Raw genomic sequence first — 72,089 nt, forward strand, 5'->3', positions numbered from 1 at the left:
ATCGAATTTTCCCCTAACAAGAGTTCTGTTCTTCTAATTGGTGAAGGTTCCAATCCTAAGAAAAGGAAGAAGAACCCTTCCAAGAAGAAGAAAGTAGGTGAGAAAAAGCCCTGTAATAACCCCCAAAATTTTGAACTTTTTGTAACCCTTGTGAATAGTGTTTTAGCTGAATGAGAAAACTTTTCATGCCACACTATGTAGGGGTTCTGTTATGGATATTCTGAGATTTTATCAGTACTCTATATAATATATGAGTGTATGTAAAGATCGTCAGAATCCAATTCTGAACACTTTGATTTTTCCCGGAAATACACTAGATACAGAGAGAATTGAGTATAAGGTAACAGGATACGAAGGATTTAAATTAAAGGATTATAAGAGAGGATCATAAAAAGGAAAATAATGTATTGAGAAGGTTAAGGGAACCTAAGTAATAAGATCCCGGGTATGATCCTTCAAACGATAAATGAAAACGAAAGTTAAGCGAACTGTATAACAGATCAGCGGTCATTAGGCAAACAATTAGGAAGTTAATCAAAGGGATTAGAGAGGATGATGTCACCCAACCAATGAGAAGAGGACAAGGAGGGGAGGATGACATCATGAGGATGACACAAGCATGACATGGGAAGGAAGGAGATGTGGTGGCTTTTTAACCACATAAAATCAAGGGCAACTAGGTAATTTACTAAAACAAACACAAAAATCAAACCAACCAAGCCAAGCAAATCATTTTTCATCAAAATCAAAAAGAAGCCAAGGCATTGTTCTTCATGCTCTCGGCTTTTACTATTGCAAAAGGGCAAGAAATTCCAAACTCAAGATCCAAGCCTCCTAAATTGGTGAGTTAATTCCCTAATCATCTTTATGCTTAGTTAGGGCTATATCATGAGTTTAAGCCATCAATTCCTTCTCAATCTTCTTCATTTAATCAAAGAAGAAGACAATGAATAGTGTTTTCAAGTTTTTAACTTGAAATTTTTCTTGTTTTCCTTGAACATCCAAGCATTCCTAAGACTTCTCAAAGCTTCTTAAGGATTCCTAGCTCCTCCCACCACTTCAAGGAAGGTATATCATCTCCAAACCCTAGATTCCTATGTATTAATCTTTGTGATTTAGAGTTTGGGATTGAAATGGTATTGAAATGGAATGGTAAATCTTGTTGTTTTGGTTAAAAGAATGTAGTATAGTTAAATTCAAGCTTAGGCATAAGTATGAATGTTAAAATTGAATTGGTTGGGGTTGTTATGATGTGATAAGGATGGATGTTGGTTGTATGTTGGATTTGAGGTTGAATTGGGTTGGTTTTGAATGGTTTTAAATTGGGAAATCGCGTAAACATAGCCGTCGTAACGTCCGATTTTCTTTAGACTGTTTTTGTGCATAACATTAGGACCCGATAACCCCCTGCTAGATTATGACCATTGCCATATCTAGATAGCTCGTGTTACGAGCTTCATTTTGATATGTAGTTCGTTCGATTCCGATACACGGTTTAGATGAAACGACCGTTTCAAGTAACGGCGTTCCGCGAATGAAACTTTTCCCCTCGCCTTACTTTGAAACATAGGTTAAAGACCAAAAAGGGTTAATTAATGTATGAAACATTTATGGTAAGTGTGTTAGGCAGTGGGTAAGACACTCGCGAAGGAATCGCCTTAAAACTCGTAAAGGTTAAATTATTAAAAATGGTGGAGCCGAGGGTACTCGAGTGACTTAAGAGAATCAGTAAGTGCAAAACGAGCGTTAGAGTCTGAGTTGGTTAGAGTATAGATTTACAAGTGACTTTGGTTTAATTCCAACTTACTTGTTGTTTATAGGTTACCAGACTCGTCCCGAGCCATTCGTAACCCCCAGTCGCTCAGGCAAGTTTTCTAACGTTATAACTATTGTTGTGATGTATATATGTATTTGCATTATCTTGCGATAGATGCATGTTGGTTAATTAGCAAATGTTGCAATATATTGAAGCATGCTGCTATGGTACACATATATGCATGCCTGTTTCGTATTCTTTCCATATATATCTGTTGATTCAGTTGATAATACCTATGCTAGAGGATAGCGGTAATTTGCATATACCCTTAGTATAGGGACCCAAAGGTGAAAATATTTTCTAAAACCGGGAGTCGAGGATTCCGAGTAAATTTTGTATATATGGATATATATATATATATATACTTATATATATATATATGGTCATAGTTTTCAAAACTATTAATCGAATAAGGTTTATTCGATAACTTTAACTTTATTTTATTATTGAATATTATTTTGAATATTCATTCGAGGGCTTATGACTCTTTTATATTATTTATTGAATATTATTTGAATATTCATTCGAAGGCTTATGACTCAATTTATATTATTTAATGAATATCATTTGAATATTCATTTGAGGATCTATGACTCCGATTATTTGCTGAGATATATTCTTTATTTTATTAAAGAATAAGGTGTCAATAATCAAACTTATTTTCGATTATTCAAATAAAGATAGTACTTTCATATAAGTATATCTTTGGTTATTTAATACTCGTTTCAAGTATAAGTTTTAATACTTCTACTTCAATTATTTTTATAAAGATTATTCTTATGGGAATATTATTTAAATAATAATATTCAGACATTTTCTAAATATTCTGGGGACTGATTTACTTCATTAAATCAGCTTTACTCCAAACACTCTTTAAAGTGTTTTCGAGTCTTCAAAATGATTTTTAAAAGTTAGAGCGGATCCCAAAACTCATTTTTATATTTAAGATCTTCCTTTTTAAGGGGATTTAAATACTCGCTCAAAACCTGAGGGATCCGGCTCTGTGGTGTATTTTATATTCGCAACATGGTTGCAGTTTTGGTAAATGAATTGATTACTTACCCAACGTTCGGGAAGTAAGTCCATCTATTGAGTCGGCATAAGCAACATGGGCTCAGTGGGCGTCCATGATAGTGTAAGTGGCTCAGTGGGAGTCCATCAAATGCATAAGTGGCTGAGTGGCAGTCCAGCATAAGGTCCTATTACGACCAGGGTGATGACCAGTGGGGAATTCGTCCATCTACTAGTAGAAAAGGTTACTTATGGGTATCTTTGCCTGATCAGCAAGATATCTGGTTTATGCGAAATTCTTTTCCTTTCCAAATTTATTGGATATTGCAATTATGTTCATACTTTACATGGCAGAGGTTTTCAGGAAATGTATAAAGGAAGATGTATATGTGGATATATATATATATATATATATCAGAACTTAATGAAGTATGTCATAACTTCATTTCCTTTAATAATATTTTAAAGATTTAATCTATTCAAATCTTTTCTTGTAGTCTCGTCTATGTGATGAACTGTTGAAAGCTCATTATACTTTGAATAATGGTAGTTCAAGTAGCTTTATAAATGATATAAGTGTAGTGAAGTATTTGGTAACTTCATCTTTTAAACTTATATCTAGTTAATAATTATCTTATGAATGACAAAGATTTTCAGAAAAATGTTGAGACAAGGTTAGATATATGAGATCACCTTGCAACGATATTTTTTATACAGTTATACACTGGAACTCTGTGTGTATTATGCACGGAAGAGGACTTCCAATATTTTGAAAAGTATATATGTATATATACTGAATATTTTGTGACTTCATCGCATTAAGATATCAAACTTGGTTCATTTCTTTTGACCAAGACTTTCATGAGTACTATGAGAAGGCTCATATTGTTAATCATTATACATATTATTTTGGTGGGCTTGCTGCTCACCCTTGCTTTCTTCTTTCATTACACAACAACAGATAGAAAAGATGAACAGGACCAAGCTCCCGATTCACAAGCGATTAGGAGACGTTCCGCAGTTTTCTAGAAGCATTGATGCCGCCTTAGCTGAGGTAGGAACTACCAATAGGCTAGGCTTTCAACTTTTGATGTACCAGATTTACGTATATTTATGAATTGTAATAATGGCAAAGAAATGTAAATTTATTCAGAAAACCTTTTAAGGTGTGTGGACAGATAATTGTTGAATAAAATGACATGTGGTTATTTTTGGATGTTCATCTCTGAGACTATAATGTGTGGTGTGTGTGTTTATTGTGGGGTCACAGTACGGAGTAGTTGAGTAATTATTAAGATTGGGTGTTATTAAGGGAAATGGAACTCGTGACAACCCGGATCCCCGACCCCGGATTTGGGGGTGTTACAGAAATGGTATCAGAGCGAAGCATTATAAACCTCAGAGATGATGTGACGTTAAGATAATAAGTTCACTAAGATAATAAGAACTCTTGCCAAGTTCATAGTCGGGCTACCTAACGTAGCACTGACAGTTAAAACCCTTACGGGAACCCTTATAAGTATCGTGATAGTAACATAGTTTGTTCTCGTATAGGGCAGTGGGGCACCGAACCTTGAGGTTCAGGAGCATCAGCATGAGGATGTTTTATTACAAGTTGGAGATCAAATTGTGAATCCGATGGAGTACCCTAATGAGGGACCGGATGAGGTTCAGATAGAGAATGTTGCGGTTGAGGATGTTATTCCGGAAAGGATTGTGGCTGAGGAGGATCTCATGGAGGATCCTGATGAGAATGAAGAGAGGACCACTGAGGAACAGATGACCGTAGTCAGGGCGACTACCAGAGCAAGAATGGCCGCGAGGGTGGCACTAGAGGATGAAGAGTTACCAAGGGTACAAAGGTTAATGAGGGAAGAAGGAGTGGGGCCATCCACGACCCCAATTATACCATTATTAGACCCTCTTCCAGAGGCTCCTGTAGACATCCATGAGGTTCCACCAATTCCTGTTCCCTCCCCTGTATAGAGCCCAGCACATACTGAGGAAATGCCACCTTTATCCCCTGCACCATTGTCACCTGATACCGTTCTTGGTTATCCATTTGGATCTCCTGGGTCTGCACCACCTGCACCCCATGGACTGCTAGATGCTACCACTCAGGCTTCTCTTATCGCTGATTATCATATGACTTTGGGTGGCCTGTCAGAGGCCCGGAATGTTAGGAGTGATCTGTTGGATCGACTTACTGCACCAAGGATTGAGGGTGGGATACTTCCGGCAGGATTAGCGTATAGCATGGAAAGGATTGAGGCTACCACCCGTGTTACAGCTAGAGGCCATCTTGAGGGTCAGGTTGATCCAGCTCTACTTGCGACTATCTTAGACCTCATCACCTCTGTGATGGAGCAGGTTAGGGATGTAATGCATGCTCGCATCTCTTAATCCATGGTAGTGTGCAGAGCCAGAACAATCAAACAAGGGTTTCATGTAGCACCGCTTTTGGAGGATTAGCCTAAGTTATGAATGATTAGTTTTAATGACGAGATGACTATCTATGGTTGTACTTTTGGGATAGGAGCGATAAGTTCATATGATGTAATCCTCTTTAATATGTTCAGTTGTTGTACCCTCGAATAAATGGTCATGTATATATTCGTTAATTTCAGTTCAGATCAATTTGTTTGTGATAAAATCACATTGTTAATTGCTCTATTAACACTTAAGAGAGTGTCATAAAGTTTATCGAACTTGAGAATTCATAATTTGCAATCGTGCAAGGACTAAAAGAGGGGAAGACTTAAGCAAAGTAAGTAAGACAAATATCCGGAGATTCTCAAAATTTTCCAAGTAATATGCCCCCACAAGGAATAAGATTAGGGGCAAACCTTGAATGTGATAATCAAGGTGGTCGCAATTAAGATATAAAGAACCCGGAATATAATAAAGTGGAAAATGAAGATTTTAAATTAAAAGATGACCCCAATTATGGGGAGTAGGAAGAAATATTTAGACTAAAACAGCAGAAGTCGAGCGAGATAAGGAGACCCGAGACGGTACTCCTATACGGAAATTCATGAACCTGTCTAAACAGAACTTATATTTTATTCCCAACCACCACCTTGAGGAAACAATATGGTGTGAAATTCTTTCAGGACCTCTAAATCGCTAAGCTCTCAGAGTTCCAAGGAACAAGCTGACCCAGTCGAGGCAAGAGCCTGGCTAAAGGAAATATAGGAATCATTTGAGATTCTAAATGATTGACGAATCACAAAAGACTATTTTATCACTTACCCTCCTAAGAGAGAGACCACCCGCTGGTGAAAGACCAAGGAAGGCACGGAGCAAAAGATTATAATAAACTGATTTAAGTTCAGTCAATTGTTTTCAGGAAAGTACTTCCCAAGGTTATAGAGATAGAGTAAAAGCTTTAGAGCCAGAACAAATGCAGACGAGTATGATGAATTATGAATCTAAGTTGTAAAAGTTGTCAAGATTCGTTCTAAGGACACGAATCCAGAATGATGGGATGTTTGAAATCAATGCTTATGTTGTGTTGGTTCATGAAATAATGATAAGAGAAAGGAAAATAAAAAGAAACTGAAGTGGAAAGGAATATAAAGGCAATAGAGTTTGAGGAATGATAAAGGAGTTGGGTATGAGGAAACCCTAAAGACTCGTAGCAATAGAAATAGAAAAGTATGTAATCGTCAGGATGAGGGTGATTCACCATGAGTTAAAATTGATGGTTGAAGGCATAAGAGATACATATATTTTATCCCCTGTAAGTTGGGAAGATTCGAGAAAACCTTGAGAAAATTCGAAGGATAAATAATGAGACGCGGATAGACTGAGGACACAAGAAAGTAAGAAATTAAGAAAATTGGATGAAGGTAGTGACCTTCAAGAATGTGAAGTGTAAGACCGGTGGCTTGATACCCAGGAAGGGAGACGCCAGGTATGAGAGATATCCCAACATTGAGATGACTGTTGAGATAAACAACAAAAGTAAATATGGAATTATTAAGAAGAAGTTCACGTTGAACACGACCAATATCTTCCAGAACATCCTTGTTATCATTACCAAATCAAGCAAGAAAAGTAGATAACCGTAGTTATCTTTTGGAGGCCATATTGATTGACCTCATTTTGAATACAGATGTTATTGTGAAATTAGGCATATACTATCGAGGTGGGAATGATTGAATAAGACACCCTTATCAGGGATATATGACTTGATTTATCAATGGAAGGATGAATGTACCTTTTTAAAGGTGGCATTAAAGATATAACATCGGTAACTTTAAATGAATCCTAGGGGAATGCATAAAGGTTGGCATTCCACCCTTTATAGGGACAACATGAGTTTTGACAGTATGTTTTGGAAATGATCAAGGTAGCAACAACCTTTAAGAATCAGTGGAGAAATTTTTCAGAAGTATATAGATAATGGTTCTAGTAATAGTAAATGGTATTTCGATATGCCCTGTATCTAGGGAATACAGGAGGAACGATTCAAGGATAACCTTAGAGGTTTTACAAGGAGAAAGGTAATATTCAAAATTCTCAAGAATAGAAATGTTGATAAAGGAGATATGACGTAATTATAATGTTGCCAAGTGAGGCACGTGTTAAACCACGAGAAAGTATGGATCGAACCAGTAAAGGTCGAAATTGTTGAGGGCAGTTAGGACCTAAGACAAAAGATGTTCTAAGTACGATCGAGAGTCAGTCGCGACAGTGATTAACCTCTAAAGACTGAGGCAATAACTTATGGAAAAATGGTGATTGTTTTTTTACATATCTGATTTTAAGGAAAACATCTTCACATAAGATGTGATTGAAATGAGGTAGAAAATTATTGGAAGTGGTTAAAATGAAATTGACTGTAAGGAAATTTTACTATCAGGAAAGGCCAAAGAGGTGGCCGACACTTTAAAGGTAAGAGGATAATTATAGGCGCGTGTGCCAAAGGAATACAGTGATGATGGTTGAAGCCGGGAAGGTTGTATTACGGTTCGGAAGATTGACATTCCTTCTGATCACTGTGCAATACTCAACCGTAATAGTAGTTGGGTAAAGGTTTAATTCATGTAATTGCCATTAGCGGGCTATCTATCTTAGAAGGTACTATCTTGAGAATGAGCCTGGACCATGTTTCAAAAGGACTAAACAAACCTTTGAGTTAAGTCTTCTATCGAAGGCATATGATTAAGAATGGTATTAACCTGCTATCGTTACTTTGATTGAAACTCTTCTGCAATTTTATCTACTTCATGTCATGAAAGTACGTCAGAGTTTGGAGTGTTCTTCATGAATTGTGATTGGTGGTTATGTTAACTCCTTAGGAGAATTAGATACGAGATGCATGGACTCCTTATGGTTAGCTATTAAGACTTCATGGAAAATGAATGACTACAGTAGGTCAGTGGTGGACCATAGTAAGGCAGCAATGATTCTGCGAGTAATGAGCTGATTACAACCGTGAGAGTTGTATTAGAATGGGTGTTGAGATTGAGTACCACTAATCGGGTCGTGGTAGTGTATAAGTTATCATTGATAGACTAATTAAGTAGAGTATCTACCTATTGAATATTATTCTTTCTTATCAATAGAGAGTCGTATTACTATACGAGGAAGGTTGCGGTGCAAGCATAGAATTCTATTAACGATGATGTATAAAATGAGATTCCAGATTCGATTTTCGATGTCGAGGGAGTTTCATAGGTGATTGAGTATAAGCTCGAGGAAGAGCATGGGTCCATAGAATGATGGACGGAATAACAAAAATATTTAAGCATGTGAAATGCGATGCGATAATACTTGATATTGATATATATACATATATGTTTTGTTCTCCTATGACAAACCTCTATAATTCAGAGGTAGGTTCCAAGCCAGATATTTTATGGCAATATTTTTTTCATATATACAATTCTCTTCAGTTCGTTCTTTTCTCTCTTTTCATTTCATGTAAACTGAGAAGAACAACCCTTCCAGAAGGGGAGGTATTGCCGAATGACTATCTATCTGTGTGATAGAAGCCGAGTAGGATACCAGCTATTGTTTAATTGCTTGTCAAGTACTAAAGGTTGGCCACCTTCTGTACTAACTATGCGATATAACAAGTGTTCATGATCATAGTGATCTCTCAACAAATTCCTTTACTTCAATTTGATTGATCAAATTTTGGAAAATAGAAACAACTGAAAAAGGAGTAATAAAGTGGTGGTAGTATGCGGAATGGAAACACATTCATGATACTAAGGTTGACGTGGTTATTAAAAGGTTATAGAACGCTAGCGAGCAAAAGTATAACCCGTATAATATTAGGAACGGAAGGTAGTAGCGATTACGAACTGGAAAAGAATGGGTATTGAGAAGCAAAAGTCCTAATGCTAAAAGCTATAATGAGAGTTTGTGCAATAGACTTGAAAGAATTTGGAATGATCACCTAACATGGATTGAGTTTTCTTACGACAATAGATCATATGTCAGTATTGAGATATCGCCTTATGAGATCCTTGAGGGAAGACAATATCGATTTCCCTTATATTAGGATGAAGTTATAGAGCGCAAGATGCTCGGACCCGCAGTAGTCCAAAGGGCCAGGGATATAATAGATCTAATCAGAGGACGGCTGGCAGTAACCCAAGATGGACATAAGAAGTATGTTGATTTGACACGAAAGGACAAAGAATAGGAAGTAGGGGACCTAGTGTTGTTAAAGGTATCCCCTTGGAAACCCTTGGAAAGGATTGATGAGATTCGGAAAGAAAGGAAAGCTAAGTCCACAATTTGTCGGACCCTTGGATATATTAAGAAGTATTGGGAAGTTAGCGTATGAGCTAAACTTACCCCAGAACATGTAGCAAGTCATAACGTGTTTCACGTATCAATGTTAAGGAAGTGTAATTCAGATGCCAGATAAATAGGGGCATATGAGCGCATAGACATGCAACCAGACGTAACCTATATGGAGCAACCAGGAAGGGTTATAGAGTGAAAAGGAACAAGTACTTAGGAGAAGGGTTATCAAACTAGGCGGAGTTTGGTGGTAGGACCACAATGTGGGAAAATTTACTCGAGAGTTAGAAAGTGCAATGCTAAGAGAGTATCCCTATTTATTTTTAATTTGATTCCGGGACGGAATCCTTTTAAGGAGGGGATACTGTAATAACCCCCAAAATTTTGAACTTTTTGTAACCCTTGTGAATAGTGTTTTAGCTGAATGAGGAAACTTTTCATGCCACACTATGTAGGGGTTCTGTTATGGATATTCTGAGATTTTATCAGTACTCTATATGATATATGAGTGTATGTAAAGATCGTCAGAATCCAATTCCGAACACTTTGATTTTTCCCGGAAATACACTAGATACAGAGAGAATTGAGTATAAGGTAACAGGATATGAAGGATTTAAATTAAAGGATTATAAGAGAGGATCATAAAAAGGAAAATAATGTATTGAGAAAGGTTAAGGGAACCTAAGTAATAAGATCCCGGGTATGATCCTTCAAACGATAAACGAAAATGAAAGTTAAGCGAACCGTATAACAGATCAGCGGTCATTAGGCAAACAATTAGGAAGTTAATCAAAGGGATTAGAGAGGTTGATGTCACCCAACCAATGAGAAGAGGACAAGGAGGGGAGGATGATATCATGAGGATGACACAAGCATGACATGGGAAGGAAGGAGATGTGGTGGCTTTTTAACCACACAAAATTAAGGGCAACTAGGTAATTTACCAAAACAAACACAAAAATCAAACCAACCAAGCCAAGCAAATCATTTTTCATCAAAATCAAAAAGAAGCCAAGGCATTGTTCTTCATGCTCTCGGCTTTTACTATTGCAAAAGGGCAAGAAATTCAAAACTCAAGATCCAAGCCTCCTAAATTGGTGAGTTAATTCCCTAATCATCTTTATGCTTAGTTAGGGCTATATCATGAGTTTAAGCCATCAATTCCTTCTCAATATTCTTCATTTAATCAAAGAAGAAGACAATGAATAGTGTTTTCAAGTTTTTAACTTGAAATTTTTCTTGTTTTCCTTGAAGATCCAAGCATTCCTAAGACTTCTCAAAGCTTCTTAAGGCTTCCTAGCTCCTCCCACCACTTCAAGGAAGGTATATCATCTCCAAACCCTAGATTCCTATGTATTATAAGATGATTTTGATTAGTAGGGTGATATTGTAGCTTAATATTTGTGATTTAGAGTTTGGGATTGAAATGGTATTGAAATGGAATGGTAAATCTTGTTGTTTTGGTTAAAAGAATGTAGTATAGTTAAATTCAAGCTTAGGCATAAGTATGAATGTTAAAATTGAATTGGTTGGGGTTGTTATGATGTGATAAGGATGGATGTTGGTTGTATGTTGGATTTGAGGTTGAATTGGGTTGGTTTTGAATGGTTTTAAATTGGGAAATCGCGTAAATATAGTCGTCGTAACGTCCGATTTTCTTTAGACTGTTTTTGTGCATAACATTAGGACCCGAGAACCCCCTGCTAGATCATGACCATTGCCATTTCTACATAGCTCGTGTTACGAGCTTCGTTTTGATATGTAGTTCGTTCAATTCCAATGCACGGTTTAGGAGAAACGACCGTTCCAAGTAACGGCGTTTCGCGAATGAAACTTTTCCCCTCGCCTTACTTTGAAACATAGGTTATAGACCAAAAAGGGTTAATTAATGTATGAAACATTTATGGTAAGTGTGTTAGGCAGTGGGTAAGACACTCGCGAAGGAATCGCCTTAAAACTCGTAAAGGTTAAATTATTAAAAATGGGGGAGCCGAGGGTACTCAAGTGACTTAAGAGAATCAGTAAGCGCAAAACGAGCGTTAGAGTCTGAGTTGGTTAGAGTATAGATTTACAAGTGACTTTGGTTTAATTCCAACTAACTTGTTGTTTATAGGTTACCAGACTCGTCCCGAGCCATTCGTAACCCCCAGTCGCTCAGGCAAGTTTTCTAACCGTTATAACTGTTGTTGTGATGTATATATGTATTTGCATTATCTTGCGATAGATGCATGTTGGTTAATTAGCAAATGTTGCAATATATTGAAGCATGCTGCTATGGTATATATATATGCATGCCTGTTTCGTATTCTTTCCATATATATCTGTTGATTCAGTTGATAATACCTATGCTAGAGGATAGCGGTAATTTGCATATACCCTTAGTATAGGGACCCAAAGGTGAAAATATTTTCTAAAACCGGGAGTCGAGGTCCCGAGTAGATTTTGTATATATGGATATATATATATATACTTATATATATATGGTCATAGTTTTCAAAACTATTAATCGAATAAGGTTTATTTGATAACTTTAACTTTATTTTATTATTGAATATTATTTTGAATATTTATTCGAGGGCTTATGACTCTTTTATATTATTGAATATTATTTGAATATTCATTCGAGGGCTTATGACTCAGTTTATATTATTTAATGAATATCATTTGAATATTCATTTGAGGATCTATGACTCCGATTATTTGCTGAGATATATTCTTTATTTTATTAAAGAATAAGGTGTCAATAATCAAACTTATTTTTGATTATTCAAATAAAGATAGTACTTTCATATAAGTATATCTTTGGTTATTTAATACTCGTTTCAAGTATAAGTTTTAATACTTCTACTTCAATTATTTTTATAAAGATTATTCTTATGGGAATATTATTTAAATAATAATATTCAGATATTTTCTAAATATTCTGGGGACTGATTTACTTCATTAAATCAGCTTTACTCCAAACACTCTTTAAAGTGTTTTCGAGTCTTCAAAATGATTTTTAAAAGTTAGAGCGGATCCCAAAACTCATTTTTATATTTAAGATCTTCCTTTTTAAGGGGATTTAAATACTCGCTCAAAACCTGAGGGATCCGGCTCTGTGGTGTATTTTATATTCGCAACACGGTTGCAGTTTTGGTAAATGAATTGATTACTTACCCAACGTTCGGGAAGTAAGTCCATCTATTGAGTCGGCATAAGCAACATGCGCTCAGTGGGCGTCCATGATAGTGTAAGTGGCTCAGTGGGACTCCATCAAATGCATAAGTGGCTGAGTGGCAGTCCAACATAAGGTCCTATTACGACCAGGGTGATGACCAGTGGGGAATTCGTCCATCTACTAGTAGAAAAGGTTACTTATGGGTATCTTTGCCTGATCAGCAAGATATCTGGTTTATGCCAAATTCTTTTCCTTTCCAAATTTATTGGATATTGCAATTTTGTTCATACTTTACATGGTAGAGGTTTTCAGGAAATGTATAAAGGAAGATGTATATGTGGATATATATATATATCAGAATTTAATGAAGTATGTCATAACTTCATTTCCTTTAATAATATTTTAAAGATTTAATCTATTCAAATATTTTCTTGTAGTCTCATCTATGTGATGAACTGTTGAAAGCTCATTATACTTTGAACAATGGTAGTTCAAGTAGCTTTATAAATGATATAAGTGTAGTGAAGTATTTGGTAACTTCATCTTTTAAACTTATATCTAGTTAATAATTGTCTTATGAATGACAAAGATTTTCAGAAAAATATTGCGACAAGGTTAGATATATGAGATCACCTTGCAACGATATTTTTTATACAGTTATACACTGGAACTCTATGTGTATTATGCATGGAAGAGGACTTCCAATATTTTGAAAAGTATATATGTATATATACTGAATATTTTGCGACTTCATCGCATTAAGATATCAAACTTGGTTCATTTCTTTTGACCAAGACTTTCATAAGTACTATGAGAAGGCTCATATTGTTAATCATTATACATATTATTTTGGTGGGCTTGCTGCTCGCCCTTGCTTTCTTCTTTCATCACACAACAACAGATAAAAAAGATGAACAGGACCAAGCTCCCGATTCGCAAGCGATTAGGAGACGTTCCACAGTTTTCTAGAAGCATTGATGCCGTCGTAGCTGAGGTAGGAACTACCAATAGGCTAGGCTTTCAACTTTTGATGTACCAGATTTATGTATATTTATGAATTGTAATAATGGCAAAGAAATGTAAATTTATTCAGAAAACCTTTTAAGGTGTGTGGGCAGATAATTGTGGAATAAAATGACTTGTGGTTATTTTTGGATGTTCATCTCTAAGACTATAATGTGTGGTGTGTGTGTTTATTGTGGGGTCACAGTACGAAGTAGTTGAGTAATTATTAAGATTGGGTGTTATTAAGGGAAATGGAACTCGTGACAACCCGGATCCCCGACCCCGGATTTGGGGGTGTTACAAGCCGGTTCCACCAAAAGTGAAGACCCCATGAGCAAAGTTGTTTGCTTTCACTGTAACAAGGTGGGGCACTGGAAGAGGAACTGCAAGGTTTACCTTGCAGAATTGAAGAAGAAGAAGGGTAGTGAGACTACCGATTCTGATTCAGGTATGTTCATAATCGAAGTTAATATGTCACTAAGTCAAATTTCTACATGGGTATTAGATACCGCCTGTGGTTCTCATATTTGCAATTCGTTGCAGGAAACTAAGGAGAAGTAGGACTCTTGAAGAAGAGAAGGTGATTCTACGGATGGGAAATGGAGCAAGAGTTGTTGATGAAGCTGTAGGATCATTTCATTTACATATGTCTATGGGCAAGACTATTGTTCTAACTAATTGTTATTTTGTTCGCTCGATTGTGAGGAATCTTATTTCTATTCCATGTTAGACTTGGATGGATTTTCGTTTGTTATTCAGAATAATAAATGTTCAATTCTTAGAGATAACGTTCTTTATGGAAGTGGTATTTTAAACAATGGTCTATATGTATGTGACGTAGAGCATAATTTACTACAAATTGAACATACTAATAAAAGAAAAAGGGATGATGAAAATCTCACTTTCTTGTGGCACTACGGACTTGGTCATATTTGTGAAAATAGACTGTGGACATTGCATAAAGAAGGGTTACTTGACCCTTTTGATTTTGAATCATATCCTACATGCGAGTCTTGTCTATTGGGTAAAATGACCAAATCTCCATTTAGTGGACATGGAGAGAGGGCTGCAGATATACTAGGATTGGTACACACAGATGTATGTGGACAAATGTCTACGCAAGCCATAGGTAGATTTTCATAGTTCATTGCTTTCATAGATGATCGATCTAGATTCAGATATGTGTATTTGATGAAACACAAGTCTGAAGCCTTTGAAAAGTTCAAAGAATATAAGTATGAAGTGGAGAAACAAACCAAACATAGTATTATAACTCTTCGATCAGATCGAGGTGGTGAATACTTGAATGGAGATTTTCTAGCTTATCTCAAAGAAAATGGTATAGTCTCCAAGTGGACTCCTCCATATACTCCACAGTTGAATGGGGTATCTGAAAGGAGAAATCGAACTTTGTTAGACATGGTTCGGTCCATGATAAGCTATGTGAATCTTCCAGTATTCCTGCGGGGTTATGCATTGGAAACCTCATCATATTTACTGAATAAGGTGCCTTCCAAATCTGTTCCTCAAACTCCATAGGAGATATGGAAAGAAAGGAAACCGAGTCTTAAACATGTTAAGATTTGGGGATGTCCAGCTTATGTCAAGAAAGTTGACCCAGATAAGCTAGAATCTCGATCTGTAAAATATAATTTTATGCGATATCCTAAGGAGACTTTAGGGTATTACTTTTACACCGATCATCGGATGTTTGTCTCCAGACATGCTACCTTCTTGGAAAAGCAGTTTATCCTTGAAGGAAATTGTGGGAGCAAAATTCAACTTGAAAAAGTTCAAGAAGCACAAACTACAACGGATCAAGTGGAAACACCTGTTCAGACTGAACAACCTTCTGTGGAACAGCCCTTTCGTAGGTCAGGGAGAGTGTCTCACCAACCTGAGAGGTATTATGGCCTTGTCATTGAGAATGACAATGAGTTGTCAATCATTGATGATGACGACCGTCTGACCTATAATGAGGCTATGAGTGGTGTTGACTCAGAGAAATGGCATAGTGCCATGAAATCCGAAATGGAATCTATGTATACCAACCATGTATGGACCCTGGTTGAGGCTCCTGAAGGTGTTAAGCCTATTGGGTGCAAGTGGCTATACAAAAGAAAGATTCGAGTAGATGGGCAGGTGGAGACCTATAAGGCCAGGCTCATGGCAAAAGGATTCAGACAAAGGCAAGGGATTGACTTTGATGAAACTTTTTTGCCTGTAGCCCTGTTAAAATCAATTCGGATTTTGCTTGCGATTGCTGCTTACTACGACTATGAGATCTGGCAAATGGACGTGAAAATGGCCTTCCTCAATGGGAAACTTGAAGAGGAAGTGTATATGACACAACCAGAGGGTTTTTTCCAAGGGAAATGAACACCTAGTGTGTAAGCTGCTGCGAATCATATATGGTTTAAATCAAGCTTCTCATAGATGGAACATCTGTTTTGATGAGACAATCAAAGAGTTTGGTTTTATCAAAAACATCGATGAACCATGTGTCAACAAAAAGGTTAGTGGGAGCGCGGTAACATTTCTTGTATTGTATTGAAAGAGGAAACATCAAGAGAGTTGAAACACATAACAACGTAGCAGACCCACTCACAAAGCCACTTTCTCAAAGTCACTTTGATCGTCATAAAGACAAGATGGGTATTAGATACCAGAGTAATTGGCTTTAGTACAAGTGGGAGATTGAAAGAGATGTGTCTTAAGTCCAATCTTGTATGATGATATAAGGGAGAATATATAAGGGATTTGCCCTAAGTTCTATGACAGACCATAGAAAAAACTATCTATAACCAATCTTCTAAGAGAGATTGGATATAGAAAGCAACCAACCCAACAACAACAACAGCAGTGTATTCAAATATAAAATATTTTGGTATCCTTTGGAACAGATGAAGTATTGTGGAGGTCGGGACCCCGGTGAATGAAAATTTATGCAATATGTCTGGATCGAGGTGGAAGACTAAAGCAGCTTTCGTCAGTTATGCTTGTCCAGAGCAAACAAAATTCACTTTCAACGACAAAAAAGTTGTGTACATCGAAGAAGATATGAAGAATGAATTTATTATTCCCCTCGGTAAGAGTCCTTTTACACTCTTTAATAATTAGAATTTACTATAAATTGATTTATATTTTGGGGTGACTCTTTTGATACACTAAGAAAATTTACACATCAAACATAAATTATATTACTTATTGTTAGGCTGCGAGCAAGTCATAACTCAATAATAGTATGATTTGTTCATTTCTGGCCAAGCTCAGATTTAATATTGGGCACATGAAAAAATACCTCATATTTTGACCTCATACTAGTGGAGTTAATTCGTTGTGCTATACAATGAATTATTTTCTATTATCTACATGATTTTATACTTGGCTTGATAGCACCCAGAAAGAGATGTGTCCTAAGCCCAATCATGTATGATGATTTAGGAATAACTTTTATGTAATTTGTTTTGATTTCATTGATATTAATAACAGACTTGTTTTTGTTTTATTGCGGGCTTTATCTATTTAAGTATTTAAATAAGATATACCATATTTTAGAGTAAATCTTTTTATGGATTATGATGAGATCATAATAACGAGACCTAAAAGTTGATAACTCTAAACTTAAATATTTCCTGGTCGTAGGATTACTAACTGGTAATTAGTAATCTGCAAAGATCGGTACATACTATATTTGCTTCATTATGAAGGATGTCTGTTCTCATAGACATTTATGTGGTGACACTATAGCTAGTATGTAGGTGCTTATTATAGAATAAGTTCACTGAACATGACTCACACAGCTGAACAATTGATGGAGTTCACTCACGTGTCAGCAGTTGTTCACATAGTGATAGTTGTACAAGTATCCTTAGACTTGAGGTCATCATAGTCATCTTGTGTACAATGAACTATGCTTTGGTTTAGTTCTTAGTCTCCAGGGACAATTATAAGGACTCTACTGGGTGTAGGAATTTTTACACGAAGATAGTGTATGATCAATAAAGGATCTACCCCTTCTAGTGAAGGAAGAGAATGTTCAATGCTTATCCACTTATGCTAGTTCAGGAATCTCTGACCAGAGTGAATGAAATTAGAAAGGAGTTTCTAATTTATATTAAATAGAACTAAGCATAGTGAATGGGAAAGCAAATGATTAAATAAGATAGGCTTGACACAAGTTCCATGCCTTGTATTTAATCGTGACATTCCAGGGTAGAAGGAATTGATTGTACGGTAACTACTCACTGAATAGGTTCTTAGTATTCCAAGCACTGAATTCGTATTATCCCGATAGTCGCGATATACTAAGAAGTATCTCTCATGATGTAAAATAAATATAATTAATCATATTTAATAAGTTAGAGAATTTATATAAATAATGATAAAATAGTTTTATTAATATTTATTTCTACTACCGGCTTAATATTGAACCTATGGGGTCACACCATAAAAGAGAATGATTTAATTATGGAGGAATTAATTAATAATGGCTGGTAATTATTTATTTGTAAAATAAATAATTAATTAGCAGATTTAATAATTGATTAAATGAGATTTAATTAATTCTTAATATTATTAATTAAGAATTTAATTTTGGAAATTAAATCAAGTGACAAAATTATTTTTCCAAAGTGTTTAGAAAAGGGATTAATGATTTAAAGGTGTTTTAATTATTAGTTAATTGGTTAATAAGAATAATCAATTAAAGGATTAATAATAATAATATTTTATGGAAAATTTTCAGCTGAAAATTTTGCCTATAAATATACTATTATAAACCCTATTTGCCTAAGAACCCAAATAATTAACCTTAATTCTAAAGTAAAACAAGAGGGAGGCAACTAATTCTCTCAACCTCTTCCTCCTCCATCACATTGTACTCTTGGTGGATACCGGTGGAGTGCTTGACACTTGAGGAGCAGCTGCTAGGGATTTCCGTTCATCGTTCTTGGATCGCTATTAAAGACCTCCATCTTTCCATTAATGTAAAGCTTCTTAAGGTAAACATACTGAACTACGAATTAAATATTATTTTTCCACTACACCATATATTGGCTATTGCAAGCCCAAAAAAACGTTGTATTAGGGGTCGAATGTGTTGCAATATCATCTATTGTAACATTTTATCCAAAATTCGGTGTTGCATTTGCTGCCGTTGCAATAGACCCCTATTGCAACATGTTGTGTGTGTATTGCAACATTTGTCAAGTATTACAATAACCCCATGCTAGAACACTATTGTAACATTTTTAGCATTTTTAGTAACTTTTTTTTAGTGTTACAATATCCTATTGTAACATTTGTCTGCAACATTTATAACCCTGTTGTAATACGTTTTATATTTTAAAGCAACAATTGTATGCAACATTTGAAACCCTATTGTAATACTTTTTAGCTTGCAAGGCAACAGTTGTATGCTACATTTGAAATCCTATTGTAATAATTTTTTTGTTTTTGGGCAATATTTCTGTGCAACATTTAGACATATATTGGAATACCAGCTGTTACCAGAAATTCAAACATGCATATATTCTCTTGAAAATAATATATCCAACTGCAACTCAAAATAACCAACTAACCATCAAAATAACAAACCAAACATCTAGTTTAAAGTCGAAACAAAGTCGATAAACACCACAAGTCAGAACATCCATAACCAAACATAGTTCAAGTTCAAGGATATATAGTCTACTTAATCAGCTAGCTAGTTAACAAGTACATTAAAGTATCCAACCAAAAGTTATTAAACAGCTAGCTAGTAACAGGAAATCACTGAGCATTTATGTCTTCACCCCCCTCACTCTGGCCTTCATCAACATCAGAATATAGCTCTTGAACAGCAATATCATTAAAATCAGGAACTATATCCCCCAATCTGCCTATTACCTTTGACAGTTTCTCCCGAACCTTTTTGTCAATGATCTCCTGCATTTCAGTAAGAAGTTCCTCCTTTATTGACTTTTTCAAATCAGCAACATCAATACTAGCACTAGAACTCTGACTAAATGCTGGCACATCTAGCTTAACAGTTTTCCTCGTTCGGCCTGATCTTCCAATAAGCCAATTCGGTCCATGGGCTGGCTTTTTTGATTTCTTTTCTGTGTGAGCACTGTTGTTTGCCCCATGAGAACCATCTTCAATATCATGTTGAGCATGTCCATTTTCATCCTTGTCATCGGTAGGAATTGTAGTCTGCCAAATATTGAGGGATCAGAAAATACAATTAAGTTTAACTAGAGCCGAGCGATAATATTTTTTTTACAAGTGCAAATTTATCAATTTTGTCAAAGTGATCTTTTACCTTGTATTTACGTCCTGGCTTTCGTTTACGAGTTTCAACGTAAACAAGATCCGAGGGAGCTGGTTCTTTAGGTTCGATTTTGTTCTCAGCTTTCTGCCAGCAGAATGGAATTGAAGTCATAACATTAAAAACTATAGAATGAAACTAAGGAAATATAGAATTTGGGATTTCATAAGCACATTAAAAGTTATACTACTACTTATGATTTTTATTTATTTATTAGACCAAGTTCAACCAGAATATATTCAAGACTCCGAAACTACATACATTTTCTTAATAAAAGTAACACCGTGCTTTAAACATGACTTACTATTTTCTCTCCAATTTGCGCAAAACTTGTACGACCAGCTGTGTGTGTTTCTACAATCAAGGCACGATTTTCTGAAGCAGTCTTAAATCGTCTCTGACAATTAAGTGAAGTGAACAAAGTATTAAAAAACAGACTACATAAAAAAAGGTTGAATATTATCTAGTTGAGCGATATCAATTTATATACCTGAATTTCCTCATCCCCCCAGTATTTGAGCAGCACCTTGAATACTTCAGTTGAAACAAAACTAGGCTTATTTTTTAGCCTATCCTCATCATTATCATATTGTAGATAATGATCTTTCTTAACCCGACTTTTGTGCAACCTCCACAAATCATTAATAGTCCGCAGTGTAAAGGTTCTTCCTTCCTCGGGAATGATATATTTTTTCTAGTAAATCAATTAAAATAATTAGCCATATTGTAGAAAATTTTGTATCCGGTGAGATAGACAATAGAAAATTTTGTATTTTACGTTAACAAATTGCCATAGCCTCTCCTTCTCACTTTCAGGATATTTATGCCAACTGATGTAATCAAGTGGCACAGACTCCCTGGCCAAGGTCCCTAAGAAGTTTTTGTATTCAGATAAGACCTTGGGATCGTCTGCCACGGCCTGAAATTCTGAATTCAACTTAATAACCTTCTTTTTGCTAGGGTCCCTTGTGTACACATCCTTCATTAATGTCGGTCCTCTACGCTTTATTACTTTTGATGGACCTAAAATAGAACAAATAAACTAATTAATGTTCCAAGAGTATTGTCAATATTGAAACTACTATTTAATCAACTTAAAAAACAATTATAAGGACCTGATGGAATTTCATGTGTCTCGTCTTGAGTTTGACCAGGACCCTCATCCACATGATCATTCACAAATTCCAAGTCCTTTTTACGTTTTCGCATTAGCAAAAAAGCCTCCATTGAACCAATTCCGTCATTACGATTTTTGGGAGGCACTGGCCCTGCTCTCAGGGGTAAGTTAGGAGGTAAACCATCTGTCAATGGAGGAGGAGGTGGTAGTTGTTCGGTTGGCAGATGGGGTGCATTTTCAGTTAGGGATGGGGGCAAATTTGGAATCTGTCATCCAAGCATAATTAGTATAGATTATAATGACAGACTAATATAGTAGATAAATTATAAAATAGAAGAATTAACAAATTATATTTTTACTTGCGAAGGAGTTGTTGCTGAACGTGTTCTTCGGGGGGCAGTATTGTTCATTTTTTTACCTGCAGAAACTAGCTTAATTTTTTTTCTTTGCCTAACCTGCTTTGACATAACCTCTGCAGTATCCTTTTCATCCTCAGATAAACTATCGTGTCCAGGAATGTACTCCCGATCAAACTCTAGCATTGAATCATCATCCTCCTGTACTTTCTCTTTTGGTTTGTCCTTTTTCTTACCAAGATCAGCTGACAGTTTATTTATGCTGAGCTTCTCTATCATCTCAGCGTTCTCTTTCTTTCGCATCAACCTTTTTCTTTCGTATTCTGGAATATTCTGAAATATAGAGTAGATATATATTACATTAAACTATAGACATACATTATAGGACAAATATGTAATATACAATTTAAATACTTCCTAACCTTCGGAAATGCAGTATCATATTCAACCGATTTTCCAGCCAATCGATTACTTTCCCTCTTTTTTTTAGCCCTTGTAGTGTCACAAACTTCTTTTTTGCTTGTAAACCTGTTGATGCAAGTAGTGGTGAAAATAATAATTTAAATCAGCATGTGAAATTTAATCATCTTAACCATATTAAGCATTACCTTCAAAAAACTGTGTTCTTGGTCGCTATGTGGTTGCATTTGTGTTGTTGGATCAATAGATTTGTCAATTATGTTATCAACATAAAATTCGAAATTAACTCCTTCAACTGTCTTTATAAACTCACTTAGTTCACTGTCATTGGCAATTAGTTTCCAACCATTCAGCATGTTTTTGACATAAACTCCGCCTATTTCCGTGTATTTCAAATCATCCTTCACATACTCCATCACAACCGTGTACGAGAACTTATCAGCATCAACAAATTCTGGAATCTCAGTACATGTCCCACCTACATATTTTGTTTTCATGAACTCTCCCTTATGGTAGAATTTGATAATAAAATCTTTTTCTGCCATCCTGAAAAAGAAGAACAGGGAAAAAAATTAGTAACAATTTAATAGTAAGTAGTTTGATAATTAATTAATCCAATTTTATAGAGAGTACAAGAAAACAACTAAGTTTGCAGAAAATAAAGAAAATGACCAAGTTGTGAATATAAATAAAATACAAGAATAGAGTAATGGTAGCAGTTTGATATGACTAAAGCATGAAGTGCAATTTTTCATTGTCTAATACAATAAAATATTACATTGATTTAGAAGTAGCAGTTGGATGTCTTAAGCAGGAAGCACAATGAAAAAATACAATAACAAAAAGTAAATAGCTAGCACTTATATTTTTTAGATTTCACGATCATCCTCCTCTTCATCTGGTGTAACAGGGATTTTTTTTATAGGCACATCATCTCTATACCAGCTGACATCGTTAAGGATATTATGTCCCCTTGGCACATAACCTATGTCATTAACATCTTCAAGTGACATTCCCTCTTCTACTTCACTATACTGATCCCTTGGTAAATTCTTGATAACAAAATGTATGTCTTTTTCAGTAGGATCTTCAATATAATAAACTTGGTGTACTTGTGTAGCCAGAACAAACGGATCATCTTTTGACAGAACTTGTTGAAGTTGACTCTTGTTAGGCCATAACAATCCCTCTCCCTTTGGTACCAACGACACTTAAATAGAACTACAGTTAACGCTCCCCAATAGTCGACTTCAATAATATCTTCAACTGCACCATAGTAAACCACATCCCCAACTATTGGATTCTGATCTTTTGCACTCGCAAAACTGGTGGTTAAGGCTGTTAGAAAGACACCACTATTTTGGGTTGTACACCTTCCATCCCTGCGCTTCGTATGGAATCTATATCCATTAACCATATAGCCATTAAACCTCTTGGCTACTCGATGTGGCCCTTTTGCCAAGGAGGATAATTCCACTGAAACATCATCTCTCATTGTAATTACCTCTTTTAACCACTTCTGAAATTCAGTTGTGTGCGTTCTTTCTCTTTTATACTTCTTTATCTTTGCTTCTTTTTCAATCAAGGCACGATGTTCCCTACAAACATAATATATAATATAATATTAGCTTACTTAAACTGGTTTAATTTGGAAATAGAGATATGCATCATATTTATATACCATATATACTTACTCTTTTAGGTTCTCGACTTCCACATTATCACAATTGAACACTATATAGCGATGTGCATTGCTCCAGATATTGTCTTCCAAATATATAGACTTCCCATTTTTATTTTTTCGAGATCCGATAGGATATCCAGCATCTGTTTCACAAGAATTATCACTTTTGCTTTGATCACAGTTGCTTAAAAATCTGGAACAAAATGTTAAACATTCTTCTGCCAAGTACCCTTCTGCTATACAACCTTCTGGTTTACTCCTATTTCGAACATAGGATTTCAGTTTGCACAAATATCTTTCAATTCCATACATCCACCTCATGTGTACTGGTCAACCATATTCAACTTCCTTACACAAGTGAATTGGCAAGTGAACCATTATGTCAAAAAAAGACGGTGGAAAGATCATTTCAAGTTGACAAAGTATTTCAATTATTTCTTCTTGCAACTTCTGAACATCATCTAATTCAATCACTTTTCCACATATATGCCTAAAAAATACACCCAGCCTCATTAAAGGTATTACTACCTCAGGTTTTAGAGTTTTGATGACAGCAAATTGTAACAAATATTGGAGTATATAATGTGCGTCATGACTCTTATAACCAGAAATCTTACGCTCCTTGATCTGAACGCAACGACTGATATTTGATACGGATCCGTGTGGCAATTTAGCATTCATTAACATTGAACAAAACAATTCCTTTTCTTCTTTTGTCATATCAAAACAAGCTGCCCTAATTTGAACATGTTTTTTATCATCAGAATTGAAAGGATGAAGAATCTTTCTAATCCCCATTTCTTTCAAATCAAGACGACCATTAACATGATCTTTTGTCTTGCCCCCAATATTTAACAAAGTCCCCAAAATCTTATCACAAATGTTCTTCTCTATATGCATAACATCAAGGTTGTGTCTAACCATATGAGTACTCCAATATGGTAATTCAAAAAAAATGGACCTTTTCTTCCAAGGGCAATCAGTACAAGTTTTTTGTTTCGTCTTACACTTCCCAAAACTATTCTCATAACCAGATAACAGATGCTCAACCTCTATTCCCGTTAACATTTCAGGACTTTCTCCCATTTCCACTTCACCATTAAATCGCCTCTTATCAGACCTCTACTTGTGGTTAGGAGGCAGAAATTTTCTATGGTTCAAATACACAACTTTCCTCGAATGTTTCAAATAGGTTGACGAGGTCTGATAGTGGAATGAAGGACATGCTAAGTGCCCTTTAGTGCTCCAACCTGATAAGACTCCATATCCAGGAAAATCACTTATCGTCCATAGGAGGCTTGCGTGTAATTGAAATGTACTATCACGTCTTGCATCGTAAGTTTGTATTCCAACTTCCCATAATTCATTCAACTCTGCAATTAACGGCTGCATATATACATCGATATCGTTTCCAGGTTGTATGGGGCCTGGAATTAAGGTAGAAAGAATTATATATTCTGGTTTCATGATTAACCAGGGGGGAAGGTTGTAATTAACAAGTATGACTGGCCAGATACTGTGAGAATTACTCATTGAACGATAAGGATTGAATCCATCAGATGCTAAACCTAACCTAACATTTCTAATTTCTCCAGCAAAATCTGGATACTTGGCATCCATAGACTTCCACCCCAGACCATCAGCTGGATGCCTTAACCTCCCATCCCTCTTTCGTGCTAAAGCATGCCATGTCATTAATCTAGACAATTCAGTGTTTAAGAACATTCTTTGCAGCCTTGGTTTCAAAGGAAAATATCTCATCACCTTTACTGGGATTTTATGTTCCTTTGACACATTATTTTTTTCACTACCAGTATCCTTATTTTCAACTTCTCTCCATCTTGAAGCTTCACACGTTTTGCAAAAATCCAGTTTTTCATTTTCACCCCAAAATAACATGCAGTCATTTGGACAAGCATGTATTTTTTGGTAGTCCAGACCTAGATCTTTAATCATACCCTTTGCAGCATTAAAAGAGGATGGTACATTGCAATTTGGGAAAACTTCCTTAATCAACTTAAGCAAATCGCTAAATGCTGACTCACTAAATCCTCAGGATACAAAGGCTGCCCACCCTCAGGATACTTTAGTTGGTAGAGCCTAACTATGAAACTTAATCGAGTGAACTTAAGACACTCAGGATACAAAGGCTGCCCACCCTCCTCAACAAGCCGGTAAAATTTTTTTGCATCGTCATCAAGTCCCTTTCTAACTCCATGTTCACTATCATTATTACAATTCTCATATGTGTTACGTATCATTGCCTCTAACTCATCTGCTAAACCCATACCTATATCACTGTCCATGTTATCATCGACATCATTATTCTTATGGTTTGACACTTCATAAATCCATTCAGTGGACTGTGGACAAACACCATTGCAGATGAGATGTTCCTTTATAACGCTTTCACCATACCAATAACGATTACTACACTTTCTACAAGGACATTTCAACTCATTTCCTGATGCATATTCAGAAAATGCATTTGTAATAAAAGCTTTAACCCCCATCCTATATTTATCACTATATCTTGGAAGTGTTACCCATTTTTCTCCTTCAACATCCATTCTCTACATGATTATTCAACAAAAAATAAATTAAACAAACAAACAGTACTTTATTATACTTGACAGGTCGTTAACACAAAATATGACAACAAATATTCAAAGAGTTATACTAGCAGGGCATAAACACAAATTTAGAACAAATTCAACTAGCATCATAAAACAGGGCATAAACACAAATTTAAAACAAAAAGCAGAGCTCATAAATTTAAACTAACAAGAAACCCAAAAATTATACTAGATCATAAAAACTCTCAAATAACAGAGCACACACACAAATTTCAGAGCCTTCACACAAATTTCAGTAAGAAAAAAATTTAAAAATGAGTAACAGCAAGAAAAATCTAACCTTCAAATTAAATAACAGCTTTAGCTATTTATAAAAATAACCTTCAAATAACCTGCCAAAATGCATGTCAAAAAATAAATGTGGGCTATATATACATATATATACATATAATCAACAACTTCTAATGCAACTTCTATATGAATCAATTTAATCTATAATCGATTTTACCTCTAATCAATTAAATGTATTATACCTCAAATCGATTTTAGGTATCATCAATTTTAACACAAAGATGAGTATCGAGAGAGAGAGAGAGATGAGTACAGAGAGAGATGAGTATCGAGAGAGAGAGAGAGATGAGTATAGAGAGAGATGAGTATCGAGAGAGAGAGAGAGATGAGTACCTGTGCTGTGAGAGAGCGAGAGAGATAGAATAGCTGTGAGAGGGTGAGAGAGATAGAATAGCTGTGAGTGAGAGAGATAGAATAAATTTTGGTACTAATTTTGCCCGCCAATCTAACCCGCCTAAATATTTCGGTCAATTTGACCAAAAGTGTAACTGCTATTGTAACATATTTTAAACCGTGTTGCAATAGCTTATTTGTTTATAATATTATTTAAAAAGCATTAAATCACTGCAACACTTTCCTATCTTATGCAACATATTATAAAACATTGCAACAGATAAGCAACTATTTGACCTACAGCAACACTTTATGCAACAGAAATGTACTTGGGGCTTGCAATAGCCAATATATGGTGTAGTGTTCGCATGGATCCTGCGGAGGGTTTCGGTTTTTTAAGATTTAAATTTACATTTTCGTTGCGTTTATGTGCTAAAAACCCTTCACACCCAACACTGATATCATCAAACGCTGATCATCATCAACTACTAATAAGTTCATGAACTTGTTATTGAACTTATATATTTGTATATGCAAAAGTTCTACTCAGTACTTTTAAAAAAGCACTAAATAGAGTATTATATGTTCTTCTATATATATTTATGTATATGTATGTATGTATGTATATATATATAGTTTAGTATCAATTTAAAAGTTAGATATAACATTTAAAAGTTGTAATTATTTTTAAAATGTTCATGAGTTGATATGTATAAAGTTACTTATCAGCTAAATTTTTGTAATAAGCAACATGGTTAGATAAACAAAGAGTTGACTCTAAATTATATTATCGAACTATATGTGAGGGTAAAATTTAGTGATGGAATATAGCCCCTTGTAGCATAGAATACACTACAAGAAAAAATGCTAAATTTGACCGAAAATATCGGTCGAATTTAGGAGTTTGGTCGTATTTAACTAAATTTGATCGGCTAACTATGACTGGATATTTAGGACCGCTTAAATTCAACCGACGAAATTTGACCGAGGGTAGTCGAATTTAATTTTTCACCTAAAATTAAATTATCCATCCCAAATAATTAAATATTTTAAAAAAATTTAAAGACCATGCCCAAACAATTAAATCTTTAGAAAAAATTTTAAAATACCGCCAAAATATTAAATTCGACTGTATGTAATTGAAAATTAATTTCAACTATTTTTCGTTGCGACATAAATTTAACTGAATTCGATTAATTTCAACTAACACCAGATTTAAAAAATAGCAGAATGCTGCTCAATTTCATTTTATAATTCCAGCCTAACCAAACTAGAACATTTTGGAACATATCATTTCAACAACCACAATTCTACACAATATTATATGCAACTAATACAACACAAATGTATCAAGAGACAATGTCAACAAACAGATTTAATGGCACAAAAGATCCGATAATTACTATTACAATATACTAAAACCATCTTTTTTTCCTGCAAGGCATTGCATTAAACATCTTGTATGCGCTAACAGTGCTCGTGAAATTTGCATCCTTGATATTGTTTAATCTCACTGTTGTCATTATGACTTGCTGAGCTAGTTAGCTCACTCTTACAAATATGTTTATGTTCTTTTCCAGTTAAAAAGTAAACTGGTGGTAGCAACAATCCCCAGACAAGTGTGCGAGCTAGGTTTCCAGGTTAAAATAGAATAAGCTAGCATAAGATGTTTGTCTTAGTTTGAGTTGAAAGTTTGTATGACTACTTTATTTTCAGTTGTAAGATAAATAAATTGGGATTTGGTACGTTGTAATATAAATAAGGTTGTGGTTTGTGCGTATACTTTAACCTGCTGCGATCCGTGGTTATGGTAAGTAGGGTCATTCCATATATTATTTTCATAAACAGGTTTATATATGATGTGTGTGTTGTGAATCCCAAACCCCTGACCCGGGTTTGGAGGGAGTCACAATACCTATTATAGTTGGTCGATTGCGATTAATAGTAATGAATGCCAGAAGTTTGAGTCACCTTAAAAACAAATTCAAATTCAATAATTTGACATTTATACCCTTAAATTAAACAAAACCCTCCAAAATTTTCCTACATATCAAAGGAAGTTCTCCAATGATCTGACTCCAATATATATCCATTTATTTGGAATTACATCTAGAGGCTAAGAAATTTCATAAATTAATTAGTGAAAATTACATACATTTTTATAGTTGATATTCGAGGGTAGTCTTGCGACTCCCATGATTTGAGTAAATAATCATGAAGATATGATATACTTTCATAATCTTCTAATGAAGGAATGGAATCACTCTATTAAACACAGTTATTTTCAAGATAATATAAAAAATTTTGTTTGTATTAAATCTTATTTTATATTTCTTAAGCTAAATGAATATAATAAGATGGAAAATTTACATCTAGATTACATAGAGGTTTTTTAGTCTAACTATTATTCTTTTAAAATTTGGTTTTGTCTTCATATTACTAAGATTAAACTTTTTTATTGGGGAATTAATAAAAATAATCAATAGTTCTACGGAGAATTTGGATCTATAAATGAGAATATTTCAAACCCATTAAGAACGAAAAACGTACGCAAGGAGATTGCATATCATGATGCAACAGAAGAATTTAAGATATATGGGATGTTAGCCTTTTTTATTTTAATGTTGTAATGAAGATTTCGGTAGTCACAAGAACGGTTATCATCACCACCACCACTGCTCCAAAAAAATAGGATGAGATTCAAACTGACGGTGTTATGGATATCGAGAATGCGTCATCACTTGTTTATCCGGTGGATGTAACTATTTCCAATAGGCATTGGCAACTAGAATATGATATTGAAAAAGTAAGCTGGTCGATAATGATTATGGTATTAGTGTCGATACGAAGAATAAGATGGATTTTTCTCTTCAATTGTCGGTACAGATCGGACTAGCGGACACCCGCCATTATTTTACCGTTGGATTGGAATTGTAAGGATGATCTACAATATTTATCTCAGATTTATTAGTCAGTTTAGGAGTATAAAATAATAAAAAAAATAGGTTTATTTCGTTCATATTTCTTATTTTTATTATTGTATTTATCAATTGTGTAATTATGTACTTTTATCGTACACCATTTTTGTCGGATACTAAATAGGGGGTAATCACGGGAACAACCTCTCTGCTATTTGAAGTAGACGTATGGTTCATATACTACTATAAGTGGTATTTATATTGGGTATATTTTATTTGATTTATTATTTTTTTCCACAACTATTAATTAATATTCAATTATTTCCTTTGCATTTTACCAAGTATTCTTATATATGATTTGTTTAAGTGTTATTGTTTTTGTGTATAAGGTTTCTTGGACAAATTTTAACTTCTCCGAAAAGAGCATAACTCTTGTAGCCATTAACTACAATATTATCGAAGGTTCGACCTCCATGTTATAATCAATGATAACTATTTTCTTTGGCATATATAATTTCCCTCCTCTTTTAACACTTGAAATTATGTGTATGTTCTGGTAGTTAATAGTAATCATGAACACTGATTCATATGGACTTAGAACGCATGAAGATGTGGATGCATTACACGTAATTAGGTGGAAACTTTTAGATGCCATATTAAAGTAAGGTTGCGGTCATTAAGCCCGTTAGTGAGGTATTTGGAAGATAATTTAAAGATTTAAAAATCTGAAGAATATTTATGTATTTATATTTATTTATTTATTTATATTTATTTATTTTATATATATATATCATTGGTAATTTAAAAAAAATGGGCTAAAGAAATTTACGGCCCAGATGGTAGCCCAGCCCACATGTCCTCGAGGACCTGCCGTGGCGGCCATGACCAATTATGGGTTTCAGACGCGGACCCTTTATGGGCTATGATTTACCTCAGATCTGCATAACCTATCACTGAATTCATTTCTTAATATATAGTTTAGTTTTAAGAAGAAAAAAATTATCCTTTTTGTATGTTAACTCAAGCCAACCAAAATAAACACAATTTTTGAATCACTACTTGTGACATAATTCTCTATGGCGGAGCTCATGGGTAGAAAAGGACCATGTTTTCATTGTGGAATAAAATGTAAGTGTTCTAAAAATCATATACTTTATGCTCATTTTAAATAATTATTTTTCGAAGTTGCTTTTCTTTTGTTATCAAAACTTGATTCACCATCTCTATTTGATATGTACTTTATTGAATATATTTTAAGGTAAAAGAATGGCAGGATAAAGATGCAAATTATATCTTATTTAATAACTTTGTTAGATCTTTGTATCTCTCATCGAAAGTCGACTAAAATTAAGTTTTCTGTACTGTCCTTAAATCTATAAAAAAATTATTTAGAAACTTTTAGTGTATAGATCATTTTTGGATAAGAATGATCTTGAAAAAAAATTGAACTTGTAATGAGAGCTAAATAATAATTGACCATCCATTCATTTTAGAATAAGGGGTTAACAAAGACATATATGATATCGCGTAGCCCAATCATAATTAGAATCATAAGAATTAGAATATATGCGTACCTTGAGAGCATGAAATAATACAACAATTATCAAATTTGAACCATTGCAATCTCACCATCCATTAAAGAATTATGAAGACATATTACATCGGCTTTTATTAATTGTTTTAAATAATATCATGACGATGACCAACTTTATTCAATTGTTTGGTGCGTTGGTAATGGAAAAAAACCAATTTTTGGGTCGAAAAATGGTTGTAGATTGCGATATAGTTTAATGCACGATATGGAAATGATACGAATTGTTTTAATTGAGTCATATTAAAAATATTTATGCAAAGTTTAAGAACTTATTTGTTTGATGATATGTAAAAGGTGTGAGGTATTTGATGATATGTTATAATCAAATTTGAACTATTGGGATCTAACCATCTATAAAAGAATTAAGATAACATATTACATGGGCTTTTATGAATTGTTTTTAATAATATCATGACGATGACCAATTTCTTGTTTTGTTGGTAATAAAAAAACACATTTTTGGGTTAATAAGGTTTTAGATTGTGATATAATTTGATGCAGGACATGGTAATGATTCCAAAAAATGGAGTCATATTAAAAATATTTAAGCAAAGTTTGAAAACTTATTTGTTTCATGATATTTAAAAGATATGATGTATTTGATAATATGTAAATATAGTTGAATATTTCAATTCTAATACCTGCCTACTTTTTATTTTAATTATACTATATATACCTTGGACCTATAATTTATGACCTCTATGAGCAAATACCATATTAAGTTTTTAATTCTCCTTAGACCTCTTAGTATTAAAGTTGACTTGAATTACATAGTATACTAAAATATAAAATTATTTTGGTATCCTTTGAAACAGACACAATATTGTGGAGGCCTGGACCCCTTGTGAACGAAAATTTATGCAACGCGTGTGGTTTCAGGTGGAAGACTAAAAGAACTCTTGTTAATTATGTTCTGAAGCATGGACTTGGTCAGAGCAAACAAAATTCAATTTTTAATGAGAAAAAAAACTGTGTCTCTCAAAGAAGATAAGAAGAGTGAGTTCATTATTCCCCTTGGTAAGAATTCTTTTACATTGTTTAATACTTATCGAGATCTCTGAGTTCTCTATAGGTATATTCAACTTGTTGAGGTCTCTTAATATTTGCATCCTAAATGACTTGTCGATATGTTGAGATCTCTACATGTAGAATTGACTTGTCGATATCTCAGAGATCTCTATATACATTTTGAATTATCGATATCTCGGAGATCTCTAATAATAATTTGACCTGTCCATATCTCTAATCTTCATATCTTCATTTTGACTTGTCAATATCTCTGAGTTCTTTACATGCAGAAATAACTTGTCGATATCTTTGAGACTTCTCTATAAGCCATTTTGGACTTCTCGATAAGTCATTCTAGATTTCTCGAATGACTTTTCTATATTACTTGATCAGTGACTTGTCGATGTCTTGACTTTGAACATTTTTCATAAACAAGATTTATTCAACTCCAAGCTTTTGTTTCATTTCTCTGAGGCATGATCTATCTTGAATCTTCTTCCAGAGTTTATTCTTTAGGCTTGAAATGCTTACAGAAAAATACTCGAGTCTAATCTTCTAACCATTTTACATACTCAAGTAATACAATACAAAATATAAAGATAAGTATTAATCAACTAGATCTTAGGGTTGTCAATGTGACTTAGCCTTGTTATTATATAGGCATGTCTTGCACAATAATCTCCCCCAATTTATGAGAACATTGATTATCACAAATTCATGCCAAATACAAATATTAACCCCAAGTTACATGAAAACATAAAATGATCATATAAAAACTGACAGGATAACAAATACAGCTTTTATACACTGAGTGATTACATGAGTTTAATAAGTACATTCGTTACATGAAATTCTCAAGCCTGCTTCTTTTCTAATGAGGTCCTTTAGATTTACAAGCATTTGAAGTTCCTCTATGATTTCAATCCCTCTTAGAGCTTCCACAAGGTTGATGCAAATCATCTAATGAATAACCATTCAAGTAATTTACTCTGAATCTTGAGAGCCTGCCAGCTAGTATGTTTAGAAAGTATCCATTCCTTAGAAATTCTACTCATCCCCTTTTCCTTGAGCTCAATTGATATTTGTTCAAACATAGCAATTTCTTATACATACTTCTTATCTCCTTCTTCCTTTTCAGCCTTTGTTTTTTCTCTTCTTTCATTTCTTAGTTTCAGCCATACCTACATCACAGTCCTCAATACCCTTGTACTTGTGTCCTTATCCTTTATTAGCTAATCACCATCTTAACTTTTTGGTTGAAAGTGTATCAATTAATTCCCTTCCAAGTAGAGTGAATGAGCCATCTTGATAGTAGATTTTGACTTCTCTCAATGATACAAACCAAACTTTGACTATCTCTTTCAGCTAATTGTTGAAAGTAGTCAACATCTGTGATGCACCAATTTAGAGGTAGAAAATCAGTCTGATTAAAGTAATTCCTGATAACCCCCTTTTCAACTTGCAGCTTCTTTGGTTTTCTCCCGACAGACTTGAAATGAGTTTTTCTGGGGGGCTTAAAAGAAGGTAGGTTTGAGATTTTATTTAGGGTGGCTTGACTAGAAGTGATTCGTATTTTAAGTAAGGTGTTTGCACGTTATTTGTATAAAAGTTTAGACATAAAGGTTAAGGATAGTTGAGTGTTTGAGCTTGCAGGATTAGTGATTTGAGTTTGTGAGTTAGATTGATAGGATATTTTTCTTGGTTCTTTAACCATCTTCCCTCTTCTTTTTTCTCCTTTCATCTCCCCACTTCTTATCATCCCGTTTCTTCTATTCTTTCTTCTTCTCTTCTACTTTGATGTTAGTTACTTTGCTAGATTGACTTGGATTTATGCCAAAAGCTTTTTGTTCATCATTCTTCTGCTCATCATCATCCTTGTCATATTTTGTATTGAACTGTGTATTTGGCAACATGGTATCAGCATTCTCTAGGTATCTCCCCATCATCCTAATCATCTCCTCATCTTCAGCTGGTTTGAAGTTCTTCCTCTTTAGATCAGTTTACAATGTCATAATTAGTCTTGTATTTCCCTTTACACAATTTTTGTATACTGTGAAGTATCTGCACTGTTTATTTTGTCGATAAATATAGGCCACCCCCTTGCTTAACTCTGTCAATTATTACATCCAGCTCAGATGCTCTCATACTTTGAAGATTTGAGAGAGAGACCTGAAGACATCTTCCCAAACCACAGTCATTGACATTGGGTACTATTCTCTTCTCAAAACAGTTGTCTACCTTCACTATTACCATTATTAAGAAATTGATGTTGTTAGCCAGAGAGGCTCTTGGAACTGCCAGTACTTTATTGAATTCCTAATCTTGACAAGGTCCTACTGCAGCTTTCTGGAGCATGTCTATACTAGAATCTTGAGATAGTTTTAATTACACAGTACTATGACCAGAGTGGGTAGTAGATTTTCCAGCCTCTTTAGATTGTGAAGATTTACCAGCTTCCTTGAACTGTTGTCTCCTAGATTCAATCTCCCCCTTCATCTTGTTTGGAGGAAGGAGTAGTGGATTTGGAATTTCTGTCCTCACAGCTTCAGGAAGAGCTGACAAAGGAACATTCAAGGCACTCATGACAGCTCCAGAGGAGTATTTGTGGGAGTCTATTAGGGTCTCGATGTCATTCTGTTGACTCTGTAATAGAGAAGTGAGAGCATGGACCTGAGCTGTGAGTGAGTCATTTGAGGCTTGGAGAGTTAAAACTTGCATTTGTAGAGATTGAATCTGGAGATTTATTGATGTAGAAAATTGTTGTTGAGATCATAAAGAGACAGAAGTACCAAATATATCATGAACTAATTCCTTGATGTCTTCCATTAAGAGAGCTGATGGTTCATATCTACGTTGATACAGTTGATCCTGTTTGACCCTTTTGTCATTGTTATTCATGATATGATTCTGGATAACTTCATGTAGAGCCACAAAGGACTATTTAAGATTTTTAATACTTTGCTCCATGCTAGTCATATCAAACCTTCCCATTTGATCAATAAATCTCTGGAATTTGTTTTTGATCTCTAATTGAGTTGACACAAGGTCATTAAACTTGTCTATTACCAACCTTCTTATCTTATCTTGGTGGATGTCGAGCGTCTGTTGGAATGCTTTACTCATGAGATGAAAAGCCTTGAGTTGAGCTTTGTAGACTTCTGTCACAATATCATAGACTTCCTATGGATTGAGAGCCTTGGAATTACTTCCAATATTGTGATCTATTCTTTTCTAAATCTTTCCAAGACCTCATTCATGCTCAAGCTAAAGTCTTTGTCTAACCAAGCATCCATATTGCCATCTTGTTCAGCTTCATTGATAATTTTCTGCTATTGGTTTTCAATATATGTTTTGTAAGAAAACAAGATTGCTTGATAGTCCTGATTAGACATGTTTGTTGTAAGATGCTGTTGTATGATGTTGGCAAGTCTAGAGAGTTGATCTACCAGAAGGTCATTCATGGTGATTGGTTGAGCCTACGCATCCTAACCCACTGGGAGATTAATTAGGTTTGAGGGTTGTTTAGAAGGGTTGGATGTAGATGGTAGGTCTGTGTGAGTTGAGGTAGATGGTTGGGGTTCAGGAACATTACATGTGACAGATGTCACAGTTTGACTCACGGTAGAAATTATGGTTGTGATATTGTGTTGTTCACCAACAATGAGAACCTCCAATTGAATTGGAGGGGATTTGACCAGATTACTGTCATGTACCATGGTATCAAACCCTTGCTCTTCTGGAAAAGAGCTGGCACTTGAATGTGCTAGACTTGCCTCCCCGATAATAGGCTCATTGTCAATTGGACTCCTACCTTCAATTGTTAAGGCAATCTCAGTTAGGCTTTTGAGGGGAGTTGTTCCTTCATGAGGAACCTCCAATTAAATTCAGAGGATTTAGAGAGCTCCCCCTCAGGACTACTACCCTCAAACCTATCAATTTATGAAGATTGTTTAGCACATGAAGGTGCTTTAGTAACATCCACAGGGTCTTCAATTGAGTTTCTAATTCCTCATCTCCACTTGTGCCATTCTGTATAGTTCCTTCAACATAAAATTAGTTCCATGTGCCCAATCAATAAATAATTCTATCTATGTTTCGGGGGTAGTCCAAGTAATTCATCTAGAAACACATTCAAAAACACGTCAACCAAGGGGATCTCTTCAATCCTATGTGTTTATTTGTTGACATCTACCATATGTACTAAATATGCTTCTAATCCTTTCCTTAACATCGTCTGAGCTTTAATGTTCATCAAAACATATTATGCTTGTTGTCGTCCTTAAAGTATAACTTTATTCTCATCCGTAGATCTTAACTTAATTCCTGTTATTTAAACATTCAATTTGCACATCATGATCTTCTATCCAATGCATTTCTAAGATTATATCAAATTTACAAAGAGATGACGACCTTTTATCAAGTTTGCAAAGAGATGACGACCTTTTATCAAGTTTGCAAAGAGATGACGACCTTTTATCCCAACATCACTGTAAGGAAAAACTTGACTAAAAGAAATTTTACCCTCATTATGTACTTTTATAACTAATACTTTCTTTAAGGGTGAAATCTCACATTACAACTTATTGACAAACTCTTCGGAAATAAAAGACTTGATTGCTTTAGTTACAATCAAAACATTAACATTTATTGAATTCACTAGGCGAGTATCTCCTATCTTTTATGTATTTTGAACTACATCCTTCATAGTTATATTGATGGTCATTATCTTCGGTTATATTCATGGAAGGGTCACTAAATTAGGCTCCCTTCCTGGTCATGGCCTTCCAATTTATCCTTATTTTTCCTCATGACACATTTATTTCTCCACTTTAGACACAACTGCTTACTAGACATTTGCAGCATAGGATTTAACTCCAACATAGTTACTTTACTACGACTTGAAAACTTCATCCCCTATTCAAATATCTTTGATCTCTTCCGCTTATAGTCCGGATACTCGAAAGAAAATATTGGCACCCCAACAAACTCTTCTCTCATTCAGCCATGCTCATATCCTCGATCTTGATTTGAAAATTTTAATTCCATCTGATTTGTATGCATCTAGGAAGATGATTTCTCCCCATGTGAGCTCTTGTGACCTTTTCAACTAAATATTCCTTCTCTTTCTAAAACTAATTAGTTTTTACTTTCATACTTACATCATCTACTATAAACACCGAGTATTTGCATTGTAAGAAGTTAGGTATATGTATGGAAAAAAAGAGTTTGCCATAGAGATAAGAAAGAAAAAGAGTTTTCAATTGTGATGAGAGAGAGAAGATAGAGTGCACATACTAAGATGTATCCACCAGGTACATTATCATCATCCATCCTATAGATCTATACATCACTTGTGTAAGATTTAATTTTTTTTTCTTTCATTTGCTTCCATTTTAAATCCAAAATTATCTAGCAATCTTTTTTTTATTATGGTTTAGATTGTGTAAGTATTAGAATTTGATTATAATTATTTGGTGAGCTAATGGTGGGGAGAGGAGAACAAAACCCATCTTGTCACAAGTTGATGCTTTTGAGTGACTCATATAAAGGCTGGTCAATTAAACTTCTTAAAATTTTATATCTAATATAAATCCTTTCCCCTAATAAGATAATAGCCGGTTTAATTAAGAATTTCTTATAATTTCACATCTAATATGAAGCATTTCCCTCAGGATTTGTTTTTAAAATTAGTTGGAAAACTGACAGAAAAATAGAGTGAATAATCACTGTGTCTTAACACCTTGAAAGATGATATCCATAAGTTTAGTTGATTGATTTATATTAGAATTTAGAAGCTAGTTCATGGATTTCTGGAGCAATAGTAGCAAACAAAAATGAAAATAACATTTTAGTGGAGTTAAGTTTCAAAGCAGGTTATATGATCTTAGTAGTCTACAAGGTTATATGATCTTAGCAGATTTGTTAGTGACCAATTTACAAATTTATGTCTACAATTACATATCACATAACTTAATTTTCAAGATTCTTCTTTACAATTATAAGATGACCTGACAGAAGTTTTAAGTTTTATCTGAGGATATACAAAGAACTAGTGTGATATTTAATTTTTATATATTGAAAGTTTTAAGATGACGTGGCATTAATTACACAACTAGTGTGATATTTAATTTTTTATCCACCTTTAAAATTATTAGTTTTGTAAATAAAATTATTTTATAAATATTATAATTCACAAAAATAAATAAGAAATAATAATTTGATTCTATAGAATTGTGATATGCTTGTAAAAATCAAACATTATATTTTAATATATATATTGAAAGACTTGTTAAATTAATAAGTTACCTATGTAATAATAGCTGGTTACATGTTGATACTTTAAGATCTTATAGATTTTAAATAAGATATAAAATGACAAAGCAATTAATTATTTTTTTCTTTGATGAGCTAAAAGAAGTCCTTATTTATTTCTTACACCTTGTATTGAGACTTTAAAATATTAAAACAATCTTGTAAGTAAGAGAGATAAGAAAGAAAAAAAGAGTTTATAATTGTGACGAGAGAGAAGATCCACTGCACATACTAAGATGACTGCACATATTAAGATTTGTGCACAAGGTACATTATTCATCATCCATCCTATATATCTATACATAACTTGCATAATATTTTTTTTTCTTTCATTTGGTTCTATTTTAAATCGAAAATTATCTAGCAATCTTTTGTTTTTTGATTATGGTTTATATTGTGCAAGTAATAGAATTTGATTATAAGTATTGGGTGAGCTAATGGTCGGAAGAGGAGCACAAAACCCATCTTGTCACAAGTTGATGCTTTTGAGTGACTGAGATAAAGGCCATCAATTAAACTTCTTAAAATTTCATATCTAATATAAAACCTTCCCCTAATAAGTTAATCGCCCGTCTAATTAAGAATTTTTTAAAATTTCAAATTTAATATAAAGCATTTTCCTCAAACGGGATTTATTTTTAATATGAGTTTGGAAATGGGACATGTGTTTCAACACCTTGAAAGATGATATGAATAAGTTTAGTTGATTGATTTATATTAGAATTTAGAAGCTAGTTCAAGGATTTCTCTAGCAATCCATCTTAGTAGTCTACAAGGTTATGCAGATAAATTTATAAATTTTAGTATGGTGAAATGTTGAGAACTGTTTAGATCTACAAAAAGCTTTGTTAGAGACCAATTCACAAATTTATATCTACAATTACATATCACATAACATGAGTTTAAAGATTCTTGTTACCATTATATATTGACGTGGAAGTTTTAAGTTTTGTGTATCGATATACAAAGAAAATCAAGGTCATTCCCTAAAAGCTAAAAGAAATTGTAGGCCAATCTAGTAGATTGTTTTGTGCCTTTTACTATATGCTAATTGATAATATTACAATTTTCAAATAAACAATATGTAAAATATTCTTAGTACATCTGTAATTTATAAGGAGTTTATAAAATAAGTGAGAGGTAGGAAACACAGTGGTAGCTGTTTTAAGATGTTAGTGTATATGTATCCTATTTCTTTTCTTGTTTTATTGCCTGATTATTTATACAAAATCATGAATGGTACTGTGAAATTCAGTGTAGTCTAACTATTTTTATAGTTATTTAATTATGAATTTTAGTATATATATATTCACAAACAATAAAAAACACAGATGGTCTTGCCTCAAATAGACCTTGAATCTGTCCTCCCACTACATCAAAATATTTGACAACATATTTTTCATCTCCCAAATTCATTCTCATAGCTACCTACCACATATCATTTATCTTTCATTGTTTTCATTCAAATTTCCTACTGGCAAATAATTTTTTAAAAATAATTAAAGATTCTTTAAATTTCAATTTTTATTCATATAAGAATAATAATTATATTTCTATCACTAAAAAATTGCATACATTTAGTGTTTTATACTGGTGCACCTAGAAAAATAAAGTACTTACTAGAAAATAGAGAACTGTCACAATAAAATGTGTGTTGAGTGTTTTACCAAAGGTAATTTCTCTTTTCTTGTTTAGGTGCTTTAGCTGAATCTAGTTGTCTCTTTTTCACAAGTATATATAATAATAAGTTTTCTTAAATCTTACTAAGTTTACCAACTGCAGCTCAAGGTAATGATAAAGGTTTGCAGTTGCCATTGCCTTTTAGCTTCAAAGTTCCTAGAAAGAAGAGATCAGTGCTCCCACAATACTGTCTCACGAGCACCGGAAGACTTCACCTCCAACTCCTACAAGTTCTACGTGAACAGGAATGCTCTTCAGCAAAGACACCATCCGAAGAAGGAAATGATCTTCTTATTGATAACAGCAGAATGATGATGTCTTCTAATGAGACTGCTCTGGGATCTATGTTGATTAATAATGTGTGTGCTGATTAAAAGATCCAAACTTTTTCTACTTAGTACTTCTGGTGTATTTTATTAGGCTGGTTATAGGCATGAGGCATGCATGTAACTAATAATATTGCCAATATTTATGTTTTTGCCGGTCTGTTCTACTATAGATAAAATATAGTCTATAGTACATACATTTCTTTGTAATAATTTTGTGTTGGATTAATATCTTGCATTAAATAATGCACCAAATAAAGTTCATGATCTTGAGAATTAGCTTTCACATAAGTTGGTATAAAAGTAGTAGGTTCTGCTCTTTTTTATTAGTTACATACTTTTCTACTTGTATAGTATACATAATAGCAAGAGGATGAGACAAAAGTAAGTGGTTCATATGTTGGGATTGAAATTTAATAAAATCTATAGTACTTAAAAGAGATGTATGAGCAAAAAGAAGACTTCTAATCAATAGTTGCCATGAGGTGGAGGGATCAAGTGGAGGCATCAACCCCTTCTTCAACAATAAAATGTTGTTAGAGGGGCAACCGGCACTCGTGCCTTTAGTGTGTTTTCCTTCTAATAGGCTTGCAATTTCACCACATACTTTTGATGGGTGTTCTTATTCTAACTTCTCTAATTTAAGATAATTTGTTCGATTTAAAAGTTGGTTGATGGCATCCGTGCGGAAATATTGAGCTAGATCTCGTAAATTCGTTCTTGTAAAGTGGAAGCTAGGGTAGAACCCTCATATCATTACAAAAATACGGTCATTTACTACCAACAAATCAGTTGGAAATGGCCGAGAATGGGAGGAAATGCCTAAGTGGGAAATGTCATTGGTCGAAAATGAAGATGACCACAGTCAATGTGGGACTCACGTGTTGATGTGTACAGCCGCATGATACGGACCTACAATCCAACATGGAGTCCAACATGGAGTGGGGGCATTTAAGTTAGATGCCCCGTGAATGGTGGGAACCATCCACGGCACATGGTATTTCGGGTTTTTGATCATGCTGGAAATCATTTCTGACCACACATTTCGTACCGTCGGTTATGAATGTGGTAAGAATTGGCTAGAAGATGGTGGGAACTATGGGGTTTTTGAAAGGTAAGCACCGTAGAAAATGGGTATATTGATAGAAATTATGGATATTTTGTTTCAATTATGTATTCTATGCATTACTACGAGAAGTACATATATATAAATAAAATATTTATATCAAAAAATGACGGGAATCAAAAGCAACCCAACCACAACTTCCAAACTTAACAAAAAATAAACATATTATTCTAAAGTTTAAATGAAAATCAAAAAGATCACTAAAATGTCAAGTGCAAAAGGTTTTTTAAGCATTTAGTTCACTAATGTGAACGTAACTATTCTCCACCAACATCGTTATCTTTGTCAGAGCCCTCACATACTGAAGTGAGGTGATCCTTGTTCTAAGACACAAATCTTAGGTGTACCAACAAGGAGTTACTCGTCTTTGTTTCATTAGAAAAAGGAAAGACCCAAGATCTAAGACCTAAGATCCAAGTCCAATGAAGAAGTAGAAGCATTGAGGTAACAAAAGGGAATTGCAAGTGTTTGAGGAGGTGACTATGTTGTTTCGCTCTCAGATAATTTTGTGATAAAGTTTAACTATTTTATTTCGAAGAGGCTATTGAGCTACAGAAGCAACATGAGCATATGGATGCTCACACTATCCATATGCATCTACAAGAGTTGTATGATGTGGCAGGGAGGACAGCTCGATATGAGATATCGAAGGAACTGTTCGGTTGTAGGATGTCTGAGGGATCATCTGTGAATGACCATGTACTTAAGATGATCAATATGATTGAACGTCCTGGACAACTTGGTTTTGCCATGGATGGGGAGCTGAGCCAAGACTTGGTCTTGCTATCACTTCCGAGTTCGTTCTCGCAGTTTGTTGTGAACTTTCACATGAATAAGCTAGATGTCAGCCTGCCTGAACTCCATAATATGTTGAAGACTGCGGAATCGAATTTTCCCCTAAGAAGAGTTCTGTTCTTCTAATTGGTGAAGGTTCCAATCCTAAGAAAAGGAAGAAGAACCCTTCCAAAAAGAAGAAAGTAGGTGAGAAAAAGCCGGTTCCACCAAAAGCTGAAGACCCCATGAGCAAAGCTCTTTGCTTTCACTGTAACAAGGTGGGGCACTGGAAGAGGAACTGCAAGATTTACCTTGCAGAATTGAAGAAGAAGAAGGGTAGTGAGACTACCGATTCTGATTCAGGTATGTTCATGATCGAAGTTAATATGTCACTAAGTCAAATTTCTACTTGGGTATTAGATACCGCCTGTGGTTCTCATATTTGCAATTCGTTGCAGGAACTAAGGAGAAGTAGGACTCTTGAAGAAGAGAAGGTGATTCTACGGATGGGAAATGGAGCAAGAGTTGTTGCTGAAGCTGTAGGATCATTTCATTTACATATGCCTATGGGCAAGACTATTGTTCTAACTAATTATTATTTTGTTCGCTCGATTGTGAGGAATATTATTTCTATTCAATGTTAAACTTGGCTGGATTTTCGTTTCTTATTCAAAATAATAAATGTTCAATTCTTAGAGATAAGGTTCTTTATGGAAGTGGTATTTTAAACAATGGTCTATATGTATATGACGTAGAGCATAATTTACTACAAATTGAACATACTAATAAAAGAAAAAGGGATGATGAAAATCTCACTTTCTTGTGGCACTACGGACTTAGTCATATTAGTGAAAATAGACCGTGGACATTGCATAAGGAAGGGTTACTTGACCCCTTTGATTTTGAATCATATCCTACATGCGAGTCTTGTCTATTGGGTAAAATGACCAAATCTCCATTTAGTGGACATGTGGAGAGGGCTGCAGATATACTAGGATTGGTACAAACAGATGTATGTGGACAAATGTCTACGCAAGCCATAAGTGGATTTTCATACTTCATTGCTTTCATAGATGATCGATCTAGATTCAGATATGTGTATTTGATGAAACACAAGTCTGAAGCCTTTGAAAAGTTCAAAGAATATAAGTATGAAGTGGAGAAACAAACCAAACATAGTATTATAACTCTTCGATCAGATCGAGGTGGTGAATACTTGAATGGAGATTTTCTAGCTTATCTCAAAGAAAATGGTATAGTCTCCCAGTGGACTCCTCCATATACTCCATAGTTGAATGGGGTATCTGAAAGGAGAAATCGAACTTTGTTAGACATGGTTCGGTCCATGATAAGCTATGTGAATCTTCCAGTATTCCTGCGGGGTTATGCATTGGAAACCTCATCATATTTACTGAATAAGGTGCCTTCTAAATCTGTTCCTCAAACTCCATAGGAGATATGGAAAGAAAGGAAACTGAGTCTTAAACATGTTAAGATTTGGGGATGTCCAGCTTATGTCAAGAAAGTTGACCCAGATAAGCTGGAATCTCGATCTGTAAAATATAATTTTGTGGGATATCCTAAAGAGACTTTAGGGTATTACTTTTACACCGATCATCGGGTGTTTGTCTCCAGACATGCTACCTTCTTGGAAAAGCAGTTTATCCTTGAAGGAAATAGTGGGAGCAAAATTCAACTGGAAAAAGTTCAAGAAGCACAAATTACAACGGATCAAGTGGAAACACCTATTCAGACTGAACAACCTTCTGTGGAACAGCCCATTCGTAGGTCAGGGAGAGTGTCTCGCCAACCTGAGAGGCATTATGGCCTTGTCATTGAGAATGACAATGAGTTGTCAATCATTGATGATGACGACCGTCTGACCTATAATGAGGCTATGAGCAGTGTTGACTCAGAATAATGGCATAGTGCCATGAAATCCGAAAAGGAATCTATGTATACCAACCATGTATGGACTCTGGTTGAGGCTCCTGAAGGTTTTAAGCCTATTGGGTGCAAGTGGCTATACAAAAGAAAGATTGGAGCAGATGGGCAGGTGGAGACCTATAAGGCCAGGCTCGTGGCAAAAGGATTCAGACCAAGGCAAGGGATTGACTTTGATGAAACTTTTTTGCCTGTAGCCCTGTTAAAATCAATTCGGATTTTGCTTGCGATTGCTGCTTACTACGACTATGAGATCTGGCAAATGGACGTGAAAATGGCCTTCCTCAATGGGAAACTTGTAGAGGAAGTGTATATGACACAACCAGAGGGTTTTTTTCTAAGGGAAATGAACACCTAGTGTGTAAGCTGCTGCGAATCATATATGGTTTTAAGCAAGCTTCTCGTAGATGGAACATCTATTTTGATGAGACAATCAAAGAGTTTGGTTTTATCAAAAACATAGATAAACCATGTGTCAACAAAAAGGTTAGTGGGAGCGCAGTAACATTTCCTGTATTGTATTGAAAGAGGAAACATCAAGAGAGTTGAAACACATAACAACGTAGCAGACCCACTCACAAAGCCACTTTCTCAAAGTCACTTTGATCGTCATAAAGACAAGATGGGTATTAGATACCAGAGTGATTGGCTTTAGAACAAGTGGGAGATTAAAAAAGATGTGTTCTAAGTCCAATCATGTATGATGATATAAGGGAGAATATATAAGGGATTTGCCCTAAGTTCTATGACAGACCATAGAAAAAACTATCTATAACCAATCTTCTAAGAGAGATTGGATATAGAAAGCAACCAACCCAACAACAACAACAGCAGTGTATTCAAATATAAAATATTTTGGTATCCTTTGGAACAGAAAAAGTATTGTGGAGGTCGGGACCCCGGTGAATGAAAATTTATGCAATGTCTGTGGATCGAGGTGGAAGACTAAAGCAGCTTTTGTCAGTTATGCTTGTTCAGAGCAAACAAAATTCACTTTTCAACGACAAAAAAGCTGTGTACATCGAAGAAAATACGAAGAATGAATTTATTATTCCCCTCGGTAAGAGTCCTTTTACACTCTTTAATAATTAGAATTTACTATAAATTGATTTATATTTTGGGGTGACTCTTTTGATACACTAAGAAAATTTACACATCAAATATAAATTATATTACTTATTGTTAGGCTGCGAGCAAGTCATAACTCAATAATAGTATGATTTGTTCATTTCTGGCCGAGCTCAGATTTAATATTAGGCACATGAAAAAATACCTCATATTTTGACCTCATACTAGTGGAGTTAATTCGTTGCGCTATACACTGAATTATTTTCTATTATCTACATGATTTTATACTTGGCTTGATAGCACCCTGAAAGAGATGTATCCTAAGCCCAATCATGTATGATGATTTAGGAATAACTTTTATGTAATCTATTTTGATTTCATTGATATTAATAACAGACTTGTTTTGGTTTTATTGCAGGCTTTATCTATTTAAGCGTTTAAATAAGATATACCATAGTTTAGAGTAAAGGTTTTTATGGATTATGATGAGATCATAATAATGAGACCTAAAAGATGATAACTCTAAACTTAAATATTTCCTGGTCGTAGGATTACTAACTGGTAATTAGTCATCTGCAAAGATCGGTACATACTATATTTGCTTCATTATGAAGGATGTCTGTTCTCATAGACATTTATGTGGTGACACTATAGCTAGTATGTAGGTGCTTATTATAGAATAAGTTCACTGAATATGACTCACACAGCTGAACAACTGATGGAGTTCACTCACGTGTCAGCAGTTGTTCACATAGTGATAGTTGTACAAGTATCCTTAGACTTGAGGTCGTCATAGTCATCTTGTGTACACTGAACTATGCCGTGGTTTAGTTCTTAGTCTCCAGGGACAATTATAAGGACTCTACTCGGTGTAGGAATTTGTACACGAAGATAGTGTATGATCAATAAAGGATCTACCCTTTCCAGTGAAGGAAGAGAATGTTCAATGCTGATCCACTTATGCTAGTTCAGGAATCTCTGACCAGAGTGAATGAAATTAGAAAGGAGTTTCTAATTTACATTAAATAGAACTAAGCATAGTGAATGGGAAAGCAAATGATTAAATAAGATATGATTGACACAAGTTCCATGCCTTGTATTTAATCATGACATTTCAGGGTAGAAGGAATTGATTGTACGGTAACTACTCACTGAATAGGTTCTTGGTATTCTAAGCAGTGAATTCGTATTATCCGGATAGTCGCGATATGCTAAGAAGTATCTCTCATGATGTAAAATAAATATAATTAATCATATTTAATAAGTTAGAGAATTTATATAAATAATGATAAAATAGTTTTATTAATATTTATTTCTACTACCGGCTTAATATTGAACCTACGGGGTCACACCATAAAAGAGAATGATTTAATGGTGGAGGAATTAATTAATAATGGCTGGTAATTATTTATTTGTGAAATAAATAATTAATTAGAAGATTTAATAATTGATTAAATGAGATTTAATTAATTCTTAATATTATTAATTAAGAATTTAATTTTGGAAATTAAATTAAGTGACAAAATTATTTTTCTAAAGTGTTTAGAAAAGGGATTAATGATTAAAAGGTGTTTTAAATATTAGTTAATTGGTTAATAAGAATAATCAATTAAAGGATTAATAATAATAATATTTTATGGAAAATTTTCAGCTAAAAATTTTGCCTATAAATATATTATTATAAACCCTATTTGCCTAAGAACCCAAATAATTAACCCTAATTCTAAAGTAAAACAAGAGGGAGGCAACTAATTCTCTCAACCTCTTCCTCCTCCTTCACATTGTACTCTTGGTGGATGCCGGTGGAGTGCTTCACACTTGAGGAGCAGCTGCTAGAGATTTTCGTTCATCGTTCTTGGATCGCTATTAAAGACCTCCATCTTTCCATTAACGTAAAGCTTCTTAAGTTAAACATACTGAACTACGAATTAAATATTATTTTTCGCATGGATCCTGCGTAGGGTTTCAGTTTTTTAAGATTTAAATTTACGTTTTTGTTGCGTTTATGTGCTAAAAACCCTTCACACCCAACACTGATATCATCAAACACTGATCATCATCAACTACTAATAAGTTCCTGAACTTGTTATTGAACTTATATATTTGTATATGCAAAAGTTCTACTCAGTACTTTTAAAAAAGCACTAAATAGAGTATTATATGTTCTTCTATATATATTTATGTATATGTATGTATGTATGTATATATATATAGTTTAGTATCAATTTAAAAGTTAGATATAACATTTTAAAAGTTTTAATTATTTTAAAAATGTTCATGAGTTGATATGTATTAAGTTACTTATCAGCTAAATTTTTGTAATAAGCAACATGGTTAGATAAACAAAGAGTTGGCTCTAAATTATAATATCGAACTATATGTGGGGGTAGAATTTAGTGATGGAATATAGCCCCTTGTTGCATAGAATACACTACAAGAAAAAAGGCTAAATTTGACCGAAAATATCGGTCGAATTTAGGAGTTAGGTCGTATTTAACTAAATTTGATCGGCTAACTGTGACTGGATATTTAGGACCGCTTAAATTCAACCGACGAAATTTGACCGAGGGTAGTCGAATTTAATTTTTCACCTAAAATTAAATTATCCCTCCCAAATAATTAAATATTTTAAAAAAATTTAAAGACCATGCCCAAACAATTAAATCTTTAGAAAAAAATTTAAAATACCGCCAAAATATTAAATTCGACTGTATGCAATTGAAAATTAATTTCAACTATTTTTCGTTGCGACATAAATTCAACTGAATTCGATTCATTTCAACTAACACCAGATTTAAAAAATAGCAGAATGCTGCTCAATTTCATTTTATAATTTCAACCTAACCAAACTAGAACATCTTGGAACATATCATTTCAACAACCACAATTCTACACAATATTATATGCAACTAATACAACACAAATGTATCAAGAGACAATGTCAATAAACAGATTTAATGGCACAAAAGATCCGATAATTACTATTACAATATACTAAAACTATCTTTTTTCGTGCACGGCATTGCATTAAACATCTTGTATGCGCTAAAAGTGCTGGTGAAATTTGCATCCTTGATATTGTTTAATCTCACTATTGTCATTATGACTTGCTGAGCTAGTTAGCTCACTCTTACAAATAAATTTATATTCTTTTCCAGTTAAAAAGGAAACTGGTGGTAGCAACAATCCCCAGACAAGTGTGCGAGCTAGGTTTCCAGTTAAAATGGAATAAGCTAGCATAAGATGTTTGTCTTAGTTTGAGTTGAAAGTTTGTATGACTACTTTATTTTCTGTTGTAAGATAAATAAATTGGGATTTGGTATGGTTTAATATAAATAAGGTTATGGTTTGTGCGCATACTTTAACCTGCTGCGATCCGTGGTTATGGTATTTAGGGTCATTCCATATATTATTTTCATAAACAGGTTTATATATGGTGTGTGTGTGTTGTGAATCCCCAACCCCTGACCCGGGTTTGGAGGGAGTCACAATACCTATTATAGTTGGTCGGTTACGATTAATAGTAATGAATGCCAGAAGTTTGAGTCAACTTAAAAACAAATTTAAATTCAATAATTTGACATTTATACCCTTAAATTAAACAAAACCCTCCAAAATTTTCCTACATATCAAAGGAAATTCTCCAATGATCTGACTCCAATATATATCCATTTATTTAGAATTAGATTTAGAGGCTAAGAAATTTTATAAATTAATTAGTGAAAATTACATACATTTTTATAGTTGATGTTCGAGGGTAGTCTTGCGACTCCCATGATTTGAGTAAATAATCATGAAGATATGATATACTTTCATAATCTTCTAATGAAGGAATGGAATCACTATATTAAACACAGTTATTTTCAAGATAATATAAAAAAATTTGTTTGTATTAAATCTTATTTTATATTTCTTAAGCTAAATGAATATAATAAGATGGAAAATTTATATCTAGATTACATAGAGGTTTTTTAGTCTAACTATTATTCTTTTAACATTTGGTTTTGTCTTTATATTACTAAGATTAAACTTTTTTATTGGAGAATTAATAAAAATAATCAATAGTTCTACGGAGAATTTGGATCTATAAATGAGAATATTTCAAACCCATTAAGAACGAAAAAAGTACGCAAGGAGATTGCATATCATGATGCAACAGAAGAATTTAAGATATATGGGATGTTAGTCTTTTTTATTTTAATGTTGTAATTAAGATTTCGGTAGTCACAAGAACGGTTATCATCACCACCACCACTGCTCCAAAAAAATAGGATGAGATTCAAACTGATGGTGTTATGGATATCGAGAATGCGTCATCACTTGTTTATCCAGTGGATGTAACTATTTCCAATAGGCATTGGCAACTAGAATATGATATTGAAAAAGTAAGCTGGTCGATAATGATTATGGTATTAGTGTCAATACGAAGAATAAGATGAATTTTTCTCTTTAATTGTCGGTACAGATCGGACTACCAGACACCCGCCATTATTTTACCGTTGGATTGGAATTGTAAGGATGATCTACAATGTTTATCTTAGATTTATTAGTCAGTTTGGGAGTATAAAATAACAAAAAAAATAGTTTTATTTCGTGCACATTTCTTATTTTTATTATTGTATTTATCAATTGTGTAATTATGTACTTTTATCGTACACCATTTTTGTCGTATACTAAATAGGGCGTAATCACGGGAACAACCTCTCTGCTATTTCAAGTAGAGGTATGGTTCATATACTACTCTAAGTGGTATTTATATTGGGTATATTTTGTTTGATTTATTATTTTTTTCCATAACTATTAACTAATATTCAATTATTTCCTTTGAATTTTACCAAGTATTCTTATATATGATTTGTTTAAGTGTTATTGTTTTTGTGTATAAGTTTTCTTGGACAAATTTTAACTTCTCCGAAAAGAGCAAAACTCTTGTAGCCATTAACTACAATATTATCGAAGGTTCGACCTCCATCTTATAATCAATGATAACTATTTTCTTTGGCATGTGTAATTTCCCTCCTCTTTTAACACTCGAAATGATGTGTATGTTCTGGTAGTTAATAGTAATCATGAACACTGATTCATATGGACTTAGAACGCATGAATATGTGGAGGCATTACACGTAATTAGGTGGAAACTTTTAGATTCCATATTAAAGTAAGGTTGCGGTCATTAATCCCGTTAGCGAGGTATTTGGAAGATAATTTAAAGATTTAAAAATCTGAAGAATATTTATGTATTTATATTTATTTATTTATTTATTTATATTTATTTATTTTTATATATATATCATTGGTAATTTAAAAAAATGGGCTAAAGAAATTTACGGCCTAGGTGGTAGCCCAGCCCACATGTCCTCGAGGACCTGCCGTGGCGGCCATGACCAATTATGGGTTTCGGACGCGGACCCTTTATGGGCTATGATTTACCTCAGATCTGCATAACCTATCACTCAATTCATTTCTTAATATATAGTTTAGTTTTAAGAAGAAAAAAATTATCCTTTTTGTATGTTAACTCAAGCCAACCAAAATAAACACAATTTTTAAATCACTACTTGTGACATAATTCTCTATGGCGGAGCTCATGGGCAGAAAAGGACCATGTTTTCATTGTGGAATAAAATGTAAGTGTTCTAAAAATCGTATACTTTATGCTCATTTTAAATAATTATTTTTCGAAGTTGCTTTTCTTTTGTTATTAAAACTTGATTCACCATCTCTATTTGATATGTACTCCATTGAATATATTTTAAGGTAAAAGAATGGCAGGATAAAGATGCAAATTATATCTCATTTAATAACTTTGTTAGATCTTTGTATCTCTCGTCGAAATTCGGCTAAAATTAAGTTTTCTGTACGGTCCTTAAATCTATAAAAAAATTATTTAAAAACTTTTAGTGTATAGATCATTTTTTGATAAGAATGATCTTGAAAAAAAATTGAACTTGTAATGAGAGCTAAATAATAATTGACCATCCATTCATTTTAGAATAAGGGGTTAACAAAGACATATATGATATCGCGTAGCCCAATCATAATTAGAATCATAAGAATTAGAATATATGTGTACCTTGAGAGCATGAAATAATACAACAATTATCAAATTTGAACCATTGCGATCTCACCATCCATTAAAGAATTATGAAGACATATTACATCGGCTTTTATTAATTGTTTTAAATAATATCATGACGATGACCAACTTTATTCAATTGTTTGGTGCGTTGGTAATGGAAAAAAAACCAATTTTTGGGTCGAAAAATGGTTGTAGATTGCGATATAGTTTGATGCACGATATGGAAATGATACGAATTGTTTTAATTGAGTCATATTAAAAATATTTATGCAAAGTTTAAGAACTTATTTGTTTGATGATATGTAAAAGATGTGAGGTATTTGATGATATGTTATAATCAAATTTGAACATTTTACTTGATCAGTGACTTGTCGATGTCTTGACTTTGAACATTTTTCATAAACATGATTTATTCAACTCCAAGCTTTTGTTTCATTTCTCTAAGGCATGATCTATCTTGAATCTTCTTCCAGAGTTTATTCTTTAGGCTTGAAATGTTTACAGAAAAATACTTCAGTCTAATCTTCTAACCATTTTACATACTCAAGTAATACAATACAAAATATAAAGATAAGTATTAATCAACTAGATCTTAGGGTTGTCAATGTGACTTAGCCTTGTTATTATATAGGCATGTCTTGCACAATAATCTCCCCCAATTTATGAGAACATTGATTATCACAAATTCATGCCTAATAAAAATACTAACCCCAAGTTACATGAAAACATAAAATGATCATATAAATACTGACACGATAACAAATATAGCTTTTATACACTGAATGATTACATGAGTTTAATAAGTACATTCGTTACATGAAATTCTCATAGCCTGCTTCTTTTCTAATGAGGTCCTTTAGATTTACAAGCATTTGAAGTTCCTCTATGATTTCAATCCCTCTTAGAGCTTCCACAAGGTTGAGCAAATCATCTAATGAATAACCATTCAAGTAATTTACTCTAAATCTTGAGAGCCTGCCAGCTAGTATGTTTAGAAAGTGTCCATCCTTAGAAATTCTACTCATCCCCTTTTCCTTGAGCTCAATTGATATTTGTTCAAATATAGCAATTTCTTATACATACTTCTTATCTCTTTCTTCCTTTTCAGCCTTTGTTTTTTCTCTTCTTTCATTTCTTACTTTCAGCCATACCCACATCACAGTCCTCAATACCCTTGTACTTGTGTCCTTATCCTTTATTAGCTAATCACCATCTTAACTTTTTGGTTGAAAGTGTATCCATTAATTCCCTTCCAAGTAGAGTGAATGAGCCATCTTGATAGTAGATTTTGACTTCTCTCAATGATACAAACCAAACTTTGACTATCTCTTCAGCTAATTGTTGAAAGTAGTCAACATCTGTGATGCACCAATTTAGAGGTAGAAAATCAGTCTGATTAAAGTAATTCCTGATAACCCCCTTTTCAACTTGCAGCTTCTTTGGTTTTCTCCCGACAGACTTGAAATGAGTTTTTCTGGGGGGCTTAAAAGAAGGTAGGTTTGAGATTTTATTTAGGGTGGTTTGACTAGAAGTGATTGGTATTTTAAGTAAGGTGTTTGTAGGTTATTTGTACAAAAGTTTAGACATAAAGGTTAAGGATAGTTGTGTGTTTGAGCTTGCAGGATTAGTGATTTGAGTTTGTGAGATTTGGATTTATAGGATATTTTTCTTGGTTCTTTAACCATCTTCCCTCTTCTTTCTTCTCCTTTCATCTCCCCACTTCTTATCATCCCGTTTCTTCTATTCTTTCTTCTTCTCTTCTACTTTGATGTTAGTTACTTTGCTAGATTGACTTGGATTTATGCCAAAAGGTTTTTGCTCATCATTCTTCTGCTCGTCAACATCCTTGTCATATTTTGTATTGAACTGTGTATTTGGCAACATGGTATCAGCATTCTCTAGGTATCTCCCCATCATCCTAATCATCTCCTCATCTTCAGCTGGTTTGAAGTTCTTCCTCTTTAGATCAGTTTCCAATGTCATAATTAGTCTTGTATTTCCCTTTACATAATTTTTGTGTACTGTGAAGTATCTGCACTGTTTAGTTTGTGGATAAATATAGGCCACTCCCTTGCTTGGATGTAGATAGGCTTCAGGAAAAGCATCTATATGAGCTTTCTTGAGTTCTTTGAGCAATTGGGTGTCCTTTGGAATTACTGCATTAACTCTGTCAATTATTACATCCAGCTCAGATGCTCTCATACTTTGAAGATTTGAGAGAGAGACCTGAAGACATCTTCCCAAACCACAGTCATTGACATTGGGTACTATTCTCTTCTCCAAACAGTTGTCAACCTTCACTATGACCACTATTAAGAAATTGATGTTGTTAGCCAGAGAGGCTCTTGGAACTGCCAGTACTTTATTGAATTCCTAATCTTGACAAGGTCCTATTACAGCTTTCTGGAGCATGTCTGTACTAGAATCTTGAGATAGTTTTAATTACATAGTACTATGACCAGAGTGGGTAGTAGATTTTCCAGCCTCTTTAGATTGTGAAGATTTACCAGCTTCCTTGAACTGTTGACTCCTAGATTCAATCTCCCCCTTCATCTTGTTGGCAGGAAGGAGTAGTGGATTTGGAATTTCTGGCATCACAGCTTCAGGAAGAGCTAACAAAGGAACATTCAAGACACTCATGACAGCTCCAGAGGAGTATTTGTGGGAGTCTACTAGGGTCTCGATGTCATTCTGTTGACTCTGCAATAGAGAAGTGAGAGCATGGTCCTGAGCTGTGAGTGAGTCATTTGAGGCTTGGAGAGTTGAAACTTGCTATTGTAGAGATTGAATCTGTAGATTTGTTGATGTAGAAAATGGTTGTTGAGATCATAAAGAGGCAGAAGTACCAAATATATCATGAAGTAATTCCTTGATGCCTTCCATTAAGAGAGCTGATGGTTCATATATACGTTGATACAGTTGATCCTGTTTGACCCTTGTGTCATTGTTATTCATGATATGATTCTGGACAACTTCATGTAGAGCCACAAAGGATTATTTAAGATTTTTAATGCTTTGCTCCATGCTAGTCATATCAAACCTTCCCATTTGATCAATAAATCTCTGGAATTTGTTTTTGATCTCTAATTGAGTTGACACAAGGTCATTAAACTTGCCTATTACCAACCTTCTTATCTTATCTTGATGGATGTCGAGCGTCTGTTGGAATGCTTTACTCATGAGATGAAAAGCCTTGAGTTGAGCTTTGTAGACTTCTGTCACAATATCATAGACTTCCTATGGACTAAGAGCCTTGGAATTACTTCCAATATTGTGATCTATTCTTTTCTAAATCTTTCCAAGACCTCATTCATGCTCAAGCTAAAGTCCTTGTCTAACCAAGCATCCACATTGCCATCTTGTTCAGCTTCACTGATAATTTTCTGTTATTGGTCTTCAATATATGTTTTGTAAGAAAGCAAGATTGCTTGATAGTCCTGATTAGACATGTTTGTTGTAAGATGTTGTTGTCTGATGTTGGCAAGTCTAGAGAGTTGATCTACCAGAAGGTCATTCATGGTGATTGGTTGAGCCTAAGCATCCTGACCCACTGGGAGATTAATTAGGTTTGAGGGTTGTTTAGAAGGGTTGGATGTAGATGGTAGGTCTGTGTGAATTGAGGTAGATGGTTGGGGTTCAGGAACATTACCAGTGACATATGTCACAGTTTGACTCACGGTAGAAATTATGGTTGTGATATTGTGTTGTTCACCAACAATGAGAACCTCCAATTGAATTGGAGGGGATTTGACCAGATTACTGTCATGTACCATGGTATCAAACCCTTGCTCTTCTGGAAAAGAGCTGGCACTTGAATGTGCTAGACTTTCCTCCCCGATAACAGGCTCATTGTCAATTGGACTCCTACATTCAATTGTTAAGGCAATCTCAGTTAGGCTTTTGAGGGGAGTTGTTCCTTCATGAGGAACCTCCAATTAAATTCAGAGGATTTAGATAGCTCCCCCTCAGGACTACTACCCTCAAACCTATCAATTTGTGAAGATTGTTTAGCACATGAAGGTGTTTTAGTAACATCCACAGGGTCTTCAATTGAGTTTCCAATTCCTTCATCTCCACTTGTGCCATTCTGTCTAGTTCCTTCGACATAAAATTAGTTCCAGGTGCCCAATCAATAGATAATTCTATCTCTGTTTCGGGGGTAGTCCAAGTAATTCATCTAGAAACACATTCAAAAACTCGTCAACCAAGGGGATATCTTCAATCCTATGTGTTTATTTGTTGACATCTACCATATATACTAAATATGCTTCTAATCATTTCCTTAACATCGTCTGAGCTTTAATGTTCATCAAAAAATTTTATGCTTGTTATCATCCTTAAAGTATAACTTTATTCTCATCCGTAGATCTTAACTTAATTCTTTTATTTAAACATTCAATTTGCACATCGTGATCTTCTATCCAATGCTTTTCTAAGATTATATCAAATTTACAAAGAGATGACGACCTTTTATCAAGTTTGCAAAGAGATGACAACCTTTTATCAAGTTTGCAAAGAGATGACGACCTTTTATCCCAACATCACTGTAAGGAAAAACTTGACTAAAAGAACTTTACCCTCATTATGTACTTTTATAACTAATACTTTCTTTAAGGGTGAAATCTCACATTACAACTTATTGATAAACTCTTGGGAAATAAAAGACTTGATTGCTCTAGTTACAATCAAAACATTAACATTTATTGAATTCACTAGGCGAGTATCTCCTATCTTTTATGTATTTTGAACTACATCCTTCATAGTTATATTGATGGTCATTATCTTCAGTTATATTCATGGAAGGGTCGCTAAATTAGGCTCCCTTCCTGGTCCTGGCCTTCCAATTTATCCTTATTTTTCCTCTTGACACATTTATTTCTCCACTTTACACACAACTGCTTACTAGACATTTGCAACAAAGGATTTAACTCCAACATAGTTACTTTACTACGACTTGAAAACTTCATCCCCTATTCAAATATCTTTGATCTCTTCCGCTTATAGTCCACATACTCGGAAGAAAATATTGGCGGCCCAACAAACTCTTCTCAGATTCAGCCATGCTCATATCCTTGATCTTGATTTGAAAATTTTAATTTCATCTGATTTGTATGTATCTAGGAAGATGCTTTCTCCCCATGTGAGCTCTTGTGACCTTTTCAATTAAATATTCCTTCTCTTTCTAAAACTAATTAGTTTTTGTTGGAAATTAGTTAATCTAAACTTGGTGTCTGAATAATCTTTTATTTGAATAAATTATGTAGTTCAGAGTTGTTTGAATCAGTCGTCTAGTCGTTAGAGTATTTTTAGAAGAATAAGATGCAGTCATCAAGTAGTGGCCTGTAGATAGGAGTCTGTTATGTAGTTAACTATTTTCTGGCTACCACCTGCGTGTGGTTATCTACTTTAAATTCTTGTAATCGCTTATTTTTTTTGAAGGCAAGGGAACATTATTCCGAGCAAAGCTTATTTTTCAGTTTTAACAAACAAACAGCTAGTATATTCATAAGTTGAGCGTAGGTGTTTTTCATTATTTTGGTATCATAGCAGGTGTACATAACGTATGCCCAAGTATATGCCAAGAATGATAACGGAGAAGACTAAGCGGAAGGACGATGCTCTCTGTTTGAACTATCCCATGATGTCCAGGAGTAATTATATTGCTTGGGCCCTGAAAATGAAGGTCTTCATGAAAGCCCACGGCGTATGGGTTACTGTGGAGGTGAGTGAAAAGGATAAAGCGACAGTTGATGAGAAGCATGATCAGATCGCTCTTGCTACTATTTATCAAATTATACCTGAGGATGTACTATTGTCAATGGCTGAGAAAGAGACTGCGAAAGAGGCGTGGGAAGCGATAAAGACTATGTGTCAAGGCGCGGATCGTGCGAAGCAAGCCAAGGTTCAGACCTTGAAGAGTGAGTTTGAAAACTTGCATATGAAGGAGTCAGATCCACTGGACGAGTTTTGTATGAAATTGAACGGATTAGTGACAAATATCCGTGCTCTGGGTGAGACTGTTTCAGAAAGTTGTGTTTTGAAGAGACTGCTTCGTGCAATGCCAGATAGGTATCTTCAGATTGTGTCAACGATTGAACAGTTTGGAGATCTAAACAAAATGACTGTCGAGGAGACCGTTGGCTCGCTCAAGACACATGATGAACGAACCAAACGACAGAGTGATAGTGGAAAGGGGCAACTAATGCTTACTGAAGAAGAATGGTCAAGACGCGAAAACACGGGTGGAAAACTACTGTTAACAAGAGAAGAGTGGATCAGTAAAGTAAACAAAACCGGAGGTAAAGGGTCCTGGACACAAAGGACTCGAAGTGTTGATGCTCGAGGAAGGAATGGTGGTCGGGGAACTCGTGATAGGAGTACGTTGAGGTGTTACAACTGTGGGACATATGGTCATTTTGCCTATGAGTGTCATAAACCAAAGAAGGAGAAAGAGTAAAAACCAGAGGTGAATATGACTCAAGCTGAAGAAGATGAACCAGCATTGCTGTTAATGGAGAGTGACATTAAGGAAGGTGGTGTAGTTCTGTTAAACGAAGAAAGGGTGACCCCTACGCTCAGTAAGAAGAATGATGAGAGCAAGATGTCCCAGGTGTGGTACTTAGACAATGGGGCTAGCCAACACATGACTGGAGAAAGGGGAAAGTTCAAGGAATTGGATGAAAAAGTTACGGGACAGGTAAGATTTGGAGACGGCACTACTGTTACTATTCGAGGCAAAGGGGTAGTATCATTTATATGCAAAAATGGTGAGGAATGGAATGTGCATGATGTATATTATATACCAACATTGTGTAATAATATATTGAGCCTAGGTCAATTATCTGAGGAGGGTTGCAAAGTGGTACTGGAAGAAGATCAATTTAGGGTTTATAAGCAAGGAGAAACGCTGCTCATGAGAGTTCAGAGATCTGTAAATAGACTGTATAAGATTAGTCTCGAGGAAAACAGGTCAATGTGTTGGTTATCAAAGGCTAAGGAGGAAACATGGCTGTGGCATACTCGCCTCGGACATGTTAACTTTAAAGCAATGAAATTGATGTCCAAGGAAGAGATGGCAGTTGGAATTCCTAATTTTTTACAGCCAAAGAGGAAATGTGAGGGTTGCTTAATGTCCAAACAGGTTCGAAAGTCATTCCCATCCCAGGCACTATTCACAGCAAAGAAGCCACTAGAATTAATTCATGCAGACATCTGTGGACCTATAACTCCTTCAACGCTAGCAGGGAACAGGTACTTTCTTTTACTTGTCGATGATTGTACACGCAAAATGTGGATATATATGTTAAAAATAAAAGGTGAAGCTTTCGAGTCATTCAAAAGGTTTAAAGCACTGGTTGAAAGAGGAACGGAAAATAAAATAAAGATTCTGAGAACCGATAGGGGAGGAGAATTCTGTGGCCTTGAGTTCGATTCGTTTTGTGAAAGTATGGGCATTCAAAGGCACTATACGGCTCCGTACACTCTACAACAAAATGGAGTTGTGGAGCGAAGGAATCGTACAGTAGCAGCTATGACAAGGAGTCTACTCAAAGGTTCAAAGATGGCGTCTTATATGTGGGGTGAGGCAGCACGACATGCAATATATATTCTGAATCGTTTGCCAACTAAAATGCTGAAGGGGAAAACTCCATATGAAGCTTGGTGTGGACGAAAACCAGATATTAGTCACATCAAAGTGTTTGGTTGTGTTGCATACATGAAGATACCGGCGGTGTATACCAGGAAATTGGATGATAGAAGTAAACCTGTGGTATACTTGGGTAAGGAACCAGGAACAAAGGCAGATCATTTGTATGATCCTAGCAGTGGAACGTTACACATAAGCAGATATACGGTGTTTCAAGAAGGAAATTTCTGGGATTGGAAAGAACAAGGAATTGCAGGTGAAGTGAGTTTTCCAGACCATGTTGCAGGGAACTTTGTGATCAAAAGCACTTGCAGTGAAGGTGATTGCAGTGAAAATGAGCAGTTTTCTGCAAACACTTCGGAGCCAGCAACACCTACTCAATCAAGTGTGTCACGAAACTCTGCTATGTCTAGTAATTCAGAGATGACTGCCGGAAATGAAAGTACAGAATCATCTGCAACTAGAAGTGCACCAGGGAGGTTCAGATTACTTAGCGAGATATATGACGACACAGAACAAATAGAGATTGCAGATGATCTATTGTTAATAAGTATTGAGGAGCCTAGCAGCTATGAAAAGGCAACACAGGAAGTTGAATGGAAGAAAGCTATGGATAGTGAACTGGACTCAATTGAGAGAAACAGAACTTGGGTTCTGACCGAGTTGCTACCAGGTCACAGGGCAATTGGTTTAAAATGGGTATTCAAAATTAAAAGGGATATAAATGGAGCGATTACATAGTATAAAGCAAGGCTTGTCGCCAAGGGATATGTTCAGAAATAAGGTATTGATTTCGAAGAAGCATTTGCACCAGTTACGAGGATGGAAACAGTACGTTTATTGTTAGCATTGGCTGTGAAAAACGAATGGGAAGTTCATCACTTGGACGTTAAGTCAGCTTTTTTAAATGGTGACATACAAGAGGAAGTTTACGTGAAGCAGCCACAAGGATACGAAAAAGAAAATGAGGAACACAAAGTCTACAGATTGTTAAAGGCTTTATATGGCTTAAGGCAGGCTCCACGAGCTTGGTATGCTTGGTTGAAGAAATTCCTTGAGAAGTTGGGATTTGTAAAGTGTCCGTATGAACATGCCGTCTACACAAAGCGAGAAGGTAATGAATCTCTTATTGTTGGTGTTTATGTTGATGATTTATTAGTAACCGGAACAAGTGTTGCTAATATAATCAAATTCAAAGATCAAATGCGTACCGAAATCGACATGAGTGATATGGGGAAACTGGTATACTATCTTGGCATCGAGGTTGAACAGAGGAAGGGGTGTACTGAGTTGAAGCAAACGGCTTATGCAAAAAGGTTGCTTGAAAAAGCAGGTATGCAAGATTGTAATGAAACAAAATATCCTATGGATCCGAAGCTGATTTTGCATAAGGATGAAACTGGGAAACAGTTGATCCAACTATGTTTAAGAGCCTAATTGGAGATTTACGGTACCTGGCACATACGAGGCCTGATATTTCGTTTGTTGTAGGACTAATAAGTCGGTTTATGGAGAAACCTACCATTTTACACCTGAATGCAGCAAGAAGGGTACTACATTATATCAAAGGAACACTGGAGTATGGTTTAAAGTACATGAAAGGCACTGTTAATCATATGTTGACTGGGTTTACCGACAGCGACTATGCAAGCAGTTGTACTCACAGGAGAAGTACGAGTGGGATGGCGTTCTATCTCAATGAAAGCTTGATAACTTGGATCTCGCAGAAACAACGGTGTATGGCATTATCAACCTGTGAAGTAGAGTTTATGGCTGCAACTGCAGCAGCATGCCAAGGTATTTCGTTGCAGAAATTGTTGAGTCAAGTTACAGATATAGTTCCAGGACCCGTGACAATCTACATTGATAATAAGTCAGCCATAGATTTGGCGAAAAATCTTGTTTTCCATGGGCGGAGTAAGCACATTAATGTGCATTATCACTTTATTCGTGAATGTGTGAATCGTGGGGAAATTGTGATTAGTTATATCAGATCTGAGAAGCAGTGTGCAGACATTCTCACTAAAGCTATGTCAACAACAAAGTTCGAAGAGATGAGGAAACTACTGGGAATAAAGAACCTGGCCAAGTAAGTTTAGATTACAGGGGGAATGTGTTGGAAATTAGTTAATCTAAACTTGGTGTCTGAATAATATTTTATTTGAATAAATTGTGTAGTTCAGAGTTGTTTGAATCAGTCGTCTAGTCGTTAGAGTATATTTAGAAGAATAAGATACAATCATCAAGTAGTGGCCTGTAGATAGGAGTCTATTATGTAATTAACTATTTTCTGGCTACCACCAGCGTGTGGTTATCTACTTTAAATTCTTGTAATCGCTTATTTTTTTTTGAAGGCAAGGGAACATTATTCCGAGCAAAGCTTATTTTTCAGTTTTAACAAACAAACACCTAGTATATTCATAAGTTGAGCGCAAGTGTTTTTCATTAGTTTTTACTTTCATACTTACATCATCTACTATAAACACGAGTATTTGCATTGTAAGAAGTTAGGTATATGTATGGAAAAAAAAGAGTTTACAACAGAGATAAGAAAGAAAAAGAGTTTTCAATTGTGATCAGAGAGAGAAGATAGAGTGCACATACTAAGATGTATCCACCAAGTACATTATCATCATCCATCCTATAGATCTATACATCACTTGTGTAAGATTTAATTTTTTTTTCTTTCATTTGGTTCTATTTTAAATCCAAAATTATCTTGCAATCTTTTTTTTTTATTATGGTTTAGATTGTGTAAGTATTAGAATTTGATTATAATTATTTCGTGAGCTAATGGTGGGGAGAGGAGAACAAAACCCATCTTGTCACAAGTTAATTCTTTTGAGTGACTCATATAAAGGCTCGTCAATTAAACTTCTTAAAATTTTATATCTAATATAAATCCTTTCCCCTAATAAGATAATAGCCCGTTTAATTAAGAATTTCTAAAAATTTCACATCTAATATGAAGCATTTCCCTCGGGATTTGTTTTTAAAATTAGTTGGAAAACTGACAGAAAAATAGAGTGAATAATCACTGTGTCTTAACACCTTGAAATATGATATGGATAAGTTTAGTTGATTGAATTATATTAAAATTTAGAAGCTAGTTCATGGATTTCTCGAGCAATAGTAGAAAACAAAAATGAAAATAACATTTTAGTGGAGTTAAGTTTCAAAGCAGGTTATATGATCTTAGTAGTCTACAAGGTTATGTCACTATTGGGATTAGTTTTAGTATTGTGAAATGTTGAGAATTGTTTAGATCTAGAAAAAGATTTGTTAGTGACCAATTTACAAATTTATGTCTACAATTACATATCACATAACATAATTTTCAAGATTCTTCTTTACAATAATAAGATGACCTGACAGAAGTTTTAAGTTTTGTCTGAGGATATACAAAGAACTAGTGTGATATTTAATTTTTATATATTGAAAGTTTTAAGATGACGTGGCATTAATTACACAACTAGTGTGATATTTAATTTTTTATCCACCTTTAAAATTCTTAGTTTTGTAAATAAAATTATTTTATAAATATTATAATTCACAAAAATAAATAAGAAATAATAATTTTGATTCTATAGAATTGTGATATGCTTGTAAAAATCAAACATTATATTCTAAAATATATATTGAAAGACTTGTTAAATCAATAAGATACCTATGTAATAATAGTTGGTTACATGTTGATACTTTAAGATCTTATAGATTTTAAATAAGATATAAAATGACAAAGCAATTCATTATTTTTTTTCTTTGATGAGCTAAAAGAAGTCCTTATTTATTTCTTACACCTTGTATTGAGACTTTAAAATATTAAAACAAACTTGTAAGTAAGAGAGATAAGAAAGAAAAAAAGAGTTTATAAGTGTGTGATCAGAGAGAAGATCGACTGCAGATACTAAGATGACTGCACATATTAAGATTTGTGCACAAGGTACATTATTCATCATCCATCCTATAGATCTATACATAACTTGCATAAGATTTTTTTTTCTTTCATTTTGTTCTATTTTAAATCGAAAATTATCTAGCAATCTTTTGTTTTTTGATTATGGTTTAGATTGTGTAAGTATTAGAATTTGATTATAATTATTTGGTGAGCTAATGGTGGGGAGAGGAGAACAAAACCCATCTTGTCACAAGTTAATTCTTTTGAGTGACTCATATAAAGGCTCGTCAATTAAACTTCTTAAAATTTTATATCTAATATAAATCCTTTCCCCTAATAAGATAATAGCCCGTTTAATTAAGAATTTCTAAAAATTTCACATCTAATATGAAGCATTTCCCTCGGGATTTGTTTTTAAAATTAGTTGGAAAACTGACAGAAAAATAGAGTGAATAATCACTGTGTCTTAACACCTTGAAATATGATATGGATAAGTTTAGTTGATTGAATTATATTAAAATTTAGAAGCTAGTTCATGGATTTCTCGAGCAATAGTAGAAAACAAAAATGAAAATAACATTTTAGTGGAGTTAAGTTTCAAAGCAGGTTATATGATCTTAGTAGTCTACAAGGTTATGTCACTATTGGGATTAGTTTTAGTATTGTGAAATGTTGAGAATTGTTTAGATCTAGAAAAAGATTTGTTAGTGACCAATTTACAAATTTATGTCTACAATTACATATCACATAACATAATTTTCAAGATTCTTCTTTACAATAATAAGATGACCTGACAGAAGTTTTAAGTTTTGTCTGAGGATATACAAAGAACTAGTGTGATATTTAATTTTTATATATTGAAAGTTTTAAGATGACGTGGCATTAATTACACAACTAGTGTGATATTTAATTTTTTATCCACCTTTAAAATTCTTAGTTTTGTAAATAAAATTATTTTATAAATATTATAATTCACAAAAATAAATAAGAAATAATAATTTTGATTCTATAGAATTGTGATATGCTTGTAAAAATCAAACATTATATTCTAAAATATATATTGAAAGACTTGTTAAATCAATAAGATACCTATGTAATAATAGTTGGTTACATGTTGATACTTTAAGATCTTATAGATTTTAAATAAGATATAAAATGACAAAGCAATTCATTATTTTTTTTCTTTGATGAGCTAAAAGAAGTCCTTATTTATTTCTTACACCTTGTATTGAGACTTTAAAATATTAAAACAAACTTGTAAGTAAGAGAGATAAGAAAGAAAAAAAGAGTTTATAAGTGTGTGATCAGAGAGAAGATCGACTGCAGATACTAAGATGACTGCACATATTAAGATTTGTGCACAAGGTACATTATTCATCATCCATCCTATAGATCTATACATAACTTGCATAAGATTTTTTTTTCTTTCATTTTGTTCTATTTTAAATCGAAAATTATCTAGCAATCTTTTGTTTTTTGATTATGGTTTATATTGTGCAAGTATTAGAATTTTATTATAAGTATTGGGGAGCTAATGGTCTCAAGAGGAGCACAAAACCCATCTTGTCACAAGTTGATGCTTTTGAGTGACTGAGATAAAGGCCAATCAATTAAACTTTTTAAAATTTCATATCTAATATAAAGCCTTCCCCTAATAAGTTAATAGCCCCTCTAATTAAGAATTTTTTAAAATTTCAAATTTAATATAAAGCATTTTCCTCAAACCGGATTTATTTTTAATATGAGTTTGGAAATCGGACCTGTGTTTCAACACCTTGAAAGATGATATGAATAAGTTTAGTTGATTGATTTATATTAGAATTTAGAAGCTAGTTCAAGGATTTCTCTAGCAATCCTGGCAAACAAAAATGAAAATAACATTTTAGTGGAGTAAAGTTTCAAATCAGATTTTACCATCTTAGTAGTCTACAAGGTTATGTCAGATAAATTTTAGTATGGTGAAATGTTGAGAACTGTTTAGATCTACAAAAAGCTTTGTTGGTGACCAATTCATAAATTTATATCTACAATTACATATCACATAACATGAGTTTAAAGATTCTTGTTTACCATTATATATTGACGTGGCAGAAGTTTTAAGTTTTGTCTACGCATATACAAAGAAAATCAAGGTCATTCCCTAAAAGCTAAAAGAAATTGTAGGCCAATCTAGTAGATTGTTTTGTGCCTTTTACTATATGCTAATTGATAATATTACAATTTTCAAATAAACAATATGTAAAATATTCTTAGTACATTTGTAATTTATAAGGAGTTTATAAAATAAGTGAGAGGTAGGAAACACAGTGGTAGCTGTTTTAAGATGTTAGTGTATATGTATCCTATTTCTTTTCTTGTTTTATTGCCTCATTATTTATACAAAATCATGAATTGTACTGTGAAATTCAGTGTAGTCTAATTATTTTTATAGTTATTTAATTGTGAATTTTAGTATATATATATTCACAAACAATAAAAAACACAGAGGGTCTTGCCTCAACTAGACCATGAATATGTCCTCCCACTACATCACAATATTTGACAACATATTTTTCATCTCCCAAATTCATTCTCATAGCTACCTACCACATATCATTTATCTTTCATTATTTTTATTCAAATTTGCTACTGGCAAATAATTTTTAAAAAAATTTAAAGATTCTTTATATTTCAATTTTTATTCATATAAGAATAATAATTATATTTCTATCACTAAAAAATTGCATACATTTAGTGTTTTATACTGGTGCACCTAGAAAAATAAAGTACTTACTAGAAAGTAGAGAACTGTCACAATAAAATTTGTGTTGAGTGTTTTACCAAAGGTAATTTCTTTTTTCTTGTTTAGGTGCTTTAGCTGAATCTAGTTGTCTCTTTTTCACAAGTATATATAATAATAACAAGTTTTCTTAAATCTTACTAAGTTTACCAACTAGAGCTCAAGGTAATGATAAAGGTTTAGAGTTGCCATTGCCTTTCCGCTTCAAAGTTCCTAGAAAGAAGAGATCAATGCTCCCACAATACTGTGTGACGAGCAGCGGAAGACTTCACCTCCAACTCCTACAAGTTCTACGTGAACAGGAATGCTCTTCAGCAAAGACACCATCCAAAGAAGGAAATGATCTTCTTATTGATAACAGCAGAATGATGATGTCTTCTAATGAGACTGCTCTGGGATCTATGTTGATTAATAATGTGTGTGCTGATTCAAAGATCCAAACTTTTTCTACTTAGTACTTCTGGTGTATTTTATTAGGCTGGTTATAGGCATGCCGCATGCATGTAACTAATAATATTGCCCATATTTATGTTTTTGCCGGTCTGTTCTACTATAGATAAAACATAGTCTATAGTACATACATTTCTTTGTAATAATTTTGTGTTGGATTAATATCTTGCATTAAATAATGTACCAGATAAAGTTCATGATCTTGAGAATTAGCTTTCACATAAGTTGGTATAAAAGTAGTAGGTTCTGCTCTTCTTTATTAGTTACATACTTTTCTAGTTGTATAGTATACATAATAGCAAGAGGATGAGATAAAAGTAAGTGATTCATATGTTGGGATTGAAATTTAATAAAATCTATAGTACTTCAAAGTGATGTATGAGCAAAAAGAAGACTTCTACTCAATAGTTGCCATGAGGTGGAGGGATCAAGTGGAGGCATCAACCCCTTCTTCAATAATAAAATGTTGTTAGAGGGGCAACCGCTACTCGTGCCTTTAGTGTATTTTCCTTCTAATAGGCTTGCAATTTCACCACATACTTTTGATGGGTGTTCTTATTCTAACTTCTCTAATTTGAGATAATTTGTTCGATTTAAAAGTTGGTTGGTGGCATCCGTGCGGAAATATTGAGCTAGATCTTGTAAATTCGTTCTTGTAAAGTGGAAGCTAGGGTAGAACCCTCATATCATTACAAAAATACGGTCATTTACTACCAATAAATCGGTTGGAAATGGCCGAGAATGGGAGGAAATGCCTAAGTGGGAAATGTCATTGGTGGAAAATGAAGATGGCCACAGTCAATGTGGGACTCACATGTTGATGTGTACAGCCGCATGATACGGACCTATAATCCAACATGGAGTCCAACGTGGAGTGGGAGGCATTCAAGTTAGATGCCCCGTGAATGGTGGGAACCATCCACGGCACATGGTATGTCGGGTTTTTTGATCATGCTGGAAATCATTTCCGACCACACATTTCGTACCGTCGGTTATGAATGTGGTAAGAATTGGCTAGAAGATGGTGGGAACTATGGGGTTTTTGAAAGGTAAGCACCGTAGAAAATGGGTATATTGATAGAAATTATGGACATTTTGTTTCAATTCTGTATTCTATTCATTACTACGAGAAGTACTTATATATAAATAAAATATTTATATCAAAAAATGACGGGAATCAAAAGCAACCCAACCACAACTTCCAAACTTAAAAAATAAACATATTATTCTAAAGTTTAGATGAAAATCAAAAAGATCACTAAAATGTCAAGTCCAAAAGGTTTTTTAAGCATTTAGTTCACTAATGTGAACGTAACTAATCTCCACCAACATCATTATCTTTGTCAGAGCCCTCACATACTGAAGTGAGGTGATCCTTGTTCTAAGACACAAATCTTAGGTATACCAACAAGGAGTTACTCATCTTTGTTTCATTAGAAAAAGGAAAGACCCAAGATCTAAGACCTAAGATCCAAGTCCAACGAAGAAGTAGAAGCATTTAGGTAACAAAAGGGAATTACAAGTGTTTGAGGAGGTGACTATGTTGTTTCGTTCTCAGATAATTTTGTGATAAAGTTGAACTATTTTATTTCGAAGAGGCTATTGAGCTACAGAAGCAACATGAGCATATGGATGCTCACACTATCTTTATGCATCTACAAGAGTTCTATGATGTGGAAGGGAGGACAGCTCGATATGAGATATCGAAGGAAATGTTTGGTTGTAGGATGTCTGAGGGATCATCTGTGAATGACCATGTACTTAAGATGATCAATTTGATTGAACATCCCGGATAACTTGGTTTTGCCATGGATGGGGAGCTGAGCCAAGACTTGGTCTTGCAATCACTTCCGAGTTTGTTCTCGCAGTTTGTTGTGAACTTTCACATGAATAAGCTGGATGTCAGCCTGCCTGAACTCCACAACATATTGAAGACTGCGGAATCGAATTTTCACCTAAGAAGAGTTCTGTTCTTCTAATTGGTGAAGGTTTCAATCCTAAAAAAAGGAAGAAGAACCCTTCCAAGAAGAAGAAAGTAGGTGAGAAAAAGCCGGTTCCACCAAAAGCTGAAGACCCCATGAGCAAAGTTGTTTGCTTTCACTGTAACAAGGTGGGGCACTGGAAGAGGAACTGCAAGATTTACCTTGCAGAATTGAAGAAGAAGAAGGGTAGTGAGACTACCGCTTCTGATTCAGGTATGTTCATGATCGAAGTTAATATGTCACTAAGTCAAATTTCTACTTGGGTATTAGATACCGCCTGTGGTTCTCATATTTGCAATTCATTGCAGGAACTAAGGAGAAGTAGGACTCTTGAAGAAGAGGAGGTGATTCTACGGATGGGAAATGGAGCAAGAGTTACTGCTGAAGCTGTAGGATCATTTCATTTATATATGCCTATGGGCAAGACTATTGTTCTAACTAATTATTATTTTGTTCGCTCGATTGTGAGGAATATTATTTCTATTCCATGTTAGACTTGGATGGATTTTCTTTGTTATTCAGAATAATAAATGTTCAATTCTTAGAGATAACGTTCTTTATGGAAGTGGTATTTTAAACAATGGTCTGTATGTATGTGACGTAGAGCATAATTTACTAAAAATTGAACATACTAATAAAAGAAAAAGGGATGATGAAAATCTCACTTTCTTGTGGCACTATGGACTTGGTCATATTAGTGAAAATAGACCGTGGACATTGCATAAGGAAGGGTTACTTGACACCTTTGATTTTGAATCATATCCTACATGCGAGTCTTGTCTATTGGGTAAAATGACCAAATCTCCATTTACTGGACATGGAGAGAGGGCTGCAGATATACTAGGATTGGTACACACAGATGTATGTGGACAAATGTCTACGCAAGCCATAGGTGGATTTTCATACTTCATTGCTTTCATAGATGATCGATCTAGATTCAGATATGTGTATTTGATGAAACACAAGTCTGAAGCCTTTGAAAAGTTCAAAGAATATAAGTATGAAGTGGAGAAATAACCAAACATAGTATTATAACTCTTCAATCAGATCGAGGTGGTGAATACTTGAATGGAGATTTACTAGCTTATCTCAAAGAAAATGTTATAGTCTCCCAGTGGACTCCTCCATATACTCCACAGTTGAATGGGGTATCTGAAAGGAGAAATCGAACTTTGTTAGACATGGTTCGGTCCATGATAAGCTATGTGAATCTTCCAGTATTCCTGTGGGGTTATGCATTGGAAACTTCATCATATTTACTGAATAAGGTGCCTTCCAAATCTGTTCCTCAAACTCCATAGGAGATATGGAAAGAAAGGAAACCGAGTCTTAAACATGTTAAGATTTGGGGATGTCCAGCTTATGTGAATAATAATAAGTGAATAATAATAATAATAATAAAGTATGTTAACAAGAGTATCAGGTTAAAACAACAAAGAAAATAAGATCTTCTTCTCCTTCGTTGTATTATGCTATTAGGTCTTTGCTCCTATCTCCTTGCTCTTTTATATGAAATACGTCATTTAGAAGTCTTTAAATACCAGCCCAACAGATCAGGAGTCCTGCAAACCAATCTTATAATAGAATCAGGATTCTGAAATCCCGACATAGTGCGGCCGCCCCGCATACCAGCGCGGGTGCGCTCACTTCCTGCCAAATGGGCGCGACCGCTCCCAAGACCAGCGCGGCCGCCAAGAGCTTCTGGAAAATCTGAATTTTTCTGCTTTCTTGACATTCTCGTGCTGGTGTATTGTGCGCAATCGACCGAGGTTCCATCCAAACACTCTTTTAAGCATAAAACATGCAATATCCATTCCTTCTTTTGAATATGCCCTAAAATGCAAAATACTACGAAAAAATATCAAAAACACAGACTTCTTGAGTACAAAACACCAATTCAAGCCTTTACGAAGCATTCGAAGTGGATATAAATTCCACTTATCACACCCCCAAACTTTAATTAATGCTTGTCCTCAAGAATAACACACTCAAAAATAAGAAATAAAAATGCATAAATGCAACTAACATGAATGCAATGATCCCCCCAGAATAACTAAACCAATCAATCAATAAGCAACATCTCAATGAATGCAATTATTCACACAAAGTTCAATCAAATCTCATAAATCAACTCACAAACCAAAACATGTGTGTGTGCAATTGCTTAACAGATATACTTTCGAAACTAGACCAATAATCATATCTCACCTCTAGTCGAGATAATCACAAGGTTATAAAAAGAATAAATGAAAACACAAAATAACTGACAACACTTCAATTTTATCAGAGTTATACAAAGATTCATGCTTTTATTGATAACACATAAAAAACATAAACATGCTTATTTGATCGTGCAATGAGCGAGGTCCAAAAAAGATTTATACAATAATACCCATGTAGCGAGCGTTAGGTTAGCGGATCCCAGACTACAAAAGCCTTAGGTCTCTAGGCACAAAGTCCCCTAGAACTTAATAGCTCGAGTATTAAAGAGCCCACTCGAGATCAATTATGCATAACACATATTTTTTTCTTTTCCTTTTTTTTCTTTTTTTCCAATAATTTTTGAATGAGTGTGTTTCACTCCATCTCGCTCAACCCTAGACTACTCTTATAAATATGAGCCAGCTACTAGCCATTTGACACCTAGCCACAACTAGCATTAATATCCAATGTTTTTCTCCAATTTTAAAAATCCATGTTATTTTGTCACTAAGAGAACAACATAAATTCTAGACATAAACAAGTGATTAAACATCGACAAACAAACAAGTCATGATCATGATCTAGCACTCAAGCAACCTATAAGACTTAGTGAAAATTTTCTTGTTTCTAGCATACAAATCAATTCGTTAGGACTTAACATTCCTCTATACGACATCATTACACTCAAATAAACATCACAAACCAATCGAAAAAGCAAACTAATGGATCATGATATAATTCTAATATAACTATATACAACATGCTAACATGATAACAAATACGCAAAACAAAAACAAAAACAAATAACTACATGACAAATATGTAAACTATATCAACTAAATTATCATAAATATGCATCTATATGGACTCACACACAAATATTCCTTAACTATCACCCCCAAACATAGAAATTTCACTTTCCTCAGTAAAGGTAATAGCAAGGAATCTAGGCATACCTACTCAGAAGAAGAAGGATCATCACCTTTCACGGGTGGAGTGTCAGGAGGCGGATACACACTACAAGAATCTGGCCAATAGACATCGGTTTCTGGCCGATGTCTATGTTGTTTCATAACCGATGTTGATGTCGGTGATGTCTATTCTAGACATCGGCCATACACCGATGTCTTTTACCCCATTAGACATCGGTTTTTTTCAGAAAAGATGATATCTATCCGGCCAATTAGACATCGAATTTAATACAAAAAAAAGTGATGTATGTGTTCCTCTTAGACATGCATATTTGATTCTTTTACATCGATTTTCCATAATAAAGTGATGTATATTCAATTTTTTATATCAGTTTCCTAAGTGCACCAAATTACTTTTTGCGCGAAAAAACCAAAAATGAATTTATTATTAACAACAAAAATCCAATATTCTCATTCTCACATGAG

At 34.2% G+C, this 72,089-nt stretch overlaps 1 protein-coding gene and 1 long non-coding RNA gene across 5 annotated transcripts in view; both read right to left on the reverse strand.

Annotated features, from left to right (window-relative positions):
• Positions 1 to 24,766: 24,766 nt before the first annotated feature.
• Positions 24,767 to 34,677, reverse strand: LOC141714034 (uncharacterized). The gene is made up of 4 exons (XM_074517582.1): positions 34,594 to 34,677; positions 34,233 to 34,412; positions 25,690 to 26,217; positions 24,767 to 25,603 (listed from the first exon to the last, which is right to left on the reverse strand). The coding sequence occupies exons 1-4, from the start codon at positions 34,675 to 34,677 to the stop codon at positions 24,767 to 24,769; spliced, it is 1,629 nt and encodes a 542-aa protein (XP_074373683.1).
• Positions 34,678 to 72,079: 37,402 nt separating this feature from the next.
• Positions 72,080 to 72,089, reverse strand: part of LOC141710643 (uncharacterized) — a 2,714-nt gene continuing 2,704 nt past the window's right edge. For all 4 annotated transcript variants that reach the window (XR_012571000.1, XR_012570999.1, XR_012570997.1 and 1 more), the window contains one exon: positions 72,080 to 72,089. This exon is cut by the window's right edge and continues 192 nt beyond it. This is a non-coding gene — a long non-coding RNA (uncharacterized LOC141710643).

The sequence above is a fragment of the Apium graveolens genome, chromosome 3 (genome assembly GCF_009905375.1).
Source record: "Apium graveolens cultivar Ventura chromosome 3, ASM990537v1, whole genome shotgun sequence".
NCBI classification, from domain to species: Eukaryota; Viridiplantae; Streptophyta; class Magnoliopsida; order Apiales; family Apiaceae; genus Apium; species Apium graveolens.

Coding starts and splice junctions, on each gene's coding strand:
- LOC141714034 (XM_074517582.1), bottom strand. CDS start 34,677: ATGGTAATAGTGAAGGTAGACAACTGTTTTGAGAAGAGAATAGTACCC. Junction 34,413..34,593: donor GTTTGGGAAGATGTCTTCAG/GTCTCTCTCTCA, acceptor ACTGATCTAAAG/AGGAAGAACTTCAAACCAGC. Junction 26,218..34,232: donor ATCCAAGTCAATCTAGCAAA/GTAACTAACATC, acceptor ATAATCATGTAG/AGAATGGATGTTGAAGGAGA.